The 60948-nt window shown below is 51.3% G+C and overlaps 8 protein-coding genes across 8 annotated transcripts; 4 read left to right on the plus strand and 4 right to left on the minus strand.

Moving 5' to 3' along the window:
* Positions 1 to 11062: 11062 nt before the first annotated feature.
* Positions 11063 to 12277, plus strand: MIND_00986600 (Short-chain dehydrogenase reductase sdr; the record flags this gene model as incomplete). Its single annotated transcript, XM_037366471.1, has 7 exons — positions 11063 to 11161; positions 11259 to 11320; positions 11371 to 11496; positions 11547 to 11706; positions 11762 to 11949; positions 11996 to 12157; positions 12208 to 12277. 7 exons carry the CDS (start codon positions 11063 to 11065, stop codon positions 12275 to 12277), a joined length of 867 nt encoding a protein of 288 aa, XP_037217883.1.
* Positions 12278 to 12775: 498 nt separating this feature from the next.
* MIND_00986700 (uncharacterized protein) lies at positions 12776 to 13781 on the plus strand (the record flags this gene model as incomplete). Its single annotated transcript, XM_037366472.1, has 2 exons — positions 12776 to 12811; positions 12861 to 13781. The coding sequence occupies 2 exons, from the start codon at positions 12776 to 12778 to the stop codon at positions 13779 to 13781; spliced, it is 957 nt and encodes a 318-aa protein (XP_037217884.1).
* A 3227-nt stretch (positions 13782 to 17008) lies between these two features.
* MIND_00986800 (Beta-lactamase class penicillin binding protein) lies at positions 17009 to 19110 on the minus strand (the record flags this gene model as incomplete). The annotated part of the gene is made up of 6 exons (XM_037366473.1): positions 17009 to 17200; positions 17245 to 17572; positions 17621 to 17793; positions 17845 to 18134; positions 18182 to 18529; positions 18585 to 19110. The coding sequence occupies 6 exons, from the start codon at positions 19108 to 19110 to the stop codon at positions 17009 to 17011; spliced, it is 1857 nt and encodes a 618-aa protein (XP_037217885.1).
* Positions 19111 to 19477: 367 nt separating this feature from the next.
* On the plus strand, positions 19478 to 20715 carry MIND_00986900 (uncharacterized protein; the record flags this gene model as incomplete). Its single annotated transcript, XM_037366474.1, has 3 exons — positions 19478 to 19565; positions 19610 to 19954; positions 20006 to 20715. The coding sequence occupies 3 exons, from the start codon at positions 19478 to 19480 to the stop codon at positions 20713 to 20715; spliced, it is 1143 nt and encodes a 380-aa protein (XP_037217886.1).
* A 12509-nt stretch (positions 20716 to 33224) lies between these two features.
* On the minus strand, positions 33225 to 34478 carry MIND_00987000 (uncharacterized protein; the record flags this gene model as incomplete). The annotated part of the gene is made up of 1 exon (XM_037366475.1): positions 33225 to 34478. One exon carries the CDS (start codon positions 34476 to 34478, stop codon positions 33225 to 33227), a length of 1254 nt encoding a protein of 417 aa, XP_037217887.1.
* Positions 34479 to 40977: 6499 nt separating this feature from the next.
* On the minus strand, positions 40978 to 42273 carry MIND_00987100 (uncharacterized protein; the record flags this gene model as incomplete). The annotated part of the gene is made up of 2 exons (XM_037366476.1): positions 40978 to 41706; positions 41980 to 42273. 2 exons carry the CDS (start codon positions 42271 to 42273, stop codon positions 40978 to 40980), a joined length of 1023 nt encoding a protein of 340 aa, XP_037217888.1.
* A 3105-nt stretch (positions 42274 to 45378) lies between these two features.
* MIND_00987200 (F-box domain-containing protein) lies at positions 45379 to 46377 on the minus strand (the record flags this gene model as incomplete). The annotated part of the gene is made up of 1 exon (XM_037366477.1): positions 45379 to 46377. The coding sequence occupies one exon, from the start codon at positions 46375 to 46377 to the stop codon at positions 45379 to 45381; it is 999 nt and encodes a 332-aa protein (XP_037217889.1).
* Positions 46378 to 46881: 504 nt separating this feature from the next.
* On the plus strand, positions 46882 to 47313 carry MIND_00987300 (Avidin family protein; the record flags this gene model as incomplete). Its single annotated transcript, XM_037366478.1, has 1 exon — positions 46882 to 47313. The coding sequence occupies one exon, from the start codon at positions 46882 to 46884 to the stop codon at positions 47311 to 47313; it is 432 nt and encodes a 143-aa protein (XP_037217890.1).
* Between the last annotated feature and the right edge of the window lie 13635 nt (positions 47314 to 60948).

A 60948-nucleotide genomic window follows, 5' to 3' on the forward strand; every position in this document is an offset into this window, starting at 1 on the left:
CGTCGCCCCCGCCGTCATACAGCGAAGCCACGGCCCTGCCGCCCACGGAGTTGGACGACTCTGGTGTGTCACATCCATCCTCTCACTCCTTCTGACTCGCATATATGCAGTGTACTACATTGTCCCCAGCAAGACGCCCTCTCCGAACCGCATACCCCCTGCGCGCAATCCCTCCCCCGCGCACTGTTGCCGTCCTGAAGCGGTGCATTGCCAGCCTCGAGGGGCTGCCGCCCCAAGCGGGCCTCTATTCTCATGAAGACGATGTCGACCCATTGCCAGAGACGCAGCGCATCGGGAGTCCTACCCAATCGCAACGGGAATTCATGGCGGGATATATTAGCGCCAGTCGCAGTTGGAGCTATGCAGGCTCTTATGATTTACCAGCTTGGCCCCATGGCCGCTGTGAAGCTGCCTCTGTGACGTTGTTTGGTTACGGGGATCTCCTTACAATTTCACTGCTATGTTGTCTTGTTATATAATTGTACAGTCAATTTGACTTCTCTGTGGCGGCTATGGCTCATTCCAAACCACTTGAACCGCTCTGCTCCCCGGGGCGCTGTTGGGAATGGCATCACCGGCCGGCACTTATTCAGCCCGGCCGCTCCGGACCTTCCCCGAGTTTCTCTCTGTTTCTGCTTACTACTATTCTCCCTCCCTGTAGAACTATCTAGAACAAACAGCAATACTATATAAACCTTTGTATTAGCTACCAATAAACATACTCTTCTTCTATCCTCCTGCTCCTCTGCGCCTCTTCTTCCGCCTCCATCCTCAACAGGCGCCCCATCGTCGACGTCCGCTCAGTGACCCACGGGCCACACTGGCATGCCCGAGAGGTGTTCGTGCGCGGGATGAGCATGGTGGTCGTTCTAGCGGGACGGTTGCGTGCTGGGGTGAGAAACGGCGGCAGGAGACAAGAGGACCTTGCTCGCTCTCGCTTATACCCCGCCAGTAAGCCATACGGAGGGCAGATATATTTCGCCGCCCTCCGCCGCCCACCAGCCGCCCACCGCCGCCTCACTTAGCCCCATCGCCGCCCACCTCTGTCACGCTGCCGCGGCAGTCACACGTGTGGGTGGGCGGCTGGTGGGCGGCGAATGCCCACCCTTCTGCTACAAGTATTCAATTCCACTGGCAAAGTCACCACGCGACAGCGTCGACGTCGTGCCACGTCATGACAGGTCACATCAATAACACTTGACATCAATCTTGCCTTCTCCCTCGACTCCCTTCATTCGAGAACTACTTCTCATTGGCCGCAAACTGACTACTAGTAGTACCTACAACGAAGCACCATCAAAACCTGGACTGGACAAACTCCCGAAACCGCGCAGTGCGCAGCATTTGCTCGACGGGTATCAGCTCGTCATCGGACGGCATGCTGGCGCGTTTTCGCTTCGGCTCGCGTGCAAGATTCACCTTCTGGGGGTCCTCGATGTCCAACATATCCACGTCCTATGTAGACACTTTTGGCGGCGCAATGACGGGAATGGGCTCTTGCTTGGTGTCAGAGCTGGGTGTGCTTTGCCGATAGTACTGCCGGGGACGGAACTCGCGATGCGCAAGAATGTGAGTCTGATTGAAGTCGATAATCCTATTCGCAAGGGAAGCCTCATCCCACTTAGACTTGTGGATGAGCTCGGGCGGCTGTGTCGCAAGTAGCATGGCGCGACGCATTTCCCAGTGGTCTGTCTCCCATGGCAGCGGAAAAATATCCCCCGCGGCGATTTCCACGAACGTTGCACCATTCAGATCAAGTGGTAAGTCGAACTCATCTTGAAGCGCCAGCAACTGAAGCATAGCTTTGCCAACAGCCATTACTCTGCGTCGTCGTTCTTTGCCGGCGATGACGACTACCTTGGGATCTCGAAGCTGCTCCAGCGGCTGCTTCATGGCCTCCTCTAGCTCAGGTGTGGAATTCAATTGTATGCTTGCCAACCAGTCGCTGATTTTCTGATCCCGGGCGCTTCCAGGTCGATTCTCGAAGTATTCCGTATAGGACCGAACGACTGGATGCTCCGGTGGGAAGCGGTAGAGAAGGTCAGCCAGCTGGGGTAGTGCGGCGGTAAAGACAGCCCCAAGGCGCTGCTGGGCAGCGACAGAGGCTGTGCTCCAGTATGCTGGTTCCGAGAAGCAACATATCTAAGGTCAGTTGTTACAACCTTGTTGTTCCGAGCGGCCAACTGCACGTACCTGCTCAGACTTCACGCGATGTCCTATTATTGCTTTACACATCTCATGGGACACTGTGGTGTACATTGGAGGAATGAACATCCCCCGCGCCCACGCATCCTGCGGCTCCGGCCACACAAGTCCATCAATGTATCGGAAGCGGTATTGTTGCTGCGGCCGCTCGGACGATGCATTCCTCACTCTCGCAGGGTACCATTTGACTGTCTCGTCGCTCCATGGAACCCCTGGCGGAGCAGCGGGAAGAAGGACAATCTCATTGCGATAAAACCTGGTTTTCAGTGAGTACACTGTCAACGTTGTGGGTCCATAACAAACTCACAGCCCAGCCGGACGCGAGCAATGCTTGCATATGAACTCGCGGTTTGGATCGTGCCAGTCGGCTTCTGGATCGTAGTTTGGATCGTCGCGCAGACAATCCTCGTGTGACCAGAAATGACACCGAGAGCACTGTACGCACATTGCATCTGTTTCGTCAAGTCCCAGCTCACCGCAACTACAGCAGTTCAGTATGCAAGGGGTTTCGGAGTCCGTGTCCTCGGACAGACTGGGCGCGGCCTTTGGCGAGGAGAAGACGGGCGCTCTTGAGCAAGAAATCCTTGACAGAATTGTCAGATTCGTTGACGGGGGGCCGTAGATCGCGAGTTTTTCGGATGTGTGGAATCCCAATCGATGGGACGTAAGGCTTAGGTTGGAGTAGCCGAGTTTCGCGACGGTGGTCAGGGAAATCTCCCGGCTTTGACGCCTTGCGAGTTGGAGCGTTTGCCGCCGCCTTCGCCGTTCTTGTGATGACTCTGCGGGCCTTGCGAACCGCAATAGGTGCGCTGCTCTCGCTGCTGCTATCGGTTATGTTAATCCGGTTGGAAGGCGCAGCAACGTGATTTTGCGAGCGACGCCAATCCCTTGTTTCTTGTCTGTTTGGTGACCTTCATAGGTAAGCTGCGGACATCTCGCGTGTATTCCGACGTCTCTGAACGGCGTCTTATCCCACTCCATAGTTTCCGCACATCGTCATCGACTGCCGTCAGGTGGTCTTCATCCACAAGGCTGGCAATACTCTTGAAAGAATCCAATGAGTTACGGCGCTCGAGTCGTAAGCCCCACGGTGCCGTGTTCTCCTGCTCTTCTCTGAATATTCTCTGTGCAGTTTCGCCTCCGTCAAGATAATATACGACGGCCATCACTCGGTACTCCTTTGGAATCGAACGAAGCTCTGCCGAGGAGCCTGCCATCCAGCCTGCCATTTTCTTTCCCGCCAAGCGGACGGCATGGCCGAAGTGTAACATTCCGTCGTAGTCGTACATCATGCGGCTGTTTGGATCCTGATATCGGGTGTAAAAATGTGAGTCATCCGCCCGTTTTTCAGTATGGTTTGTGAATATTAGTGCAGAGAGACTATACCGAACGCCCAATCCCGCTGTTGCGAAGTCATCGCCTAGTGGCACGAGGGTTGGCGGAATATTCCAGGAGAATTGGCCGGCCTCCCCAAGCTCGATCGTGAGTATGATGGGAATGTTAGTCAGATACTCCTTGATTAACGAAAGCCCAGTGCATATCGGTCCCTCGTCTGCCTGTCGCCAGCACGCTCCCGCGCTCCACTGATCCGGAGTCGTAAGCCACTTGAACCACTTCGAAAGATCACCACTATGGCGCTGATGATCTTCGCGAGCAAGACGATACGGAGATCGCCAGATGGGATTGGTTATCTCCCAGTGCTCGACAGCGTCAGGTGAAGGCCCTTGGCATACTTTTACCAGGACAACTTGCGACCGGAAGAACGACAGGGCAAGCTCGCCGGACATCTCTGTGCGTAACTTGCATTTTTTGATTTCGTCAGCTAAAATTTGGTCCAGCCAGCCCTATTCGCATTTAGTTCACCCGATCAAGCTCTTTCTCGATACGTACAGTGATGCTGTCGGAGAGTCCGATGCCCCGCATTGCCTTCGCCTTCACCAGTTCCAGACGAAACCTATCGCGACCTCCGGTCAAGTTGGCGCAGCTATCAGGCTCGCATGATATCACGTCAGTGGACTGTGTAATCTGCTCTTCGATCAATGTTGTCAGTGAGCGGAGAAGGTGGGGTGTCGGTAAAGGATCTCGGAGTCGTCCAATGAGTGCCGGACTCCGACCCAGTGCCGAAAAGATTGCGGTGAGTGACAAATCAAGTGAGCAGGAGTAATTATCCCACTTATAGGCACGCTGATAATGAGCGACAGGTTTTTTTTTCCCGCCTTATTCTTTCTTGTTGCTGCGACATGAAGTGCGGCGCTTGTATCGGGTGGTCGGCCATCAGAAACGGCCTTTTTGCCGGGTTGATGTCGGGAGTGCTTGGTATAACCATACACTGCCTTCGTCTTCTTCCAGTGCTGCGGGTCGGGGCCATAGAAGATCTTGTTTCCGCCTACAGCAGTGAGCAGGACAGTGCAAGAACTGCTTGTGGCTTACCTTTGCCTGCATAGTATCGTCGCTCAAATGTGTCGCCAACACGAATTAATGCCTTCAGCCCCGGTATCAAGTCATTCTTCCTCTCTGCCATCGCATAAATTCGGCTATTCATTGCTTCGGCTGCGTTGGTTGTATCGGGAAGACTCGCGGCCAGCGCCGGATCCATCTTTCTTGCCGCTGCGAAAAGCATTTGGGCATGGTGAGGCCGCAACCACCACTCCGCCCAGGGAGCGGCTAATGGAAAGGTGGTGATCAAGTCGTTAGCGCAGCCATGGAGCTCATCGAGATCTTTTGCTTTCAGCATACGGTGTGCGAATTGACGAAATCGAGACTTCTGATCTGGCGGTACGACATTGCTGATTTTTGCGACGCGCGTGATTTGATTTTCAAAGTGTTGCAAGCATCCTTTCAACAGCGAACGGCCAATATGCGCCAACTGCTCGTCAGATCTACGTGTCGAATCAAAGGGCTGCCGTTTCCGAAGATCGACATAGGCAGCTCCGAAGCCCTTGCTCTGTGCTTCACTAAAATCGACAACCTGTCCAGATCCTGTGAGCATCGGTCCATGCTGAAATTGACGACGTACGTTGGCTAAAAACTCGTCCAGAAGCTCGATACCTATCTCTTCACACCGTGTACCAATTCGAGTGAATAAGAAGTCGAAGAACATGCGGTAATGTACGGCTGATGCACCATTTGCAAAGCACATGAGGATGGGAATCCAACACTTCAAAAAGCGTGCTTCGAAGGTTGAACTGAGGAAGAGGAGGTGATTACGCTCCGTAAAAAAATCATGGCACGCATCCGTAACGATACCGTTGACAGCCTCCGTAGAAATGGTGTTTTTGACCGCCATACGCTGCTGCCAATTCGACTGAAGAATGACGAGTTGAACATCATTGTCTCCTTCGAAGGAAATCGTCCACTCCGGGTTCTTTGCACGCAACTCGTCCAGGGCAGGCCCAAAGTACTTGGTGTTGAGACGGATCGGCGGCTTCACCAGTTTACGTCGCTCATGTTGAATTCGATTCGGATTGTCAAGAACGGGGCTAATGTTTGCCACGGACTCCCCTGGACCATCAATTCCTGGCGGACCAGTGAGCAGCTTCATCGGCCCCATGCGTGGGTGTTCATGAACGATCTTCTGCAACCGCTGACCCTCTTTCCTTGTGAGATGGATGGGCGGAACATTGTCGTGATGGTGGAAACCATTGTGCTTGAAGATTGCTGCTGTCCGGAAAACCCAGAACTCACATTTGATGGGACATTCATTCCACAAAATTCGACCGCCGCACGCGGGACAACCCATTGCCTTCTGCTTGTCACGACCTTGCTGTTTGGTTTGTGGACGAATGACGATAAGGCAGGTTGGGTTTGAGCATTTCATAGCGCCAAGGCATTGTCGCACACTATGTTCGCCGTCTGCTAGCCCTGCCGCGCGTCTGCTCCCACCGACATCAGCTTGTTTCCGGCCCTCCGCTCGCCAGGCACCGTGAAGGGCGAATTTGTGCTTCTCAAACCATCCCCGAGGGACCTTTCGCACAAACTGACCATTAGGTCGTGGGTTCCAGGCCCGCCGCAAGTTTTCGCCTCCCGATGTCAGACTGTCGCTGCTATTGCCATCACTTTCTTTGTCATTTGATGAGTCTGAAGCAGAAGCCTTGCGCTTGCGTCGCTTTGTAGGTCGTTTGGGAATCGGATTGTTTGCATTTGATTGTCTGGGTTCGAGTCTGGTTTGTTGTGAGTTGTTCTGCCTGGGCATGTGCTGGCGTGTCGCAGAAACATTGGGCCCTGGGTGCCATGCATGAGCCTAAACAGCATAGTCCGGGCATGACACACTTGAGCCTGGCGGCGCAACATCAAAATATGCCCGATTGCCTGTTTGATCCACCACAAGCCGAGTATCTATGCCTTGCAGTGCAGAAGCATGGACTGATGCAGTTGAGCCAGCGTCAGCAAGTGCGGGGAAGTACATACATAATGGCAAGTCCCTGAACTCCGCTGGAACGTTACCGGTACCATCACTCTGTGCCTCCTCGGACTCATCGGAAATCTCTTCTGGAAAGAGCCAGTTCGTAAGTCGCTCGAGCCCATGCTGTACTGTATGAATCAGGATGCTGGTGCTTCACGGCAAAGCATACCAGCATTTTACGCAGTGGGGGAGCGGACAAAGAGGCAGAAGAGTGATGTGATAAATGGAAGACTCGGAAAATGATCATGATATTGTAGTTATGGAAATATGAAGTTAATTACTTCCGGTCACCATGTCATCGTCGCACGCATCATCTGCTAATGGGTCCAGTGCCAATTCATCGTCTGTGTCAAGCTTAGTTTGTTGCGACGCAGCCTCTGCAACCTCCGCGAACTTGAAGTCACGCCCCAAGTCTTCCTGAGACGTCTCTGACTCGTCTGACGACGGGGAGTCTGTATATACGTCTAGGTTCACTGGGGTATGCAAAACAAGCTCTTCAATTTCGAGGTGCTGGCGCTGTTTGGTGGGTAAAGTATGCGTGTATCTGCCATGTAAATGGATTCCTGAGTGAGAGAATAAGGCACCGGCCTGATAAAAAGTCATCGACCACTCGATCGGACACTTGAGGTGATGCAGAGTTGCACCGCAAAGGCAAGCAGCCTGCAGCTGTCGCATAATGTCGTCGCTCGGAAGAATAGCAACCTTGCATTTGGGAGCCTCGCAAATGATGACACCGGCGCATAAGTAGCGGTGCTGAAGCCCTTTACGAGGATCTTTCGCGTTTCGCGTTCCCTTATGTCCACGAATCTTGTCACTTGCCCAGTGAAAAGCAAGACCATTCGTTTGTTTGACCTGCTGGGCACTTAAAGAGGTACAGAAATGGCCATTGGGAAAGCCATCCCACACAGACAAATGAATATGCTCGGCGACTGGCAGCTCTGGCGATCGAATAGGTGAGAGCGACCGCGCTGACAGGATGACGGAGGGTGCAGGAGCAGAAGTGGCTCTTCGATTCCGCAGCGCAACGTGCCTGTGGGAGTCGATCTCCTCGATTACACGTCCCTTTGGTTTGCCTATTGTACCGGTCAACTTCAGTCCCGAGCCATTTATCATTCATTCCGAAGACTTACCGTCTTTATCGTAGTACAAACCTACCCTGGGCATCCTTCTCAGCTTCTGGTGCCTCTCCTTGGTGATCTTGGAGATTTGTAGGAAGAGCACATGAAGGAGTACCAGGGCATAGATGATTGCGGCGCTGTAGAGCGTGAAGAGGATATTGGCAACATTTGAGTGTGTCCAAAGTGCTTATACAGAGCAGAGATCACAGCGAGACGTTGGGTATAGACGAGAGCGAGCCACAGAACCATGGTGAGTAACTGGTGCGCGCTCAGCATGGGAGTCAAAGACAGAAGCGATGACGTGGTGATTGATGATGTCACACAGTCACAGACAACGCCAGAAAACGTGAAGGAAAGAGCTGCATTAGTGTAAGCTCTAGCCTCCGCCATTCATTATTCAAATAGTATACACAGCCGCCCGCATCGCGTACTGCCGCTCACCTGTACTGCCGCTCCCTGTACTGCTGCTCAGCCGCCCACCGAGCCGCCCACCGAGCCGCCCACCAATTTCAAGCCGCCCACCCCATGTCATATTGCCGCCCACCATTCTGCCAAGAATAGAGGAAGCGGATGTATATCGCCACACACCGGCGGCACCGCCCGCGCACCGCCGCTCACCATCAAAGCTCAAAAGACGGGGGCTCCCCATGGCCAGCAGCTTGTGCACAGGTTGCACAGTGAGCAGCGGGAGGGTGTCGGCGACGGTGCGGGAGTGGCGCAGGCGCAGCGGATGCTCACCGAGGGAGACGATCCGTGTTGGAGAATGGCAGCCGCTGCTGAGCCGCGCAAAGTCGAGGCTGGTGAGCTACTCCAGCATGTGACGAGATATCTCCGCAGAATGCGAGCCGGCGAGTTGCACTGCGCGTTTGGGCGAGCGCTGATAGGAGCAGCCTGCAGGACTGAGGAGACTGTCGGGCTCAGGCTCAGGTATACATTGAGTGTGAATCACCGAGCCGCTGATGAAGCCGCGTACCTAGCGCTGCAGCGGCGAGCTACCATGTGCTTTGGGGGCACCAACAATAGGTTGCTGGCGGAAGCAATATTCGTGAAGTCACAGTAGCCAGAGCGGGATGGTGGTGGAGCAAAGTTAAGATGCAGTCGAATGACTCATCATCTGTCAGCCCGCGGCGTCGACGCCGCCGGCGAACGTTGATGGCGATGATGACGACGGCGAGCGCAATGCAGCATACATTCACGACCCGGAGAAGTGGCCAGCGACGAAGGCAACGCCCTTGTGATGACGAGTAGTAGTGAGGTCGACGAACGAGAGCGGCGGCGCAGCTGCCGCTTACTGGAGACTTCGCATATGGGCGTGGCCAAACGGCGTGGGCCTGCGCCAACGGGCGTGCACGCCCGTGATGGCGTGGGCGTGGCGTGGGCGGGCGTGGGACACCTTCGGCGCCTTACCATCGGCACAAGGTCAGGTATTGCCACGGCTCGATGTCTATTGGATACCATTTCATCGTCCAGACACTGCAGGAGTTCCGGAATAAACGGGGCCCCTTTCGATCGATTATACACCTCTAATCAATGTACCAAAAAAAGTAGTTTTTTTAATACCTCTATTTGCATGCAAAAAAACCGTCCCAAATTTACCTGCTTATATGAGAAATACGTGCTATAAATAGACCTTATTTTTGTCACCCAGTTCTGGGGCAGATTGAACACCCTTTTTTGGACTAGTCTTTGCATCAAAATGGGAACCAAAAAATATTCACTTATATGATCCAGGGCCCTGATATATGTCATATAAGTGCATATAAGTCAATATAAGTGAAGATTTTTTAGTCCCCATTTAGATGGCAAAAAAGGTCCCAAAAAGGCCATTTGATATACCCCCAAAATCAGGTGACAAAAACAAGTCTGTTTATAGCACATATTCCTCATATAAGTAGGTGAATTTGTGACAATTTTGGGGGGCACAAATAGAGGTACCCAAAAAAATTTCTTTTTTTGGTACATTGATTTTAGGCATATAATCGATCGAAAGGGGCCCCGTTTATTCCGGAACTCCCACAGTGAGATGTGCCTGTCGGCTGGAATTAACAGCCATCAAAGATGTTTGATCGCTGCCTTTCATGATGCCAAGAGGTGTTGGCAAGCCTCTCAACGCCTCTACGGCTTGTCCCAACCTTGCGGCAGTGACAGCGAGCATGGAGCACCCACCTACCACCTTCCGGAGGGCAGGGTGCGAGTTCACTGAGACGGCGCGGCCTGGGGCCCGGAACTCAAGCACAGCGTCGATATACCCGCGCCGGCGCCCGCCCCTGCGCCAGACCGGACTGGGAAAGTGACCACCGCAGGCGGCTCTCCTGCTGGTGCTCGTCGTCGTCATGTGCTGCGCCGACGTCCGCGGGGTCGCGGGCGGGGTCTAGCACGGTCCGGCCGGCCGGCCTATGTCGGTGGCTACGGTTCGCGGTCACCTCGCCGCCAACTGGCCTTCTGAAGCGTTTTGGCTGCGTCAAAGCACTCAGACAAGTCATAGGACTTGCTATGTATGGAGGCCCACGCCCGTTTGTCGGGCGTGCCAAGCGGGACAAACGGGCGTGCCAAGGCGACCGATGGGCGTGGCACGCCTGATGGACGGGCGTGGGCTTTGATCGCCCGCCAAAACCCACGCCCACGCCCATCCACGCCCGTTGGCGCAGGCCCACGCCCATCGGGCACGCCCGAAAGTGAACTCTCCGCTTACTGGGGTGGGCGGCCGTGTTCATCGCCGCCCTCCTCGCTTGGCTGAGAGCCGCCCTCTGTCACACGAGAGCCGCGCTCAGTTGTGCGAGAGCCGCCCACAGCCGCGTCAACACTGCCACCAGCCGCCCACCGCGAAAAGAGGGCGGCGAAAATGAGGCAAAAAGCCGCCCACCGCCGCGTCCGAGCCGCCCACCCAAAAAGTCCAAGGGCGATGCTCGACAACGAAGCCACCGTTCGAGCCGCTCAGTGGCGCGTTCGAAAGGGCTCGTCGGGGGCTATCGAACGGCTCAGGAATGTCCTTATTATGTCAAGTATTGACAGAGATAATGTCTACACAATTTTCACAGAGCTGCCCACCAGCCGCCTCCGAGCCGCCCACCCCAGAAGCGGCGAAATATTTTTGCCCCCATACGGAGGGTTGGACATAGTCCAGCCGGCTTCCGGACTCGTGCCGTACCATCAGGGAAGCCAACGGTCGGTCCCTTAGTCACCACCCGCCTTCCCGAACAATCGGACATAGTCGGCGCTAGTCGCCGGGGCGACCGGTAAGCAGCGATACCCGGGCCCGGAATCGGATCATTACTCAGCCCCTCATAACGCCGCTTCTTAGACTTCTCCCCTCACCACCACCCCGACCACCCCGGATATGTCTGCCCGCCTTGAACAAGTCTCGCAGCATCTGAGCAACGCGTACGGCCGTGGCCTGCTTGCAGGCGAGGTCGCCATCGTCACCGGTGAGTGCCACGTCGACAGCGAGGCCGAGCGGCGCTGACGAGTCTGGGCAGGGGCTGGGCAGGTACGCTTCGGTTAAGTGGGAGGAAGGCCAGGCTGAAGCGGTACAGGGTATTGGAAGGAGCATAGCGCTCTTGTTTGCGAAAGAAGGCGCAAAGGTCGTCATCAGCGAGTGCGTGCCTGACATCCCCTTTCCTCGCTGGGCTGAGGGCGTAAATTCAGCATTGACGCGAAGAAACTCGAGACGGTCGAGGGCGAAATCAAGGCCGCGGGTGGCGAGGCACTTAGTGTGGCAGGCGATGTCGGCGCTGACGACTTCCCGAAGCGCATTGTGGACGCGACTGTCTCGTGGGTTCGCTCTGCCAACCCTACTACGCGTTGCTGAGGTGCCACATCAGGAAATACGGCAAGATCAACCACATCGTGAACAATGCTGGCTTCACATTCGACAAGATGCTGCATACGACGCCCGACGAGACATGGGATATCATCATGAAGATACATGTCCGAGCGCCGTTCCGCCTTATTCGCCAGGCGGCGCCGTATTTCCGCCTCAAGGTGCGTCTCTCTCCCCTTTCCATATTTACTCCGTTAATTGAGTCCGCTATTATAGCCCGAAGCACGCGAGAATCGTTCGATTATCAACGTGTCGTCAACGTCGGGGCTGCACGGGAACGTCGGGCAGGCGAACTACGCCGCAGCCAAAGCCGCGATCCCCGGTCTCACCAAAACCATCGCAAAGGAGTGGGGCCCGTATGGTGTGCGAGCCAACACGATTGCGTTCGGCCTCATCCACACCCGGTGCGTCGCTCTGTCGAGATTTGGTACCCATACTAACTGCCGCCAGGCTGACTGCGGCGAAAGAGGCAGGTGCGACGATGGTGATTGACGGCAAGGAGGTTGCGCTCGGTGTGCCCGGCGCGAAGCCCGAAGAGACGGCCGCGAAGAACCCGCTCATCCCGCTCCGGCGGGGCGGGACGCCCGATGAGGCGGCGAGCGCGGTGCTCTTGTGAGTGGTGTCCGTCTCCTGGTCTGTCTCGACCTCACGAGGGCGTGTAGCTTGGCGAGCCCGCTCGCGTCGTATGTGACGGGGCATACACTGGAGGTCACCGGTGGTGCGGGAATTTGAGTATGGTATCTGTCTGAATGGTGTTTTCTTAAAAGAAGATCTTTCGAGGTCAGCCCGACTTCAAGGCGCTAACTGAAACTTGAGGACCAGCCTGAGTGACCGTCGTGACTGCGCGGGCGTGCTGCCTGCTTCCCAGCTTTTTTACTTCACCAATGGCTATAACTTGAGGGAAGTTGAGCGTGTGTGTCCACCACGTTCATGATGTTCCTCGCGTTGACGTCGCTTGGCGGCATGACTCACTCACTGGTGACGTGAGTGACTCTCTCTTTTTTCCCTCTCCCTCGCTTTCCTCCTCCACCGACAACGATGGGCGGCCAGGGCTGGTCGATGTCGAACCTCTCAAAGCGGCAGCGGAAGTACGGCGCGAAGCTCGGGGAGATCCTCTTCGAGAGTAACGGGGCGGAGTTGCTGCTCTTTCTGCGGAAGGTCGCCCACCGGCCGCTGGACGAGTGTGTAAAGCCGTAAGTACGTCCCCGGGAGAAAAGTGCGACTTGGCCAATGGGGGCGGCGGGTGAGGCTGGCACAGCGCTCCAGGTGTGTCTCCCTTTCCATTTGCCGAAGCAGATGGGTGCTAACAGAGCAGTGTGCCGCCGACGGGGATTGTCGCGCTGCCCGTCGAGCTGCTCGACGCGATATTCGAGGAAATATACGGCGCGGTGGAGCGGCTCATGCTGGGGATGACTTGCCAGGCGCTGTGGGCCGTCGGGCGCCGCCACGTGTACGCCCTCCTCGTGCAGGACACTGCGGCCATGTGCAATTGGGCGGGCGACCGCATCGCGTGTCTCGGCGACTATATGCCGCTCCGGGAAGTGCCGGAGCATATATTGCTGAAGGAGGAGCGCGCGGAGATGCGTCGGGCAGACTCGGACCGGCCGGGGCGGACGACAGCGAAAGTGATGAGGAGGACGAGAAACCGCGATCACACGGCGACGAGGACGACGACAAGGGCATCCCGGAGTGGTGGTGGACGGAGTGCGGATCGACATCGTGGGTGCAGCGCACGGCTGAAATTGTGCGCAACGCGGTGCTGTCACTCGCAGATTACCAAGGCGACGCGATGTGGGTGTGCAGCGCGCTCCTCGACGTCGCGATCACGTGCGACCCGCCCCTCGCGCCGCGCACCGCCGTCCTCCGCAACCTCACACTTAAAGTGTACGTTCGCGAGGCGGCGCTTGCAGAAATGTGTGAGCGCTTCCGCGGGTCCGAGAAGTTGCGCGCCGAGTTCGACCCCCGGGCGCTGAAAGCTGTGCCACGGCTGTGGGACACGACGTTGGGGGACTTGCTGCACTGCCTGATATGCTGGAGCAGCGTAGACTCGACAGCGATGCGCTACGAGGGCAACATATACCAGGGCATTTGGGCGGGGCACTGCTTCGACATCGTTGGCGGCACATGGCTCGACAAGGAAGGGGTCGAGCGGGAAGGGTGGATGGACGTCACTGAAGAGGCGTTGGCGGAGTTGGAGGCCGTCTGGCGCTCCGAATATGGACTGCGGGACTATTAGGAGGTATTCTGTGTGGGCGACTGCTAGATTGACGCGGAATTCTGTGATTTATATGCCCTCGGCGCTTTGACATTTGTCAAAATAATAACAATGATAATTATAACGTTAACTAGACAGGGCTAGGCTATGTCCCAGCTTTAAATCTTAATGTTACTTTACTGAGGTGGAATTTATAATAAACACTTTATAATATAAAATTATTTATTGATTTAGACAACATTGCTACAAACTACAGAATAGCATACACATGCTCATGTATATTCACAAACAGGACTGCCAGAACTCACATCAGTAAACTTTATCTACTTGTTCAACAATTTGCGGGTAAATTGAGACTACTTGCATACACTCAGGTATTATTATACTAAATAGCCTTAGTCATGGTAGGCAAGGGGGTCCCAAGATCCCTATCACAGACATGAGATAAGAGGGGGGGTTGATGGTAGGACCAGGTGGGTTACGCTATTTACCGTAGGAATTGTTCACAGCTTTATGTCCCATTTAGGATTTGTCACACTAGCAGTTTGCTCCTGAAGCACGGGCGATGCGGCAGAAACCCATAGGAAGTGCGCAAAGGTACGAGAAGGTGGGGAAAGAACAAGAAGGAAGTGCTGAATAAGGCTTAGTAAGGCTCAGCTAAGCCACTCACCTAAGCCTGACTAAGGCGTCAAGGAAACGAGGCAACGGGGACAGCCATGTGAGGCTGAACGAGCAACGGGGGCAGTACGAGGTGCCCGTCTCACTGTGATGGAGTGATAGGCCAAAAGGTATATATTGGGGCCTTTTGTACCTAGATAGACAGTGAATTCCCCTCCCTGGGCCAAGGAGGTGTCATTATTCGAAAATTGGATATACTGTCGAAAAGTTTTTAAGGGCCTTCTGGGACCCCTCTCCCCCTTACCATATCGGGCAATATATTCCCATGATCGCTCATTATGTGACCTGATTGTGTGATCAAAAGTGGCGATAAAATTCATATTTCTAGTTAAATTCATCAAAATCATGTCTGGAACATTGTTGCCATATATGGCATATTGTTTGATGCTCTTGATGCTAGCTTCAGTGCTATCCAACACAATAATAAAAACAACAGATAATATATCAGCAACAACAAATATAATCGGTGTCACTATAGCTGTGACTACTATATTAGGAGGAGGTTGTATTGGTTTCGGGTTTAGTTGCATATTGAGTTGGTGGTTAGAGGGGGCTGGTCTTTCCTCTTATGATATGGTGAGCAGGTCTCATCTACCCACACCCACATCACACACAGCACCACTACTATCTATGGTTCCCACTCAGCTTTGCCATCATCACTGCCTTCTTATGGATTGCAGCATGTATATACTTTATATGGAGCCCCAACCTCACTCGCTTTGATCTGGTCATTTTGGGTATTTGTTGGGTTTCCACTTTCCCCACCTACCACCAGATTGACTGCGTTTCACTGCATTTCTTACTGAGTTTAGACTTTAACAGCAATGAGCCCCAAAATAGAAGGGTGTAACAAATAAATTGCTAAACTTGAAGGCACAGCCAAACATGCATAAACCATCACACAACATCAGCTCAATATAAGAGTAATAATAATAGCATATTCAGCAGTGTTTCACTGTCTCAATAGCTTTTAGAGGAAGTCAATGGAACCCAATCAATCTAGGCTGGCCTGGAGTGACCCATCAGGCCCAAAATGGCCTGATTTGGCCCGGACACTGATTTCACCAAGGGACCACATTAACAGGCCCTTTCAGTTCGATTCTACTCAGCTCGCTTCACTTGCGGGCCTGATGATCTTGCTGTTCTGTTCCGGGGTGCACGTTCCTATGAGGAGCCTTGCACAGCACGACCCGAAGCCTGACAGATTGATAATCTGTAAGTCTGTAACATTCTCTAATGATTGTACTATTAAATAACAATGTTTCCTTTTTGGGGAATTAACTAGCTCCAACACTTGCTCTATGGTAGGAAATGGGTGGAGGTGTGCTAGACCATCCTATGATATCATATTAACTTAGATCATAAGATTCCATGTATGTAGTCCCAGGAAATCAGCAAAATACTGCTCAATTTAGTATTCAGGCATGCTTGGCAGTGAATAAATCAAGGCAATAGTGACATAAAATATCACTGATAAATCTTAGGGATAGTAGCATGGTATACATTTCAAATGAAGTCCCTTCCAACTTTATTCACTAAGGCTCTAGGTAAAGATCTGTGCTCATCTTTCAAAGGGGATGGAGATCAAAGGCTACTGATGAGTGAATGCATTGCATTCTTAGTGCCCTATTGACCGGGAGCTAAGAGGATGCACACCAGAGCCTCATGTTAGAGCAGCCAAACTCATAAAGGCACCTTACACTAGATATAATATCTAGTACTGTTGATTTAACAATTCCCTATCTAAACATAATTCTTGTGAGTTTTTAAGAGACAAAGAAATTACAGGTCACTCAAGTCACTCATGTGACATATGAGTGAACTGTATTAACTATGCTTAAAATCTTGAGGAATAGGCTACATATGCTGTATCTGAGCCAATATTATATAGCAAAATATATGTTATATGGAAATTATTGTTCCAAATACATCTTCTGCTTCCATGTCTACAACCTGTGGGTCAACTTGAACCTGGTTGGACCTGTACCCAGAAGGGTAAGGGTTACTCAGGGTGCGCCTTCTGAGACGTACTCAACCCTATTCATATGAGATTAGAATGTGTAGCCTAGGGTCATCATAATTTGAAGTGGAATTGGTAGATTCCTGATAATGACAATCATTCAGATACATTAAGAAGTTGTAAGGGCAACCCTGGAGACCCCGACAAAAGCCTAGCAGGGGAGGATCCAAAGGCGTGAATAAAAGCTACAGAAATACACGGAGGGACCGACCTAGCAGGGGAGGATCCAAAGAGAAGAAACTCTAAGGGTCCGCCTGTTAGGGTGCCAACTATATACTGGTCGTCCGTAACTGCCGACGTAGAGCGCAGAAGGCCTGAGCGGCATCGCAGGCTCTGTCCCAAGGTGATCGTTGGGAGGGTCTTGACAGATCGGTGATTGTGCGGGCGAAGGAGGCCGTGGACGATGGTTGGGGTGGGTCCGAGGGTCCGAGGGGGCGCCCGGTCGGATGCGCCTCAGATGCGTTTGGAGGGTCCGAAGGAGACCGAAGCGGGGGTTCCCCTGACAGAAGTATGTATAAATTGGGGGAAAGTACAGGAAAAAGAGCTCTGTTTATAACTTTTCAAACCACACCTCTGCTTTATCTTTCACACTACTGCCTTCTGGAGCTTCAATATCATCCCCTGGCCCCCAGACTCCACACAAGCCCACTCCAAGTTTTGGGCCATCCAATGCAAATTCAGCTTGCATACTCACATCTGCAATGACCTTCGGGAAGAAGGGCTTGTCAGGATCATCTATCTTCTGTGACAGTATAAGCTTAATGCAGCAAAATTCAAAATCCTCACCCGACTGCCCAATATGGTCAGATTGAATACATTTCCGGAGAAATGCTCCAGCTTTATATGAGACAGGCCAAACACTATGGGCCAGCGGGCAACAAGAGTAGGGATGGAGGAGTTGAGTGTGCCAGGCAGGATTGTTGGCCATTCTTGTAGGAGTTCATTGCATGAGGTGGATGATTCTGGTGAGAAGCACAGTTCCATTGTACCATACCCTAGATCTGTGTACATCCCTGCCAGATCAGGAAAGGGAATGGTAGGAAGTGTTGCATTGGAAGAGCGTGGTATTGCTTTTGGAGTGGAGTGGAATGCTTTTGTCATTGCAGCATGGAACCTGCAGGTTTATTATTGAAAAGGTGATCATTTAGTTCCAGCAATATACCTAGCAGTCCAATTGATTGGTTCCAGACCCAACAGCTCATCGAGTAGACGCCACCGAATTGCCGAAACCAGGTAGCCGCCAAGAGAGTCGTCATTGGTAAGCACTGCTACACCAAAATTCTGGCTGGGTACTCGTGTAATCTGTGAATGATGGCCGAATGTCGTGCCCCCATGCTACAAGCACAGGTGTCAGCTTGTAAACAGTTTGCGATTGAATGAATTAACCTCAATGTACTCTATAGTGTCATCAGCATGATATGAGATTCCCAAGGCAAGGCACTGACCAAATCCCCGATAGGTGCCCCTCCATTGAGCACCGCCGTAGACCTTGGGCGACAGCTCAGGGAACGCGGCAACAGGGTCTGTGACCATGATTCCCCCTGACACCCGGCGAATCGCGCTAGCAGGGATCACGGTTGTGTTCTCGTATGGGTGCTTGCCCTCGTTGAGCAGCATCTGGATCCATGTCGCTATATCGCGTGCGCTGGAGATGATGGCGCCAGCGCCAGACATAACTAAAGCGGGTGAGACAACCGACAGGCCGTGCATACCATATAAATACCGTGGCCCGGCGCGCCATTAGGCATCCAGAAGGGCAGTGCACGTGGCGTCCCCGGGGCAAAGACGTCCGCTGTCCGGTTGGCGCCGTCCCGCTCGATGCCCTGCGATAGGCGCCCGGTGGCTTCGGCGACGGTAGAGTAGTAGGTTGTGTCGGACATCCCCAATGGTTTGAAGATGTTGTCTTCGACATAAGTTTCAAAGGGGATGCCCGTGAGCAGGGGCGGCAGATAGGACAGCACGGTGTACATGTGATTGTTGTATTGCCACTTGTTGCGGAAGCCCGTGGACGGGCGGAGATACCGCAGGCGGCGAATTGTGTCGGGGACTGTATCGGAGGGTATGATGATGTCTGGGTGATTTGGTTAACACTGGATCAGTAGAACAGAACTAGACAGTAGACGCACCGTGCGGAGGCAAACCCGTCCGATGGCTCATGATATCGATGATTGTGCTCTCCCGGTCCGCCACCGGGTCCATGAGGCCCCACTCAGGCACGACATCCACGAGCTTCGTCTCCCAGGTAATTCTCGTCCGCAAACTCTCGTTGGCAACCAACAAGCCCGTCGCGAGGACATCGAAGAGCTTCGAGTTGGAGCCGATGGCCCACAGTGTGTCGCCCGTGGCCTGCATGCCGCGCAACGTCGCGTTTCCATATCCCTTCGCCTGGACCGCCCACTCGCCCCCTGCGTCTTTTCGCACTATGGCGATGCCTACTCCCGCTGGACTGTGAAAGTCGGCGAGAATCTTCTCGATGGCAGAGTCGAGCTTAGCGTCAAGTACAGGCTCGGAAGGCAGCGTGAGCGCCTGTTGCGATCCATCGATGAGGTCCTGTCCTTGGTAGTGTGGAGCGGGCCCGCCGACGCGGAAGCTCTCTAGCGATGCGCTGGCGGCGGCTTGGAGGGCAATGCAGAGCACGAGCGCAGTCCGCATGGTGAGCGACGAGCGCAAGGAGTGAAGCGCCGTGACTGCGGTCTATAAGCACTTCTGTATTGAATAGCCGGCGACGTTCGGAGCGCGGGATGAGGGAAGCTGAGAAAAAGAAGTGATGATTCGATCGTGACATCGTACGATTCTTGTCACTTGTCACTGTGACACCACGGCTTGTCCATCGACACCCATCTCGACCTCCGCGTCGCAATCCGCCGCGCGACCGCTGGTGCCTGCCGCCCTGCGAGTACCGCGCGCGAATGTGATAGACGCCACCAGAAGCACGAGCCATCAGTTGTTCCCACCAGCGCTGCGGACGCGCAGTCATAAGAACCTCGACACCAGCACTCACCTTTCCCTCCCATCCAACATGCTCATCGTCAAGACTGACGAAACCGCCGACCCGCCGTCCTACAGCGACGCCACATCGGGATCGCCATCCGAGACAACGGACTACGGTGTGTCATCTTCTCAGCCTGGTACCATGATGACCGATGTCCAGTTTACTACATTCTCCGCTCACCCAACGCGCGCCCCTCCCACTCTGCCTTCCAACTCACAGCACCCACGCTTGGCCGCGTCCTGCTCCGCGCCATCCCCCCACCACGGACCGTTGCAGTGCTGAAGCGTTGCATTGCCAGCCTCGAGGGACTGCCCATTGCCGCGTCCGTGGCGGTAATTGTGTATGTGGATGAGGATGAACCCCAGCCGTTACCTGATACGAAGCGCATCGGTGACTTTGGCTCTCCGGGCCGGCCGTGTGTCGTTTGCATGCCCACGATGGTGGAGGAAGGCCCAAGGGCAGAACATGTGGGAGAAACTGGGGAAGAGAATGCGGGAGAATACTGTGCGTACTACATGCCTTTTTACCTCGCTCCTGACTGACCAATGCCGCAAGTCTACTACCGACTCTACACCACCACTGGCGAAGACACCTCCGTCCACGCGTTTCACGCAAATGACCCGTCGCTGGGGCGGGTTTCGCGCGGCAGCATCCCAACGCCATACCCCTTTTATCAGCTTAACCTCGAAGCTGAGATAGGATGCTCACTACTAACCGCCTCCATTGCGCACATCGAGCGCAAACCCAATTATGCTTCTGCGGAGGTCTACACCTCCATATCGGCGGCGGAGGCCCTCCCGGCCCATGCGCTGCTGCCGTCGACGGCCGGGCGAAGCAAGGAGACCGCAGTGGTGCTGGTCGCATCCGAAATGTGCACCCCGGTCCCCCCGGGCAGGCCACACGCGTATCCCGTGCCGCCTTTTGCGCCGCCGACACCAGGATTCGGGTCGACAGGGATTCCCGGGGTGCCGTCCCCTCCGCTCCACGCCTCCCTTGTCAGACCAGCGTGGCCCCTCGCGGACTGGCGCACCGGCCTTGGGCGCGGACGCAATTTCCCGCCGGCTCAGCCGTGGGCGGTATACGAGCACAGCAACGCGGGCCCTGGCTTTCGCGCCCATGCGCTGGGCCAGAACATTGCGAACAACGCGCTGGATATGGCTGCGCGGTGGCTCGGCCGCGGTGGGCCAGCGGCGAATGTTGATCCTGCCGTTCACTCGCGGGCTCGGCCAGGGGGGCTCGGGATGAAGGGGATGAATCTGGATTGATTGATTGGGCGGAAAACTTTCGTCAAATGATGGCGGGTGAGGCATGTATTCTGTATACTTAGTTTACTCGTGTACTGTCTGTAGTGCTGGCCAGAATTATATTATGTTTGATTAATTATTGAATATATTCAGAATGTTATGAATATATTATGCCCTTGGTGGAGCACTTGAATACGATTATGTTTGAATATATTATATTATATTATATTATGACTATACTATATTATAGTCACAGAATATTCAACTATAGCAAGATAGATGATCACCGCTATTTTCTCAATGCATGTAGTCAGTTATAGTACTGATCTTAGTCTGAGTTAGCCCTACTTCTGATAAATGTCACATATTATCTATCATATATGGTGATTCATACATTACTCCTAGTAGGAACAAGGGTCAGGAGTGATCACTGGTCAACCTAATACTAGTGGCAATGCCCTGATTGTATTTTGAGAGTCCTATGTATCCAAGGCTGGGATTAGAGAGGCCTCAAAGGAATTTGCCCTGACAATCCAGCATGTATCTTATGTATTTTTTTTTTCTTCTAGCAGTATATATGCATACTAGATTATAGTTGAATATATTCATCACATATTCATATTTTGCAGCTGAATATGATTATACTATACTACAAATATATTATTGTGTTGGAGCTCTGAATATGATATGATTATAATATATTATGCCATAAAATAATATAATCATATTTGGCCAGCACTAACTGTCTGCGCTGCACTTACATAGTTGATTTGGCAGATTGCTTTATCTAGCTTAAATCAAACGTCAATCAATGTTAATCATGGATAAGTAGTCGTCATAAGACGATCATCGATAAAACTTTGGTTGTCCCAAACTTTCACCATGAACACCCTGGCGCCTGAAATCCTCACAATCATACTGGGATTCCTGCACCCGCGGGCGCAGCTTCCGTGCATGCGGGTGTGTAGATGCTGGCACAGCATTGTCATGACAACTCCTGCACTGGAGTACATGTGCAAGCTGTGGCGCGATGGGCTGCTGGCAGGAAACTCGCACGGGAGCACCTCGGCGCTTAGCCTGGAGCGGCTGCGCAAGCATTGGGACGCCTGGCGCACGTTCACCTGGAGCGAAAAGCACATTGTGCCAATGGAGAACATGGAATTTTGCCGCACGCTGCTTCTTGATGCGGCGTGTTTGCTATGCACAACAAGGACTTCGACAGGCAACTCAGCATGCTTTGTCTCTCTTAACTGCCACCCCCGCCGGCACCGGCCGGAGCGGCGCTGACCAAACACGAGCTGGGGCTGGACGCCGACGGCGACGACTGTGCGATAGATTCGGGGCAGGACCTGCTCGTTCTCCTGCAACGCCCGTCCACCGCCAATGCGAAACTGTCATTCCGCTCCTTATCTCAGCCGGCCATAGGCCATCCTGCTGCGCGCCAACCCGAGCTCACCTTGCCTCTACAGACATGCTCCTTGTAGCAATGACCAGGATTGGTAACATAGCCTGGATAATGATACCTTGACCAGCTAAGAGTGCCATTAAAGTCCAGGGCAACAATGTAAAGGTCAACTGCAGCCTTCTGTCAGGGCTGGATGTGGATGTTGCTCTGCCTGATTTACTGCTAAAAGCCATTGATATTGCAAAGACTGAGTTTAAAGATGTTGCTACTGCTACTAGTAGCCTGCTATGAAGCTAGTACTTCTGGCTGAACGGCTTGCTGGTGTATTTTTGAATATAATCAATTATGGCCAGTGTATAATATATTATATGCATAATATAATCATAATCATAATCACTCATATTCAATGGGTCTGAATATACAGAGGGCATGATATAATCATATTTATTAGCATATATGCAAAATATATTCTAGCATAATATAATTGTGGACAGCACTACTTAGTATACACTTAGGTTTCAGCATGGTCAACAGCCCTAGATATAATGTTTTTATGGTACTGGGTGCAGGATATCATGTACAGCTTTGTATCCCAATTAAGATTGGTCCCATTTAGCAATGGCCAGGTCCGGTTCAGGATTTCGGTTCGAATCCGAACCGGACTGGACTGAACATGCGTTCGGTGTTCAGGTTTGGCAAATACCCTTTCCGAACCGAACCTGGCCCTCGGTTCGACCAGGTTCAGCCATTTTGGGCCAAAAAGTGCCAGTTTGGGGCCGGTTCGAACCACCGTTCTGTCAGGGGATGAGGGTCCAGGTGCCTAGTTGATACCAAAGCCGGGGGAACAGCCCCACGGCCAACTACTTAAGTACAGGGCTATCTGCGCACGGACCAGTCACGTGATCAGTCACAGCTGTCACATCACATGCTCCCCTTACACCAACCCCTCCTCAAGATCCGTCGCCTCGACGGATAGGCAGAGTGTAGGGTTCTGCGAACTCATATTCGGGATCGCCAGGGAAATAGAGGTTGTCGCCTATGACGCGCGATGACTGCGCAGGTACGCCCCCTCGTCGGGCGGTCTGCCGGTTATGCGGCCGGGCGTGAGCTACGTCGATCTGCATAGGAGAGCCGATCGGGGTAGGTGACGCGCTGGTCAGCGCCGACGGAGTGGCCATAACCACCGAGGGTGCGAAGGGAGTAGGGTAAGGCTGGGGGGTAGGAAGAGATGGTGCCGCAGCCTGCATAGGTTGGGTAGTGGCGGCAGCAGGCTGCCGGGGTAGGGAAGACGGGAAGAGGGGCACCTGAGACTGGGCGTGGATCACGGTGGACAAGCGGTGCGGAGGGGCACGGTCGACATCCATCTTCGTGGCATGTGGTACAGGCACAGACGCGGCAGGAGGAGGGGGGCAGGTCCCTCAGCAGACGGTGGCTGACGTTGCTTCTTCGCACGGACACGCTTGCGCATAAACCGTTTCCCAAGCGCAATAAGCGCTTCACCGATTTGCTGGTCGGTTCCCCGGATAGAGACCCGGCGCTCACCAGGCGCAGCGCGATCAGAGTACGCGCGCAACTGAGCACCGGAAGTGTCGTGAGCTTGGTGGAGACCCTTGCCGCCCACGACCCACGATATGCCCGACAGCCGAGTCAGGCACCACAAGCGTACAAGAGAAGCGCGTGACAGTATCAGGCGCAGTAGGAGGGAAGGTTTCGGCAAGTGGTATAGAAGTGTGGGCGGCAGCAATGACGGCAGGGGTAGGGGCCGGGACTGTTGAAAGAATCCAGAGACTGCCATCCCAGACACCGTGGAACATAGGACCAGGGGAAGGGGGAGCAGGGGGTGGAGCAGGCGTACCATACTCAAGGCGGTCTAGACGGTCGGTGAGGCGAGTAATTTCGCTCTGCAGGAGCAGGCAGTACGAATACAGGTCAACAGGGACGCCAGGAGTCGTCATTGGAGAAGAGCAGGCAAGCACAGGCTGCACAGTAGGGTGAGGACGAATATAGGAGATAGAGAGGATCAACTGGGGCTAGAAGAGTGCCAGAGTCGATGTAGAGGCTTTGGTATGCTGTCAGGGGATGAGGGTCCAGGTGCCTAGTTGATACCAAAGCCGGGGGAACAGCCCCATGGCCAACTACTCAAGTACAGGGCTATCTGCGCACGGACCAGTCACGTGATCTGTCACAGCTGTCACATCACATGCTCCCCTTACACGTTCGGCATTCACGTTTGGCCAAATCTGATTTTGAACCGAACTGGCGGTCCAGCATTTGGCCAAAAATGGCCAAGAACCAGACCAAACCGGACTTGGCCATCGCTAGTCACATTGTACAGCTTTTGTTTCCAATTTGCGCCTTGACCAGCAGTGACCCCAAAAATGGAAATGTGGAAGCAAATAAATTGTTAAGGCTAGTGCCAAATATGTGCATACATTCACATGACATCTGCGTAATATAGGAGTAATGGATATAGTTATTAGTATGGCATCTGCACAAGGTTTTTCCCAGAGTTGCTGGGTGAAAATATATCAATATCAGAGTTGATAACAACAGGGTGACCTCCTGTAAGGGAATTGTAAATGTTTTTACCCCCTTGCCGTGATGCCAGTAGTCCAATCAGGACCCCATCAGACTGAAAGCCCCATTCAGGCCCCTAATGAAGGAGAATGAAAATTGCCTTTTTAGGCCTGGATTTGATGGCAAATCAGATTTGAATGCATAACGGTGGCCGCAGGTGTCCGCGCTGGGACCGCGCGTAACCTGTAACACAAACAATTAATCGAAATAGTACAGTACCTGTATACCCACGGAGGTATGACATACCCATGCTATTGCCTACATTTGATAACTAACCTTCCGTTTTTTATATTTCCAAACTTTAAAGTTTTGAAATTAGCTTACTTATATATGAAGGGAAAAACTACTGAGATGTGTACTGTATTATGGATACCAAATTAGACGACCTGCGGAATACAGTAGACAAGTATAATATGCCACACTATGTGGCTACTTAAGACTTAGATCCGGATTAAGTTAGCTTCTTATACTGTTGTATTCAATCAGTCCGTATGTCACACATCACAATGATTATAAAATCCGGAATTTTTTCACATGTCCCACTATTTTTACTTGAATCCTGTCCCAAAAAAGCAGTGCCAAGAACTTCTTAATCAGGAAATAATTTGTACTCATATTTTTGTATCAAATGTCACACCACTTCTAGCATTCAAATTGAAATTTCCCAGCCTGAGTCAAAGAAAAGGATGAAAGTATAGAGTTGAATTATGATAATAGACAAACAATAGCTGCAATAATTTCCTACCCTCCCATCCGGAACACTATAACTTCCTTCGTCTTAGGCTGCCCTGGGTCAGCTCCTGTTGAAAAGAATGTTCATGTTTACACACCTGCGTATCCGTGTCACAGCATACAATCCACTGCCCATCGAACATAGGTATGTCAATGGTCTCAACAGTGTCATCTCCATACGGTGCATGAATGGCCCGTGTCACTATACGACATGGCAATGATGTCTGCACCGGGTGCTCAAAGAGCCCTGCCGTAAATGTGCGTATACAACCATCGTCATGCATGACGGTGAGCTTGACCTGCGGTTGGAACCAGCATGGAGCATCCTGCCAGTGTAGCACCTCAGGTTCCCTCTCTCCGTCGCTGTTATAGGCCGCCGCGGCTGCCAACATTCCCTCTGCATGAATGACATTCAAGTTGTGAAAACCTCCCAGCATGCCAACTTGATATTTCGGAGCAGACAAGCCAGCCGGATGAACACTGTGATCCAGATTGGTTCTCGGCAGACTGAAGTCCAGCATTTGCACCGCATAGTTGTTGATAGGGGGGAGCACCATTCGCTCCCCGTGGACGGACCTGCCGGTGAAACACATGCGTAAGATTACAGAGGCGGCGATTTTCGAGAAATCGGACTCACGCTTTGAGGTAGCTTGATCCAAACATGCGGGTCGCCTGTGGCCCCCATTCATCCCAGGGGATGTTTTGGACTGGCGCGCCGGCGTCCCACGCAGCAATCAATGCGAGTATCGTGCGGATGTGGAGGATTAGCCGCGCCGTGCCGCCCGGCTCGTATTGGAGTTCGATTTCTATGATTCGCCGGTCGTTGGCGCAGTAATAGGGCAGGTCGGGGGCTGGACATCCCACGTATGCCCCCGAACAGATAAGCATAACCTCGAGCACGCATTGAGTTGTTGAAAGCGGGGGTAGATGCAGACTCGCAATGCACACCGGAACCAAGTCTACGGCCCGAACTGGCAGGATGTCTGGGAGAGAATATACGTTGAGGTACCCACTCTCCCCATACGGCCTGCGGCATGCCAGAAGCAGTACTCGTGGTGTAAGCAGCCGACAATCCAGCACATAACAGTCTGGTTCAGCGATGAGATCCCACGAGAACAAGACGGCGCCCGCCCTCCAGTCGACGACTGCCAACCATTTGCCGACTCGCATGTGAAGCTGAGGTTCGTCAAACTGAGAGAGATGAACCGCCACGACGTCGCCGACGATATCGAGTGAGCCTAAAGTCTCATCCTCACGCCCGCCGGGAAGAGTAATCTCCGGCTTTTGAGCCGCAGGATGGTGCAGTGTTGGCTGGGCCAAGGAACGGAAGGATAATATGGCGTCACCATGTGGGGAAAACCGCAGCAAGACCAGGAGATCTTGGCCCACATCCATCTGGAATATGTGCGCATCGGCGAACGACCCGATGTCGTGTATTTCCAGTGCTGTATCCACATTCGGCAGCTCCGCCAACCGGAGCATATTCAGGCGCCCGCAAAAATCTTTGTCGTGCATAGCAAAGACACCCCCGTTGATAACCAGCGAGCGATAGAGTTGCATGTCGCGGCCCTCCATCTCCACCACGTACTTTTCGCTCCACGTGAGCGTGCGCCACGCGGCCCGGCGCTCCCGGAGCCTTGCCAGGTTCTCCGCCGATGAGCGCCCGTGGCCGTTGCCAGCGAGCAGCCCGTCGCGCCACAGCTCCCGTATGTACTCCAGCGCGGGCGTCCCCATCACGAGGCCGTGCCATCGGCGACACACGCGCGCGCAGGCAAATAGCGTGCGCGGATGCAGACATCCCAGAACGACGATGAGGACCTCGGACGGCATCGTATCCATGGTGGGCGTTTAGGACAAGCCAGGAATGAGTGTGACATACACGTACACGGTGTACGTACACCCGATCAGTGCGGCCCTCACGGGAGTTGCCTTGTCTGCCATGTGCATGTTCGGAATTGTGTAGGTTTGACAAGATTAATGAAAGTTTCTCGCCGCAAGTACTTACCGCGTCCTCGTCAGTATCGCCACTCGCCACTGGCAGGCAGGCAAGTTTACCACATCCCTTCACACCAGGACCCAAGATTGCAAAATCGTCAAATACCCTCGTGTTCCTATCAACATTCCTACAGCTAACCGCTCCACCGTCCGACCACTCACGCAACCGGCTGCGGCTGGACACCGGGGCGCCGCTGGCCATGCAAAGCGTCAGTTCAGTCAGCAGTCAGACTCGCTCACGTACACCGGGCCCGGCCTGATTCTGGCGTCCACCGCCGAATCCGGGGTTTTGCGAGCCGGTAGCCTGCGGGGCGAGTAAGCGGGGGAAGGGGATAAAGGAGAGACAACATACAGCAGGGCCTTGACGCCCACCGGCGGGTCCTTGTGCGCCTGCGGCCTATATCCAGTAAGCATCCTTCCGATAGAAAACGGGAGGGGAAGAAAACGCACGCCGGGACCACCTGCACCTTGACGGCCGCCGGCGGGGCCTTGCGGGCCCGCGGCCTGTGGACAAGTTAGCGAAGAGCGAAACGAAAGGGCACAGTGAGCGTACGCCAAAGCCAGGGAAGCCTTGAGGGCCTTGGCCAGCAGCCTACAACAACTCAGCGAATGATAGCTACCGCGGTGAACAAAACACGTACACCGAAGCCCGGTGGGCCTTGTTGCCCACCTGCGGGGCCTTGGGGACCTACACCCTGTGAACAGTGAGTGAACACAGAAACCGGTGAAGAGCAGACGCACTCCGGGGCCAGCCGGGCCTTGACGGCCGCCTGCGGGGCCTTGGGGCCCTGCAGCACCCTGCGACGAATAAGTCCAAGATAAGGTAATTTACACGGAAGACCCACGCCGGGGCCAGCCGGGCCTTGGGGCCCTGCACCCTGTGCAAAGTCAGCGCGAAACAGCCACGGTGACTAATAGACGTACACCGGGACCAAAGCGTCCACCGGCTCCTTGGTTTTGCGGCCCAGCAGCCTGTAGCGCGACACATCAGCGACGGAAAGAAGTGAGGCATAAACAGCTTACTCCGGGACCGGCTGGGCCTTGACGGCCGCCTGCGGGCCCTTGACGCCCAGCAGCCTGCGGTTGGTCAGCGCTGAAATAGCCTGGAGAGACGAGCACGTACACCGGGGCCCTGCGGCCCACCGGCGGGGTTTAGCGGCCCTCCAGCCTGTGGCAAGAACTCGTCAGCGATTGGGTACTAGTGGCAAAGAGAACGCACGCCGAAGCCAGGCGGGCCTTGCCGTGCGCCATCCTGGGGCTAGAACGAATCAGCGAGCGTGGGGGCATGAGAGCGGAAGCCGTACGCCAAACCCTGGCCCTTGTGGCCCATCACCCAGTCTCCCTGGGCGGCCAGCGAGGTCCTACCATTGCCACGTGTCAGCCAGCCCTGCACATTGCCTCTCCACGAACACGCACCGCGTCCGGGAATTGCGGGATCGGGGCTGCCCAACTCTGCAGCGCGAAGAGCATAGTGCACACAAAGGCGACGGAGACACGCATGGTGGTAGAAAATTCGGTGTCGGAAAGACGGTGTTAGAGAAGACGCAGGGCACGGCCGAGCGAGAAGAGACGAGGAGGAAGTGAAGGGTGGCGCTGCCGGGGAGAATGCCCGCCGTCCTGGAGAGGGCGGCCTCATATAGGATTGCGTCTGTACATGGTGGCGGGAGAAGAGGCCCGCGACAGCTGTCAATCACAGATGATGGCAGCGGGAGATGGCAACAAGCTCAGTGATGGCGACACGTAGCGGCGGCGAGTGCTTAACGCAGGCGCGGACCTCAGGCGCGGACCTCAGGCGCGGACCTCAGGCGCGCTGGCGCTGTGCTGCGACCCACGCCTGCACGGCCACCTTGCGCACACGGGCAAAATTTCGCTCGCAACGCGGCCGGCGAGCCACGCAGCTTCTACTTACTTGCCAAGGCCCAGAGCCTGTCTGCCGTCGAATCTCCACCGCAACGCAGCAAGCCAGGGCCCACGCTCCCACCGCCGATCACTTCGCGGTTAAATTGCCCAATGCCCGCTCTTGCGGCAAAACGGCCGGCGGCGTGATTCTTGCAGCCGCTTGGCGCCCTAAATGTCCAAGTTCCTCTAATACCTTCAATGAAATCGAATTTTATAGCGTCTGAACTGTCCATAATATATTTTGGTTCTTCTCTCTTTTCTTCAACACACCTTACTATACTGTATTTGAGTATTCTGTGACTATAATATAGTATAGTTATAACATAATATACCCCTAAATGTCCAAGTTCCTCTAATACCTTCAATGAAATCGAAGTTTATAGCGTCTGAACTGTCCATAATATATTTTGGTTCTTCTCTCTTTTCTTCAACACACCTTACTATACTGTATTTGAGTATTCTGTGACTATAATATAGTATAGTTATAACATAATATACAAAAAAGGCAAACACTGGCACCATTGCACTAATAAACACCAGAACAATAATCCAAGAATGCAAACTTTTTAAAGTTGAAAACATTTTATACTAGTAGCAGGGATAATTATGTATTGTTCTGGTCAGTTGTAGCCAAATTTATCAATAAATGCAGTGTAAATATAAGTCTATACTGTGTTATAGAGATTTTCAGGGGAACTTCCCTTTCAGCCTGCCGCTTCCAATTCCAATCCTGATGCCAGTCCAATTCCGATTCCAATGATTGTATCACCGCCTCCATCAAGCGCATCACTGCTGAGACATACTGCAAAAGAAGTATTTGATACATGTTTCAAACTGGATACAACTTTTTGGAGGTATAACTTGTGCTTTTAGAGTTTTTAGATACAGCTTTGCAAATTAGACACAGATGATATCAGTGATGACTGGCCAAAAAAGTCCAAGTTATTCAGATAACCTGCATGCAGAAGTAAAGTTGGACTTGGAAAAGTTGTTCAACTGGCTAGTGGTACCCCCCAAAAAAGTTGTACTCAAGAAAAATTTGCATTTTGGAAAGTTGTATGTAATGATATGGGCGGTATACTGTATCATAAGTTTTTTGCAAGTTTTAACTTTTTTTCCCCCTTTTTTTTGTACAACTTTGAATTGTCTTTTTTAACATGCTAAAAGTGAGAACAACTTCCAAAAGAATGGATTCAACTTTCTATCTTCACTAACAACTCACAACTTATTTGCTGCAACTTTCTATCCTCCCATTACAACATTTGAATTAGTTGTTGGTTGCAACATCCAAGTTGTTGGCTGCAACCGAAAGCCCATCAGGAAGACGCGTGACGGAGTCGCTGTGCAAATCTCTTGACTCTTGACGGCAGCAACACGACAAGGATGATGACGGTGGCATCAAACCGGCCAAGTTAAAGAAAGTCTTCAATGTGTTGATCCCATTGGGATGTTCATGCGGTGAGAGTCATTTTTATCTTCTATCTCATGCTGAGAGCTACCGTAGCTGGTATGGGGTCATTAAGCGCCGTGTCTATCGTGTTTGTGGCGCTAATGCTCTTTTGGCACCACGACGGAAATGAGAAACTCAAGCCATGGGGTTTCTATGATATTTCAGCATCTTAAAAAGTCTCAACTCCTTCATATGGACAACACAATCAAACGAGCCTCTTTCTAGGTTTGGCGCTGATTCAGGCTCAGAGTACAAGTCCGTACCCCCCTCGTCACTGCCCCTGCCACTTGACCCCTCCTCCTCTGCTCTTGTCGTCTTTATGCCCGCTATATTTACCGGAGCTGCTCCGGACGCTGACGCGCACATGGACGCACTTGAGGCGAAACTAACGGAGATTGCAAACACGGCCGCACCTTCCTATACGTGGTTAAGACTCATGCCCCATACACGAGGCAAAGGAAACAAGGTGAACGCCTAAAGGATATAAGTAAACAAACACAAGTCCAAATGGGTAAAGATCCGAGTTGATGGTCAGAGGGTCCGTACAGGTCTGAGGGAGTCTGCGTGCAGATTAACTGTTTGAAGGGAAACGCTCAGATACCTTCATCGCGTAAAAACCCTGTTGCGCTCCAAGGATAACCTCGGAGCGTCCGAAGATGCACGGGATATAAGAGCTATAAATACTTTGATGCATTACTACATACTTCAGTTTGTAAATTAACGTTGCCGGTCTCTATCTCCCAGCGTCATCTTGACTGTGCTCTTATCTTCTTGTTGTCAGGGGAACCTCCCTTTCGGCCCCTCGGAGACGATTCCGATTCCGGTCCGACTCCGGTTCCGACTCCGGCGATCGCATCACCGCCTCCGTCAGGCGCATCGCCGCCCCCGCCTGGCGATCCCCCTGGGACCTGGCCTGCGACATGGCGCAGGCATACTGCACGGAGCAACGATCAACCTTGGCGCGTCAAGAGCGCAGTATATAGTTCCGCTACCTAGCAGGCAGACCCTTAGAGTTTCTTCTCTTTGGATCCTCCCCTGCTAGGTCAGCCTCACTTGTATTTGCTTACTTCTATTCACTCTTTGGATCCTCCCCTGCTAGGACCTTGATCTCAGGCCTCCGGGGTTGCCCTTACACTTGTCTCATCTTGGTCAACTGGAAGCCCCGGTCACCCAAACATCCTTCTGTGGTGTTCCGCCCCCAAGTGCTCTCCGACTTTGACTTCGTTTCCGACTCCGACTCTGTCTCCGGTCCTTTGGTCGACACGGCACTTAACACCCTCCGTGTATCTCCATAGTTTTTATTCACGCTTTGGATCCTCCCCTGCTAGGCTTTCGTCGGAGTCTCAGGTTAACAGAAGCCTTGCTCTGAGGTTATACGGAGAAGCCTGGACTCTGGGGTTAAACAGAGGCCTTACTCTGAGGTTATACGGAGAAAGCCTTGAATCTGAGGTTATACCAAGATTACCATTTCTATTTTCTATTCACAGTAACTTTACTGTTTTTGTTATCTTATCTTCTCTTATTCTAAGAGAAGACTCAATCAACTGACTTGGAGTATTGTTTGATATTTGGGTGTTGTTGCACGAACTGAACTGAACCCTAAATCCATTATCACCTACGTGTATCAATTATCAATTGTCTCTGACTACATGTTTCGCTAACATTGGTGATTCGGCCCATAGGCATGAAAACATTTTTATACTACCTTGATAGAACTTCTATATAAATATATTCAGTATATCTTTATCCATGGATATGGGTACACAGCCAACATGGATACAGATACAGATAGAGTCCCACATACCCAAAGGTATATCCGTGCCACTCCCTGTAAATATGTCACTCCTAGGAATATGTCTGGCTACCAAATGCATAAGGTAGTGGTAGTCGGGCTCTGTCAGAGAGCAGTCACTTGAGCCGTCTGTATCTTGACTAGAAATATATACGTTTGGGGGCAATTTGTCTGGGTGAGGCCGAAAACCGCGCGGAAAATGTCCTAAAAGCGGCCCGCAGAGCCGAGACTGATGGGAGGCATCTCGCACTGGCGGTGGCCTCACACGACGCGGAAAGGGTGTGGACGGCAAGAAGTGGGCGTCGGACAACCCACACGGAGCGCTGCGACCAGCGAAGCGCGTCCGACGGCCGCTATGTCGGACACCCTGTCGGAGCAGGAAAGCGCAGTGTAAAATAATCTTATTCTTATGTAAGTCAATGTGAGGGTACAACATCGATTTCGCTGGAAATATCTTCTGCCAGTTTGTGTCTCTTGGCAAAGGAAGTGAGGCTGGCTGACCAAGCGTGAACCAACGCCACGGGGATAACTGTCTCCAGACGACGCCAATAAATGAGGAAACAGGTGGAAGACCACCCTCCGATCTTCATCACTATCTCTGGTTCAACACCAAGGCAGAGGAGATGGACGGAGCCACCAATGCGAAAACTGTGACCGAAAACTTGGTCCAACGCAGAATCTCAGAATATGGAAGAAATGAAAACGAGGAAGTCGGTTTTGATTGTCGGGGACCAGCAGTTGCCGTCGCAGTAAGCGAAGAATGGAGTGTTATGGTCCGGGGAGTGGTTTATGTGCAGGTGGTTATCGAGGGCTTTAACAGGGCACAGGTCTCGAGTACCAGTTGTCTTCGTCCATGGGAGATGCAAAGACACCACATCACGGCCTGCCTGTTGTGAACGCGAGATGGTTGTCGAACGTGAGACGTCGTGAATGGCCTTGAAGGACTTCTTTGTCTCCAGGGTGAGCTCTCCCAGTCGATGACAGCCCCAGAAGCAGCACAAAGCGAGGGCCCAGAATGCCACGTCGCGGGGTCTTGAAATGACAAGTCGTTGTCGGAGTGCGCATAAATGCTCGAGGGGGACCGGACCCCGCGGTGGGCGTTTGAACTCCGTGCCTTTCTTGGCCACTGAGCGAACAACTTTGGATACACATTCCACGTCACCGTGCCAAGGCGCAAGGTTGATGTGGTGCCAGTAGGCGAGCCTGTTAAGCCAGTTCTTGGCGCAAGAGCCTGAAGTTTTACCGGCGGCTGAGGAGATGAAGCAAGCAAGCAAGAAGGGGTCCGCCGGCATGCGAAACTCTTCGGGGATATTCCTATCATCACACCACTGAGTGAATTGCAGGGGCCCAGCAGCATAAGTCGATAGAGTGTTCTCCGTGACCCCATTGTTGATCTCTGCCAGCGCGAGGGCTTGGTCTTCGAGCAGAATATGGGCACGATATGATTGCTGTGAAGTGCTGAATGGTGTGCACCATGCGAGGAAGCGATGGGTAGCGGGGACGGGAGGCCGATACGGGGATGGACGGATGTTATTCCCGAGCTTAGCGCGACAAGGTTTCGATGTGCCGAAAGAGTGGGCGATGGCAGCTAGCCGTACGTTACGAGTTGCTGCATGGTTATCGTTGGGGTGTGAGGCCGGCAGGAGATGTAAAGCACCTATCTCTGGGGTTGAGGTGTCGTGCGGAGACGGACCTGCGGGAAGTGATTGTGCTGGAGGTGCCGAGGGCTCGGAGCTGGGTTGGCTGGTCATTCTGACCCGTAAGCTCGCGAGTGCTCTGGAGTTTTGAGAGACGAGGCCAGTACGAGGTTTGTCGGTTTGCACAGGGGCAGCGGGGAGCTGCCCAGTTTCTTGGTTCTTTGAGAGGATGGAGTGGAGAGCATACGTGGGCACTTGCGAGCTCTTGGAGATTAGGTTAGAGTATGAGGCAGGCATTGACACGACCTCGTGATGCGTTAGACAGGGGTACGAATATTACAATTGAGTGGTGAGCGACGACATGATGTCTGGAGGAAACGTGAAGTTACATGCGAGTTTTCTAGTTAGTGACGGTAAGATACCGCGCGAAATCGGGTCTGCAGGATTTGTCAGGGGAACCTCCCTTTCGGCCCCTCGGAGACGATCCCGATTCCGGTCCGACTCCGGTTCCGACTCCGGTGATCGCATCACCGCCTCCGTCAGGCGCATCGCCGCCCCCGCCTGGCGATCCCCCTGGGACCTGGCCTGCGACATGGCGCAGGCATACTGCACGGAGCAACGATCAACCTTGGCGCGTCAAGAGCGCAGTATATAGTTCCGCTACCTAGCAGGCGGACCCTTAGAGTTTCTTCTCTTTGGATCCTCCCCTGCTAGGTCAGCCTCACTTGTATTTGCTTACTTCTATTCACTCTTTGGATCCTCCCCTGCTAGGACCTTGATCTCAGGCCTCCGGGGTTGCCCTTACAGCAGAAGAAACTCTCTACGGGATCAACCGGACAAGATTGCTAGGTTCGGCGCTGACTCAGGCTCGGAATACGAGTCCGTTCCGCCCTCGTCACCGCCCCTACCACTTGTCCCCTCCTCCTCTGTCACTCCTGTCGTCCCCGCACCTGTCATGCCTTCCGGAGCTACTCCTGACGCTGACACTCGGCTGGATGCACTCGAGGCGAAAATCGACCGCCTAACTGAGGCCCTTACTCTTCTCACCACCCAGGCTTCCGCTGCCGCTGCCGCCGCTAATACTGCTGGCGGACCCCAAACAACACCACCCCGGAGACGTCGATTCCGACTCCGACTCCGGTTCAGGGCGATTCGAAGCCCTCTTTGGCGACATCAACCTCGCCTCAAAATTGGTCTTGCGACCAAACCCTCCGTTCACCTTCAACGGCGATCGAAACGCGGCCGCGTTCCTTTACGCGGTCCGCACCTACGCCCGCCTTGCCCCTGAGGCCTTTGTGGTCAACGGAGAGGCGAGTGAGGAAAAGGCCGTCCGCTATGCCATGTCGTTTATGGCAGAAGGACCCGCTCAGCAATGGGCGGAGCGCCACGGAAGCAAAGCCCCGTTTCCGTTTCCGTCCTGGGGCTCGTTCGTTTCCGAGTTTCGACTCCGGTTCGTCGAGGAGAACGAGCAAGATCATGCTCTCTCCAAACTGGAGACTTCCGCCTATCACATGGGCACAAAGGATGTCTACCAGTACACCGACGACTTCGAGGACCTGATGGACCTCGCCGGATTCGAAGACGCGTTGGTCAAGGTGACCAAGTTCCGCCACGGACTTGACCCCTTGATCAACAACGGAATCACGTCCTCGAACGACCCCCCGGACCTCCGGGACTACCTTAGCTGGCGCACCCGGGCCTTCCGTCAATACGAGGCCCTGGTCCGGGCCAAGCTGATCAAGTCAGCCGCCCCCAAGACGCCTGGCGGTTTGATTCGGACTCCGTTTCCGGTCAACCGCATCCCGGCTCCGGCCCTTTTCCGCCCGGTGGCTCCGGTCGTGCCACCCGCGGCCCGCGCCCCGCTCCGGCGCCTCCAGCTCCCGTCCCCATGGAGTTGGATCGCACTAGGGCTCGGGGTGCCCCTCGTCGCGCCTGCTTCAGGTGCGGCGACCCAAACCATCTCGCCCGGGATTGCCCCCTCCCCGCGGACGTCCGCTCAATGGACATCCTCGACGAGGTGATCCAACAACTCGGTGACGAGATGTTAGCGGAGTTGATCGCCCGCTACTCGGACACAGCTGCGCTGCCGGAGACAGCTGCGGAGTCGATGGCCGGAGAGGATTTTGTCCCCGCTGACGAGTGACTGGTGTGCCCTCGTTCGCGTCCATAAATCGTTTCGCTTGTTTGTATGACGAATCAATTCCTTTGCCCTACAACGAGCCTGAAACGAAAGACATACCCTCCCCTGCCCCCATTTCGACTCCGTCTCCGACTCCGCCCGCGACTCCGGTCGTCGTCCTTCGCCGCCTCACTGCCTGGGAAAAGAAATTGCCCAAGCAGTACACTGTCGCTGCCTCCCCGGAGTAAACTCCCTCCACCTCCCGTTGGAGCTAGAGTCCACCACCAGTGCGTTGAAGCTCTCCCTTTCTGGGCTTGTTGACTGTGGTGCCACCTCCGACTTCATCGACACGAACCACGCCGCTCGGAATGGCATTCCGGTCCGCACCCTGGCGCAGCCGATTCCGGTCTTCAACGTCGATGGCACTCCGAATGATGCTGGCTCCATCAACCAGATCGCGGACTTGGTCCTACGCTACAAAGGCCATTCCGAGCGCGTTCAACTCGCCGTCACCCATCTCGGTAAACAAGACCTCATCCTGGGGTACTCTTGGCTGCGGAAGCATAACCCAGAGATCGATTGGGAAACCAAGGAGGTCAAGATGACGCGGTGCCCCCGCGGCTGCTCCACTTGCCGCGAGGAAGAACGCGTTGAACGGACTGAGCTACGGCGACTCCGGCTGCTCCAGAAGCGACTCCGCTCCGGCCCGTTCCCCTCGGTCTGCGCCATGGACCTTTCTGGGTCTGATGACGGAGACGATTCCGTCTCCGGCGACGACTCCGGCCTGCCTGATCTGACGCCGGACTCTGACGACGACGATGACGATGGTCAGCTTGAAGATGGTGACCGCATCTTCTACACCTCGTTCCGTCCCTCGGAGGAGATACGCGCTGGCAGTACTGTCTCGCAGCGCCTGGCTGAAGCCTTCGCCAGGAACTCCGCTCCCCCCGCCCTCCGAGATCCCGGACTGGGCTAAAGAGTTCCAGGACGTCTTCAACAAGGAGTCTTTCGACACGCTCCCGGAACGGGAGAACCTGGGACCACGCCATCGAACTCGTCCCCGACGCTAAGCCGGCCAACTGCAAGGTGTACCCCATCTCGCCCCTTGAGCAACGCGAGCTCGACGCGTTCATCGAGGAAGGGCTGTCGACGGGCCGGATTCGCCCCTCCAAGTCTCCGATGGCGTCTCCGGTCTTCTTCGTCAAGAACAAGGACGGCGGACTCCGCTTTGTCCAGGACTATCGGGCCCTCAACGCGATGACCGTCAAAAACCGGTACCCCCTTCCGCTGATCAACGACCTCATCAACCGGCTCAAAGGCGCTCGTTACTTCACCAAACTCGACGTTCGTTGGGGCTTCAACAACGTCCGGATCAAAGAAGGTGATGAGTGGAAGGCAGCTTTCCGGACTAACCGAGGCCTGTTCGAGCCCTTGGTGATGTACCCGGCCTGACAAACTCTCCCGCGACGTTCCAAACGATGATGAATGACATTTTCCAGGACCTCATCCTTTCCGGAGACGTCATGATCTACCTGGACGACATCCTGATCGCCCATTCCGACCTCCGGAAACACCGACAGATCGTCCAGGAGGTCTTGCGCCGACTCCGAGAGCATAAGTTGTACCTCCGAGCGGAGAAGTGCGACTTCGAAAAATCGTCAATCGAATACCTCGGAGTCATCATCTCCCACAACCACGTCGAAATGGACCCCGTCAAGGTCGCAGGCGTCTCCGCCTGGCCGACTCCGGAAAACAAGAAGGATGTTCAGCAGTTCCTTGGGTTCGCTAATTTCTACCGCAGGTTCATTCGCGACTTCTCGGCCCTCGCGCGTCCTCTCTTTGCGCTCACCAAGAAGGACCAGCAATGGACTTGGGGCGACGCGGAGGCCTCCGCGTTCCAAGCGATCAAGGACGCGGTCACCTCGGAACCGGTCCTGGCGATTCCGGACGACGCACGGCCTTTCCGACTCGAGGCGGACAGCTCTGATTATGCGACGGGGCGGTTCTTTCACAATCCGCCCCGGACGGGAAGTGGCACCCTGTAGCATTCTATTCCAAAAGCTTAAATGATGTCCAGCGCAACTACGAAATCCACGACAAGGAGATGCTCGCGATCATCCGCGCACTCGAGGAGTATAGACACTTCCTCGAGGGTGCCGCGCATCCCGTCGAGATTTGGACTGACCATAAGAATTTGGAGTACTTCAGGAAGACGCAGCACCTCAACCGGAGACAGGCCCGCTGGTCCCTCTACCTCTCCCGGTTCGACTTCACGCTGCACCACAAGCCCGGTCGCGACATGGGCCGACCTGACGCCCTCTCTCGGAGACCCGACCACGGAATCGATTCCGACAACTCCGGACGTCGTCCTTCTGCGGCCCGAACTCTTCCATGTCCGCGCTCTCGAAGGTGTTTCCGTTTCCGGTCCCGGGTCCGAACTTCTTCGCGACATTCGCGATGCCCTCTCCGGTGAGCCTGACCTGGAGGAGCCCGTCGCACTAGCGGCCCGGCAACTCCTAAAGGTCCAAGGTCAAGCTCGAGGCCCCCGCTCCTCACGCTCCGACGAGTGGGCCGTCTCCGGTGGTCTTCTCCACTTCCGTGGGAAGATTGTCGTGCCCAAGGACAAGGACCTCCGGAGGCGCATCATCGAGCTCTGCCATGACACTCGAGTCGCCGGACATGCCGGTCGCTTCAAGACCTTGGAGTTGGTCTCCCGGAACTACTGGTGGCCTCAGATGTCTCGCCATATCGGCCGGTACGTCGCGACCTGCGACTTGTGCTGTCGCACCAAGGCGCCCGGAGACTGCCCCACGGAGAGCTACACCCGACGGAAACACCCCCGGAGCGCTGGCATACCGTCTCCGTCGACTTCATTGTCGAGCTCCCGAGGCCCATGGGTACGACGCGATCATGGTCGTCGTGGACACCCTTGGGAAGCGAGCCCACTTCTCCGAGTGCCATACCACGGTCGACGCAGTAGGAGCAGCCCGCCTCTACTACCGGAATGTCTGGCGCCATCACGGGACTCCGGAGAAGTACGTCTCCGACCGTGGCTCACAGTTCATCGCGGACTTCACCCGAGAACTCTGGCGTCTAATCGGCATCAAGCCAGCCACGTCCACCGCGTATCATCCGCAAACGGACGGTCAGACAGAGCGCGTCAACCAGGAGTTGGAGCAGTACCTGCGGATCTTCACCAACTATCAGCAGGACGACTGGGATGAGCTGATTCCGGCCGCGGAGTTCGCTTACAACAACCACGTCCACTCATCCACGCAGCAAGTCCCCTTCATGACGGACACGGGACGGCTTCCGCGCATGGGCTTTGAACCCGGAGCCCGTTCCGCTATGGAGTCTGTGAACGAGTTCCGCGACCGAATTGCCACTGGGGTTGCCGAAGCCAAGGCCGCGCTCACTAAGGCCAAGGAAGAGTATAAGCGCTACTACGACCGGAGACGCACTCCGTCTCCGGAGTTCAAGGTTGGCGACCGTGTTTGGCTGGATGCCTCTGACATCAGGACGACTCGCCCCTCGGAGAAGTTCTCCCACCGCCGCCTCGGTCCGTTCAAGATAGTCGCGGAGATCAGCAAAGGTGCCTACAAGCTCGACCTCCCTCCCGCTACTCGAAGCTCCACCCGGTCTTCCCCGTCGTCAAGCTTGAGCTCGCCCAAGACGACCCCTTCGACGGACGCCCCCGGCTACGACCAGCCCCCTCCGGACCTCGAGGACGGAGTCCCGGAGTGGGAAGTAGAGGAGATCTTGGACGCAAGGGTGAGGTATAAACGGCTGAATTACTTCGTCAGATGGAAAGGCTACGACGCGTCGCACGACCAGTGGGTCCGCTTCGACCGCGTCTTCGCCCCGGACAAAATCGCGGAGTTCTACCGTAAGTACCCTGGCAAACCACGGCACATCGCCTCCGCAACCTTCGACTCGATTCCGTTCCGGTCTATGCGTCGGGACGCCGCATTCAAAGGGGGGGGTGATGTCAGGGGAACCTCCCTTTCGGCCCCTCGGAGACGATCCCGATTCCGGTCCGACTCCGGTTCCGACTCCGGTGATCGCATCACCGCCTCCGTCAGGCGCATCGCCGCCCCGCCTGGCGATCCCCCTGGGACCTGGCCTGCGACATGGCGCAGGCATACTGCACGGAGCAACGATCAACCTTGGCGCGTCAAGAGCGCAGTATATAGTTCCGCTACCTAGCAGGCGGACCCTTAGAGTTTCTTCTCTTTGGATCCTCCCCTGCTAGGTCAGCCTCACTTGTATTTGCTTACTTCTATTCACTCTTTGGATCCTCCCCTGCTAGGACCTTGATCTCAGGCCTCCGGGGTTGCCCTTACAGGATTATTTACTGAGCTGATGTAGTGAATTGATGGGGTGATGTTATGAGTAAGTAAAACTTCATATGAGCGGCGTACGCAGAGGTTGAGCTCTGCGTTGGAGCTGCGACCCTTTGAATGGGCGCCGATTGCACCAAAATTGTCTGAATGCATCTTCAAATGCGTGTTTGCAAGGCCGAGATTGGCAAGAAAAAGAATCAGGACCTCGAGAGCAACCGCTTCGAGCCAGCATATATCACGCAGGTGCAAGCCGGCTCGCCTCCAGTTCTCCCGCAATCTGAGGGCGAACCAGCGGTCACCGATGATGATACCGATACCCCACGAAGTCGATGCATCAACAAAGAGGCCGAGATCTTGCAACAGGGGCAGGGGGTGGATGGGCCGGGTGCGCGGATGGGTCATCGAGCCGGGTTAACCACCATTCCAACGCGGTACGGGCTACCTTTGAGACGTGTCGGAGCATAAAACTGTTTTTGTAGCCGTGCATCAGCGAGGAGATGGCGGGAAGGCGGGAAGCGCCGTCGCGATGTACAAAGGAGATGTGGACGAGGGTGCCATGAATCCGTTGGACGTCATGCAAGGAGACGGTTTTTTGTGTGAGGAAATCTTTGACGCGGTGTCGGTACTTGATTCGTTTCTCTTCTGGCAGGGAGACAGTCCAGTTGGCGATATCCCAAAGGAAGCCAATAAAAACAATCGACGGGGTGAACTCGGAGCCGGATTTGACTGGATGCCAGGGAGCATGAAGGTCGTCGACAAGGTTAAGGACGTCGTGATGTGTGAGTGGGCTCGGAAAGCGGAAAACCGGTATGTCGTCCTCGTAGCGCATGGTTTTGCCGTTTTTACCCAGTCGCAGATCCCATATTCTCACTAAAGCACCGCCAGCTTGGCCTGCGTTGCTGCTCGCCGTGGAAAGACCGAAGGGGTGGGCGTGGTCGATGTAAAAATGCCCGCCGGATTCGAAAACGAGGTAGGGCTTGTGGAGGGGGTGGACCGGGACAGTTCGATGGAAAGACTGGAGGTCGAACGCGCAGGCAAGGGTGCCGTCGGGTACATTTGCGATCTGGGTGGTTGGTTAGATTCTTGACTTGATGCGAGCCTTGAATGAAGAAGAATAGCTGATCTAGGTTGCTCACACAACGCGTAAATGCGCGTGTCTAGATGCATGGCAAATGACGATCTAGGTCGCTTGCACAACACGTAAATGCGCGTGCCTAGACGGTTTGATAGGCCGAGGTGCTAGGTTGCTTACACAACACGTAAATGTGCGTGACTAGGACACCGTGTCGACGAGTGGAAAGAGGGAAGGAAGGGAAGGAAATAAAGCAATACTCACCACTTCTTCGACCTGATATGCGAAATCAAAACAAGTCGGGAAAAGGTCCTTGTCGACGAATGTGTTGAGGGCCGGGAGCCCGTTCTTCGTGTCGCCTTTTGAAAGGTTCCGACAAACTCGCAACTTCTCCGGAAGACCAGGGCCTTGAGAGCTTGCTGAGACAAGAAGCGGGGAGCTGACAAATGGGCCGCGAAGAATCCGTTCAACATCGGTTTTTGAGAAAGGGCCCGAGCATCGGCCTTTCGAGAGCTCTTTAGACACGTACTCTTGAACAGCGTCCGGATATTTCAGCATGGACTTGTGGTTGGGGATAATGTGGGTTGAGGAGAGAGCTGGCATGTCGCCGATGGGAAATCCGTGGCGAAGGTTGTGTAAAAGTTGCGGGAATTCATGAGTGATGCCTAAGTCGTTGAGTGCGCTCAAACGCGTCAATGCTGTAAGGTGTTGGCGTGTGACGGAATATTTTATCATCGTCCTCGGAGTAGGAGGGAGGGCGAGGGCGGGATATGAGGGAATCGGAGTGGTCCGGATAAGTTGGGGCAGTGGAGCAGTAAAGAGCGTCGGGTAATGAGCGTGTGGATGGAGGTGGTGGCCCCTCAATGGTTGCGGCAACCGTGTTCCGAACTGCCACAGCGAGAGCAGATATCAAGTGTCCCCTCGTGTCTGTACTCGCACCGGCGGCTGCGGGAAAGGTTGAACCCTATGCAAATGCATTGGCGCTCGCTGAAGCTGCGTGGGGCGGACACTGTCCTAGGGTGCTGTGAGTTGAACCTGTTTTGAAACCTGTTTCGAAACGGTTTCGAAACAGGTGTGAGTTTTGAAATGTCCGCAGCCCGACCGTGGGTTCGAAACAGGCACGTGACATATCCGGGATGCCCGGACATGTGTCTGGCATGTGAATCGTGCTCCCGGAACCGCAGCAGTAGCTGCAGACACATGTGTGGCCCTTAAGCATGTGTTCTGATATGCTGGATGGCATTTATGTGCAGCTCGCTCACTGAGCCGGCCCCTCTGTCATCGGCCCCGTCAGGCTGTCACTGGCCGGCGGCGACTTACCTCATCAAGCCGCCTGGTTTCGAAACAGTTTCGAAACGGGCCTGTTTCGAAACCGGTTTCGAAACAGCGGTGAGTAATTCTTTTTGAATTACTCACAGCACCCTACACTGTCCAGAGTCGGCCTTCCCAGCGCTCCGTGAAGAAGGGGCGGTCCCTCTTGTCTCGGTTGACGTCGGGGGGGTGCTCCAGGTATCTGTGCGGCCCGCTGCATATGAGGCAGAGGAGCAGTTCTTGCTGTCCACGGTATCCGGGGTGGTCCTCTCGAAAAAACCGCTGTTGTCGCTCGTCGTCTGGCTGTCGGGGACGATAAGTGTCGTCCCGGTGGTTGCGGGGGCCATAGCGGTCATCCCTGTCGCGGGGTCTATCAGAATCTCGGCCCTGTTGACGATAGTCAGCCCGTTCGCGATGATGAGAGCCCTCCTCTGTCTGGCCGGTATCACGCTCGCGCTCCCTCCAGTTGAAGCGCCGCTCTTGTGGCTGTTGGTCGGGTTGGGGCCGTTTCGCGGGAATAACAGGAGCCGTGTTGACGCGGTCCAGCAGGCGAGTTTCGTACAAGGTTGCAAAGGTATCGTGCTGGAGTTGCACGAAGGACTTATCTCCACACCATATTTCCTGGATTTTGGTCCAGGACCAGGGAAACCACAGCGTGATAAACTTCCCGGACTCCTTGAGGCTGCACATGAAGTCAAAGTGTGCTTTGACACCCGGAGCGAGCTTCAGCGCGCTGCCCGGCGACATTGTTTCTGGTGCGACATAGGCGGAGATCTTAACAAAAGTGTCGATGGCCTCGAAGAGTTCGGAAGCGCCGCCAGGGAAGGTGGTGCTTGAGAAAGTAGTACTGTCGGCCTTAATAGCGCGAAGGAAGACATCATTGTCGAAGATTGCCATGTTATGATTATCGAGGTTGACATTTTTGGTAGGGATCAACGATGGATTGGTGGCAAACTGGCTGAGGCGGGAGTCCGTTAGAGCATATAACACGACAGGTTCACGGTAGGCGAAGGCAGCAATGATTGGCCGAGGGATAATGATGTTGGATTGTGAACGAAGACCTTTGGAGAGCGGGATGAGGGAGTGCTCAAGCGAATGTTTTTCCTGCTTGTTCACACGCGAGAGCTCGGAAGTCCTCTCTGCCACGAGCATTGCAAAAGCAGTGGGCACGGCCCCAAAAGCCGCGTAGAGGTCTTTATTTGTCGCGCACAGTGTGATCTCGTCGTCTCCGTAAGTGTAGAGAGGCCGCAGAGGCGGCCCTACGTCCTTCGTGCCTTCCGAGTGCTGCAAGAAGTCATATCCTGCGGGATAGGGGGCCGGGATCTTCGCGTTAGGAAGGTCGGCGCCGTCTACATAGAAGCGTGTCATGGTGGGAAAGCGGCGGTGGTTGGACGGATGAAGCGCGTCGAGGCAGAGACGCGTCAGTCACACAGAGTCACGCGTGGCCATCAACAAACCGAAATGCATATATAGAGCTCTGCCCGACTACCAACTACCTTATCTAGCCCCTGGTTGGCTAGCAATACTAGTGTAGGATATACATTCCACATGACTATGAATAGTTGTTGCATTTATGGGCTTCCTCTTGAAGGAATCCATCACATGATTTAGCATCAAATAAATCAAAGACAATGAATCTTGACCTACATGCCCATCTAGAACAGCATTATAACTGAGAAAATGCAGTTAAATAAACCTGATAAACTCAAGTCCGTACCATGAAATTGTTGATTGTTTTATATTATCATGTTCCCATTTTTAACTGTTTTTAAATGGTAATAAACATTTACTAAATTTTTGTACCATTTCCGTTTAGTTTACCTATGTAAATGAAAACTAAATAGTTAATACTGCCCATACCGGGATATTCAAGTGCTGTTTTCCTCTTCAAGTTGGCATTGACACACCCCATTATTACTCTTATATTCAGCAGATGTCGTGTGAATGTATGCACATGTTTGACATTAGCTTTTAACACTTGATTTGCTCCACACTTGTCACTTCCATTTTTGGGTACTGCTGTTAAAGTCCTAAATTGGTAAGAAAAGCTGTAAAATATGACCAATCCTAAGTGGGATGCAGAGCTGTAAGTCATGTCTTGCACCCAGTACTGTGAACAACTTACAAGTTGTTCTTAAGGTTATTTAGAAGTAAATATTCTCAAATTGCCCACAAATCAAGAAATAATCAAGAAATAATTACAAATGTTAGTGACTTGGGTTGCACTCAACATATACTAACAAGAGATATTTAAGAAGGCTATAGGGGTGTACCATTCTATAGTCAGCAACAATGTTCTTAATTTGGAAATTCATGTTATTTAAGCAATATTCAAGTTCAAATATATTCAATTCATTCCATTGATTCTCCATAGAGGCGAGCTTCGGGCACCAACAGGTGGCTGTGCTTCCGAAGCACGTTGTGTAGCGGCATTCCGAAAAGGCGCTGAGTGCTTTCCCCAAGGTGTGTGAGGCCTTCGTCATTTGGATTGTGCTCGTGTAGCGCGAGAAGGCTGCAGCGGTGGGACCCTGCGTGGACTCGAGCCCAGCAAATGATGCCAAACGGATGGACACTCGGCGCGAGGGCCACAGTGCCGTCGTGGCAGCGCGTGAGGGTGGAGCCATCGGCCACCTGGAGGCGCTTCGGCTGGAGTAGGCGTCGTGGGGTCCAGCGGCCGGGCGGATTGAAGCGGCTCGTCGCGTTGTCGAGCTCCCACTCGGCGATGTCCGTCGGCCTGCACGTGAACGGCACTGCGGGCTTTCCGCTGAGCCTCGGCTTGCGAATGTCCACGATCACGGGGCCCGGCGCACGTGCCGCCGCGCGCGCCAGGATGGCACAGAGCGTCTTCATGGCCCGGTTAACAAAGATGTGTTGCCAGCCATTGTTAGACCATCTGACCTCAGCGTCAAAACGGACCGTGAGCCGGTGCAGCCGCGGCGCATGGCTCACGATGTGGTACAGCTCGAACAGCTGTGCGCCGAGTTGGGGAGTCAGAGATATGCTCTGCGGGACGATGAGCTCGACCGACAAGTCTGTGAGCGGCAGGGCTTCCAGGGGGACGTAGTGGGCCACAGCGCGCAGTACGTCCCGTCCGTAGTCGAGCTGGCCTGTCCGCACCCGGGCCCATTCGACGGGCCGTTCGCTTGCCCGCTCCGATGCGGCCCGGACGCACCGCTCGTTCAGCGCCTGGGACACATGCGCCAGCACCAGGGGGTCGACCAGTGACGCAATAACGATGTCCCAGAGCTCGAGCGGAAGTATATCGAGAGCGGCGCGTGGTGGCGGCATTGGGGGCCGCATGGCCTCAGTGAAGAAGAGTAAGTATTTAAGGCCGCTCGCCTGGGTCACCATGGTAATAGCCGTTTCTGTGTTATATTCATCAAGCAACGACGATACGCGTCAGCGCCGGGCGGCTGCGCTGCGACGCGACCTCGCCCGCAACGAGGGGAAAAGTCGGCGCCGGCGCTATGTCCGCTTGTTCGGGAAGGCGGGTGGCGGCCAAGGGCCCAACTTTTGGCTCCGTCCGGAAGCCGGCTGGGGCCCCTTAGTCCATGCATGCTACCAGGGAAAAGACTGTCCCATGTGCCTCTCGACGCAGAGTCCGACCGTCTCGGATTCCGGAAGCCGCCAGTATCAGCTTTGTTGCCATCGCACGTGTGCTAGTGGCTTCGCTCGATGGTCCGTGCACGTCCGTAGGCTCATTAGCGGGGTATAAGACAGCGAGCGAGTAAGGTCCTCTTGCTCGCTTCCTAACTTTCGCTCCAAACTTCGCATCAGATCCGTTTACCATTGTCGTGCGTTCTCCCGCCGCTACTCCTTGCCCCATCACGCAACTGTCCCGCTAGAACCACCACCATGCTCGCCCCCGCGCACGTGCACCTCTCGGGGATGTGGGTCAACGAGCTGATGTCGACGATGAACCTCACCGCGCACCCGTCCGGATGGCTCAATGGTTGGTACAACTCGGCCGTCGGCAACGCACAGAACAGCTACGCGCTCGCGGGGCGCTTCGACACCGCACCCCCGGGCGAGGCGAACTCGACGGGCATCACGCTCGGGTGGGCCGTGGCGTACCAGAACAGCGACCGCAATGCGCACTCGACGGCGGTGTGGAGCGGGCAGTTCTTCGCCGGGGCGAGTGAGTGGGAGGACGTCATTATGACGCAGTGGGTGCTCACGACGAGCTCGACGTTGGAGAACAACTGGGGCGCTGCGCGCGTCGGCGGGAACAAGTTCATGCGCCAGCAGAGCGGGAGTGAAGTGGAGACGCAACAAGTCTTGGAATGAAGCACTTGTCCAGAAGTCGAAGTCATGTACGATAACAAACACAGTTGAATCATAGCAGTGAATTGTAAGCACAGGTCCGGGGTTCATCGACGGTGCTTGGTACTGACGCCATCGGAGTAACCGTTGATAGCTTGCAGAGCTGCAAAAGCGACTGGCGCCAACAGTTCCCGCCATGAATTCCCGCTGCGATCTTCAGCTGGGGCACTGGGTTTCACCGCAACGAGCACCACAGCCGTGTCTTTACTCTGTCCAATACCCCGCCGCGGAAGTACAGCATCGGCGGCCAACGCCTCCTCCGCCTGCAGTGAGGTATACTATACATTTCCGCGGATGTATAATGCGGTTTCTCCTCGAGGCTGGCGATCGCTGCGGCGAGGGCGGAGCATATGACACTATTGTGTCTGGAATTGGGACTGATAATGTCCCATGGGATGCGGCCCAGGGACGGCCCGTCGTCCTCCGCAAGCCCACTCGTCGAGGTATCCTCGCCAGTGGCGGTATAGAGTCGATAGTAGCCTGCAACGCTGTCCTCAGCACAAAATAACGAGGCAAAGTAAGGCGCACAATATTCCGTAGGCGGCAGGAGAACGATATACGGCTGCGCCAGCGAGCCCAACTCGCCCCCGATGCGCTGCGTCTCTGGCAGTGGGTCGGCATCGTCTTGAATCTTCGCGGGAATAGAGGCCCGCTTGCGGCGGCAGCCCTTCGATGCTGGCGATGCACCGTTTCAGGACGGCAACAGTGCGTGGGGAAGGGATCGCGCTGAGGGGTATGCAGTTTGGAGAGGGCGTCTTGCTGGGGACGATGTAGGACACTGCATATGTGCAAGTTAGAAGGAGTCAGAGGAGGGACGCGACACACCAGAGCACGTCCGCCTCCGTGGGCAGCAGGGCCGTAGCTTCGTTGTACGACGGCGGGGCGACGCCAGTCATGGTTGATTGAGGGAAGCCAGGCATAGGTTTCTATGACTGCACGTCCACACAAAGGGAACGACGGATGGGGACGCCTTCTCGTGGCGCCCATCCAGGGGAGAGACTTTAACTAGTGCTGGCCAGAATTATCTTATGGTTGATTAAATATTGAATATATTCAGAATATTATGAATATATTATGCCCTTAGTAGATCACTTGAATATGATTATGTTTGAATATATTATATTATATTATGACTATACTATATTATAGTCATAGAATATTCAACTATAGTAAGGTGGATGATCACAGCTATGTTCTCAGTCCATGTACTCAGTCATAGTACTAATTCTAGTCTGAGTTACCCCTACTTCTGATGAATATCATATATTATCTATTATATATGGTGGTTCATACATTACTTCTAGTAGGAACAAGTGTCAGGAATGATCACTTTGGGTTGACCCTATTTGTAAGGGCAACCCTGGAGACTCCGACGAAAGCCTAGCAGGGGAGGATCCAAAGTGTGAATAAAAGCTACGGAAATACACGGAGGGACCGACCTAGCAGGGGAGGATCCAAAGAGAAGAAACTCTAAGGGTCCGCCTGCTAGGGCGCCAACTATATACTGGTTGTCTGAACTGCCGACGTAGAGCGCAGAAGGCCTGAGTGGCGTCGCAGGCTCTGTCCCAAGGTGATCGTTGGGAGGGTCTTGACGGATCGGTGATTGTGTGGGCGAAGGAGGCCGTGGACGATGGTCGGGGTGGGTCGGAGCGTCCGAGGGGGCGCCGGTCGGATGCGCCTTCGATGCGTTCGGAGGGTCCGAAGGAGGCCGAAGCGGGGGTTCCCCTGACACTATTGAACATAGTATAGAACCTGTGATCAAGTGTCTACTGGCCGACCTAATACTAGTGGCAATGCCCCTGATTGTATTTTGAGAGTCCTATGTAACCCAGATTGAAATTAAAGAGGCCTGAAAGGAAGTTGCCCAGACAATCCAGCATGTATTTTATGCTTTTGATTTTTTTTTCTAGTACCAAAATACTTATGTCAAATATATCAAGAGATATGCATACTACTAGATTCTAGTTGAATATATTCATAACATATTCATATTTTGCAGCTGAATATGATTATACTATACTACAAATATATTATTGGGTTGGAGCTCTGAATATGATATGATTATAATATATTATGCCCATAAAATAATATAATTATATTTGGCCAGCACTAACTTTAACCAAACGGAGATGGTCGTCAGGAAAGAAGCTGTTTGTGTGACGTGTCACCAAGATTGATTGATGATCATGGTGTCACCGGACTGTTTTAGAAATATTTGCTTAGTAAAAGTCAGCAGAAAAATCAAAAGTTTTGTTTCGGTTTTTATTGAGCCAAAACTTGCTGCTGTTTTTTGCCTCAATTTCTTGTCTGACAAAGTATGGGAAAAAGTTTCATATTTCTTTGCGAATTTTTTTACAAAGGGAGAACTGACAACGTTTACAGAAGACAAGTAAGGGCCTGCTTGGTGTCACCGGGTTCGATCCCAGACTCTGCCAAAACGATCCCAGAGGCAGACCATTCCCATGGCATGTCAAATATGTTATGAGTTGATGTGAGGGGAATAAGACTTGGAGTCTCGGACTTGACAACTAACACTAGTGTGATGGGAGGTCGGCGCCGGGCCAGTGGACACAGCTTGTCACATATGTCACATCATCATTTGGAGTTCTAGCTACCACATGCGGCCGGGTTAGCTACCACACTAGTATGTGACATCACAAAGGGTTTTCTTAGAAATTATAATGTTTCAAGTGCTACCAGGAAGCTTTTGAGCAGTACCATCAATTTACCATGCTATTTGATTACTATCATATGATGATTGTATTTAGTTCTCAGTCATAGCAAAGGGAATATTTGGTACTTACACTAATATGTGGTAAATGTTCAGATACTCCATACCAGGGCTCTGGTATTTCAGTTTCAGATCCTGAGTGAATATGATACTAATAATGCAATACATCTCATCTGGTACCATCACATCAACCTATTGACTGCCAAGCATGATTGAAGACTAAGTTGAGCAGTATTTTGCTGATATCCTGAAACTATATGCATGGAATCTCATAATCCAAGTTGATATAATGTCATATAATGGTCTACTATACTGTATCAATTTATTCAATTCGGCGGTCACGCTGATGAGTGCGGAGTGCGGACAGCAAATGAGCTCTCTAACCAATCTAACCCACAAAAATAACCAAACTCTACTTGTCGTAGACACCTGTGAATTCCGCATATCCTCTCTAATTAGAATGACCATTACCCCCCACTGGTCATTCTAATTAGAGAGGATGGCTCTGAAACCCTACGCTGTGATAAATACTCCAATAAAGCTGCTATAAAGTGCATAAATCCCAAGCTCTAAGGTAACTTAGGCTTATTAGTTAGCATAAGACTCAGACTTGAACTGGTATGTGACGTCACAAAGTGGTTTGTTAGTCGTTATACTACAAGTATATCATGCTATGAATGATGTTGAATAATTGAACCTCTGGTGACTTGTGTTCATTTCAGCGCCTGAGTCACACTGTTATATAGTGTCACATAGCGTGACACATTGCCAAAAAAGGAAATTTTCGCCATTTAACAGGAGAATCATCAGAGAATGTCACAGATCGTCACAAAACCAAAGTTGTATGTTTTGTTTATATGAACAACTTTCATTAAGTAACCTATAGTCACAGCTGAATGGTTATGCCAGCATTGCGAAAAAGGTTGATTTTGTGTGCCCCAAAGCGTACTATCAGCGAAACTCGGCAACAGAGAAGTGCCAATACGATGCCCGGAGAGTTTATACTCATTGGATCAGGACTAACTGCCTTAAACCCTCTGAGTTGTCTCGAGTCAGGAACTAACTGCCTTAAACCCTCGACCAGCAACCGAAACACAATAAACAGCAACCGAAACACTTGTATTCAGCAACCGAAACCCTCAACCAATAATCCTTCAACGCGATGATACTATTTCGAAAGAGCTAGCAAGATAGATTGACGAGCTAGATCCCCAGATGCACCTAGTAGAGCGGGGCAATCCCACCTGTTTATCCCAAAACCCACTGAAACACGTGAAATGAGAGCAATGGTGAATGCAGAAACAACTCCACAAACAACCAAAACACCCAAGTCAAGGTCTGTGTGTTCGGGGCTCCATGGAAAGTATATCCATGCTGCAACCCATAAGAGCAAGATGATGATGACTAAGTTGAGGTGGTGTGTGTGTGATGGGATCACTGATGACAGTGATGATGTTGATAGTTTGTAAGCTGGTGGTGGTGGTGGTGGTGGTAGTGAAGATGTTAGGTTGGGTGGAGAGGAAGGAGGTGTTGATGTAGGATAGGACAAATATGACATACAGAGTATGCCTCTTGTGGCCAAACATCCCCACAACAACAACCCACTCCACAATGGTCCCAACCCAAAACCAACACCAAAACCCAAAATGGTAGTGGTCACAGTCACAGTCACAGCTGGTATGTTGTTAATGAAAGTAGATACATTACCTGTCCCTTGTGTTGTCTTCATCCTTGAGAGTAGAACAGCTAGCATCAAGAGCATCAGTTGCCACACCATAAATGGCATAAACAACTCCAATATGGGTCGCTCCATCCAAAGAGGGCGACGTTCCATAAAGGGAAGCACATCTGAGCATAGTTTCCCCATCTTTATGTCTTCACATCAACCTGGCACTTCAATGTCCAAAATTTGACAATAGTTCCAGTATATCAGACAAATTGGCAATAGTTTCGGCGTTCTCAGGTAGTCTCGGTGTCGTCGGGTAGCATTCTTGTGTTCGGATCACGTAATCACAGTGTTCGTCGTCGTCGTCGTCAATGTCAAAGACCTTTCCACTATGGGGAGCAAGACAACCGCTATGGGGGGTGCATTGAATTCTGAGGTATCTAGCACAAACTCGGGCTCAATATATACTACTCGCTTATCTAATTTTGATGGCCCTGGCCGCCCCGGCCACGGTCACATGCTGTTTCACTGTAATATTTCGCCCACTTTGCGACGCGTCGCACCTCACACGTTTGGTTTCACCTTGCGTTTTATCCACCTCCCTGCGTTTGGGTGTGTGTTTGAACCACCCGCGACGTGTTCGAGCCGAAACACGTCCGCCATTGGCTAGTTTTGTGTTTCTGGCTCGGCCGGCCCCGGCCCGGTCGTGTCACGTGTCGGCCGATGTCCGACCGGTCAAAGATGGCCCGGATGGTCGTTCCAGCAAGTTTCCACCGTTCGACGTGTTCCATGCTCGACACCACTGTACATTATCAGTGCCAACCCGCTGGTTGGCACTGATAACAGCCAGTCTTTTCATTTTTGCCTAAGTGGTGAATAATTGGTGGAGATGGGGGTGAATATCTCCAAAGTCCATGGTCATTTTTTCGCTAAGTCCAACATGTATGGGTGAATAAAGGTGAATAATTTGACACAGGCCATTAACACCAAGTTCGCCAGTCATACTCCATGACAAGTGTGACATATTGTCCCAAAAAGGAAGTTTTTACCAATAGACATGTAAGTAGGTTTTGTTACCTATGTCCTGTTCTATCATATAGCTATTTCCCTAAAAGGAAATTTGTTGTTTGTAAGGACAATCATCAAAGCATGTCACAAATTGTCACAAAATCAAAGTTGTATATCTTGACTATATGAATAACTTTCATCAAGTGACCTTTAGTGGCAGCTCAATAGTAGTATTAGCACTGACCAATTACTGGCTTATATATAACTGATGGGCTTCTATCTTGCTTGTTACTTGAGTGAAATGCACAAATCAAGCACTAGCAAGAAGGGTCTTAATAGTATTATCAATTAACATGAATGTTTGATTATTATCATGTGATATGATTCCTTTATTAACCATTCAGTCATAAACAAGAGAATATCTAGTACTTTAAAATTGTAAGGTGGCTGATTTGTAAGCTTAGTTACTATAACTTATTGCTCCATTATGTACCCTCCTATCTCCTAGTGAATATGGCACTGACAACGTCATACATTCACTCATCAGTGGCATTTGATCTCCACTATGGTTGAAAGATCAGCACAGATCCCCAGCCTGCCTGGGTGGATAAAGCTGGAAGAGAGTTCATTTGAAAGGTATACCATCCAACTATACTTGAGCATCATCAACTATATTTTTTTTGCTACTATTAGGTTCATATATTTACTACCAAGCATGCTTGAATTCCAAGTTGAGTAGTATTTTGCTGATATACTGGGACTGCATGCAGAGAATTTTATGATCTAACTTGATATGATACCATGGGATGGTCCAGCACACCTACACCCATTCACAACCACAGAGCAAGTGTTAGGGTCAGTCAATTCCTGGAGACCTTGGGTGTCATATAAGCTAGGATGCAGATAGGCTGTGAGGGTAGGGGTACCATTTTACAGGAGGTGCATGAGACCCCTACCAGGAGATATACTCAGATTTATGATATTCACAGAGACCAGCCCATAGTGAGCTCATCATTTTTGGGATAGATAACACTGATAATGGTACTGTGAGAGATCTAGCATAGCTATGAGGTTAATTCAAGTGCTGGACAGGTTTATTTAAAGGTCTATAGTATCCTATGTTCAAGTCTTGTATCATACTTGAAGTTAATTTCTGACCAGTTGTAATAGTGAAGACACTCTTTTCTGCTCTATGGGTACCTACCCTCTCTTCAGCTACCTTCTGTAACACATGCCAGAACCACAACTAATTATAGTACAGGGTCCTAGTACATATTCAAATACCACCATACATGCATCTCAATGTCCAGTACTAAGTCTATAGACCTCACTATTCATGTAAACCAGTTTTGCACCTAACCTGTAGTTGAATGTCTGCCTCATGTCTCTATCCAAGTGCAGACCCTTATCAATCAGAGTATTTAGGTATGTCTATATACCTCATTGACTGAACTTGATATATTTTGATCTATAATCAACCAGCAGATTATGGCTGTATTATCAATATATTGTGTCATAGCAGTAATAGGTATAATGGAGCATAACAAGAGATTCCATCAACAAAATATTATGGAAGGCATCAAATCTCTCAGGGGAACTCCTCTGTATGCTTACTACCTTTATCCCATTGGGGATACCTGACCTCTGAGTGAGTTATTAGGAGATTGCAATACTGGCATATATGACATATATACAGGCATACAAGCTATTATAGAGATCCAACAGACTATAACACAACTTGTATCCTAATTATCCATGCATTACTCACCTAGATATCAAGTCATCATTGATTTTTATTCGACTTAAGGCCAGAAAACCTATGGAAAAGTGGCATAACAGTGTGATCTAGAGATATTAAACTATACTAATATCAGCCTATATCAGGAGAATATTAACCACCTACCTAATAGTGAAAAATCATCTAAATCCATGATGAACTGGTGGAGATATGGCTAGATCAAAATCTTTGATAGATGATCATGAGTCAGTATAGGTGTGCCGATGATCCTGTATTGTGAAGGATATTGATCATCTTATTTAGGTATTATTGGTAGTGCTGCCATTGGGTCTCTATCCTATTTACTCATTGAGATATTATATTATAAGTCAGAGATCATGTACTAATTAACAAGTAGTGATGCACCCATTTCAATGACCTGTGTAAATCTTCCGTGTTCGCGACCATCTAGTTTTGCTGGTGAAGTATCCCTTGATCTTGAGTAGGATAAGTTGATAGCTTGGCTTCCCAGCTCTCGAATGACACCCATAACTCGTATTTTGTACATATAGCCTCAGCGGTAGTTGTCCCAACTCTCCTAGCGCAAATCCAGTGTTCAGATGATCAGTTCCTCGACAGTATTTTAGAGTCATCGTTGATCACAGGTCTAGGCCCCAATCAATTAAGTTGGTTTCTCCTGTTTAGCCGTCCCTTGGCACTCTCAATCCTCCAGCATGATCTGAAACCACGTTCCAATGATGTCAGTTGTCGATACCAACAGAGATAGGGGTATCCCTCATCTAGGAGAAGTCGACTTCGAGTCTCCACTGCACGCCAAACCGAATATGCCTTTTAATGTACACTCCCTTTGGGTATTTTGTATAGGATTGGATAGATCCTAACAGAAAACAGGCTCTGCGAACTTTTCTTAGTCAAGTTTTCAGAATCACTAAGAGCGATTTAATAGATTTTGACTGGTTCTTGTGCAGATAACTCCCTAGTTGACCATTCGGGACTCATGTCAACTCTGAGATGTGCGCTGGGCAACAAAATTGACAAAATTAGTCATTTCCTGATCTGTCCCAGACTGCGGCTTATCAACGCATCACACCGGACCTCCGGTGCCGAAATATTTCGGCATGTCACAACTTATTATTCATATGCCATATGTCAGATGGCCATCAGAGCATTAAAAAAATTTCCGGCAGCCCTCTGGGCCGCTGAATATTGCTGATTATTTTCAGCGGTCACACAGTTTTTCACTGCCGAATTGAATAAATTGTTACAGTAATCCCACCTGTTTGAGATCATACCACAAGTGTTAGAGTTGTAAGAAGTAATATGCCATCCGCAGTCTGTCTAAAATCTCCTCCCGTCTATACTAAACGCTACTGTTGTCAGGGGATGAGGGTCTAGGTGCCTAGTTGATACCAAAGCTGGGGGAACAGCCCCATGGCCAACTACTTGAGTATAAGGCTATCTGCGCACGGAACAGTTACGTCATCGGTCACAGTTGTTACATCACATGCTCCCCTTACACCAACCCCTCCCCAAGATCCGTTGCCTCAACGGATAGGCAGAGTGTAGGGTTCTGCAAACTCATATTCGGGATCGCCAGGGAAATAGAGGTTATTGCCTATGACGCACAATGACTGTGCAGGTACACCCCCTTGTTGGGCAGTCCGTCAGTCTTGCAAATTACCTAAATTGGGACAATTTGTAATGAGCAGTTTGTGATGTAAGGTTTTGTCGCCTATCTAGTTAAAAGTAGTCTTGTATTGGTGTGTTTTATTCAAAATCAAGATACAAGTCAGGGCAAGCTCTTATAAAAGTATTAGTAGATGGCCAGTCCTGTGTAAAGTTTAATTATACATCACCACAAACTGCAGAGAAAATCAATTACCTTTACCTTTTCTGGAGGCTTAACCTTAGGTTTCCCAAAGTGTAAAAAGAGCTCCTTAACAGTTTTATTCTATACAACACCAGTATTATAATTAATTATCTAATATGACTGTTGACTATACACTATAATAAAGAGCTGTAGAGACCAGTCTTTTTAAGGCCACACCCTGCATCCTAAATAATAAATAGAGTACTGCTCGCTAACAACTGATTGAACAGTATTAGGTTTAGATCTGCTTGTTTAAAAAACAAAGCCTAATAAACAGGAATGGGTTTATAAGATTTATAACCATCATTTAGTTTTCGAGGATGATTTTAAATTAACATAGGGACAAGGGCTGGAAATGGGATCTGTAACTGAGAAGAAAGCGCTGGGAGATAACATCATATATTAACAGCAGTGGCATCTAGTTGTTTTAATGTGAAGTATGTTAATAGAAGAAAGGAAAAGGTGAGATGTTTTTAAACATGCAAAGAACATGAAGTAGTGGTGTGTGTCTGGGAGCTAAAGCAATCATAGCACAGATCTATGTTGCATGTCAGACAAAATCATATTAAGAAGAAAATCTAAATCTCTAGTTATGGTTAGGATATGATAAGAATAAGAAGGACACATACCATAAGAGGTTTGAATGATTAGGTCTAAAGGGCAATACTTTGCTTGTAAATGTGCTAAGTAGACTCTCTCTTTTGTCAGGAGTGGCCAGAGAATTTGAGCGAGAGTTGACTGAAAACAAAATAAGCTAAGCTAATAACACTGTTATTTGAATTACTTTGATCTCCTAGATATCTATGGGCTCAAAGGGTGCATTCTAAGCAGAGAGGAATTGCAGAGGGGCGTTCCAATAGCCATATTACATCAGCATTCCAATGTGATTAAAAACAAAGTTATTAATATCCCTTTGGAACACAATCCTGCCCTATGGTATGCTTCTTACCCTTGCAATATATACAAGATGGTAATTTATAATACCTGGAGCATACTTTATCCTGGGTTGCACAAGAGGTATTAAATGGAACTGAGACAGAATGTCTGTCAATGTTGGATCCTTTGCTGTTTAGGGGATATATTTCATGAGGGTTGCAAAGAGGGATTCTAATTGTATTGTTTAAAATATTAACAGGAGATTTTAAATGAATAAACTGTTAGCCAGATTTAGCAGAAGATGAACGGCTAGTATTTACACACTTTTTAGCTTTTTTTACACTTTTTTGTTGCTGCAGCACTTTCTTGTTGTAAGCCTTTTTCTGTGCCTTGAGCTTTTTGTCATTGGGTTTTGCTCATTGCTAATAGAGCATGCTTGGAAGGCCGTGTTCATGTTGATGATTTGATATCATTATCTAAATCTTCACTCCTACTCTGCTTAGTATATAGGCAGTCCAAGCAACTAATACTGTTCACACATTCTCCAATAATCTTTCTTTCACGTAAACCGTCCAGCCACACCACAATTTGAAGAGACTAAAGGTGTGTCGTTGGTGCTCGCCAACATCTTATTAATCACTGCTAATTAGCTGCTCAAGGTGTGAATGCCTGTTGTAGTAGCGGCGTACTAGATGCTAATAGTGACAACTAGGTTGGAGTATATCCTGTTGTGGCCGCTAGTCCGTCCACATGTAGTAGCTAGGAATGATGAATATGATGATCTATCTAAGTAACATGATTCGAGTGATCTGTCCTAACCTTCCATCACACCGTATCATTCTCTAGTTACTATGTATCTCTAAACTTGAAATTGTTGCAGATATATGACTTTAAAACTGATGGTGTCTCTTCTGAATTAAGCTGCAAGGCCACCCCTTTCTAATTCTATTACTAATCTCTCCATATCTGCTGCTGACAATCACACTATTAAAATCTAGCAGATGAACTCTCCCTCATGCCTACAGTATTTTAGCACAGGGCTATTTAAATTAGTTGTGGTCGAGAAGGAGGAAGGAATGGGTAAACGAGGAATATTCACCTACTGTGTTTAGACTTTAATAACGGAGAGTGGGCCTCGGACGTGAAAGACTTTTCCCAGCTCATATCTGGCACCAGAGTTGTTACGATTTTTGATGGCCATCAGTAGTTTTGATCACTGTGTCAAGCTATATCATTTTCGTCCAAATTAGGATAATCCTGAACACAGGCCTTCCCCACTATATACTGGGTCCACCTGTATGTCCCAGTCCCCCCACTGTGAGTTATCGGGTCCATTGCGCCGCATGGGACCCGATAAGTTTACGGTGTTTTTATCGTTTACTATAATAATGAATAATTCCTGCATATAAGGATGAATAATGTTGAGTTCTAACACTTGTTTCTTGTCCAAGTCCATTCTAGTATGAACAATGATGAATAATTTGAGAGGTTGACAACTAACACTGTGACATCACAAAGGCTTTTCTTAGAAATTGTAATGTAGGTATGAATAATGATGAATAATTGAACCACTGGTAACTTGTATTCAGTTTAGCGCCTGAGTCACACAGTTACATAGGGTCACATAGCATGAGAAATTTCTAAAAAAGGAAATTTTCGCCATTTGACAGGAGAATCATCAGAAAATGTTACAGATCATCACAAAACCAAAGTTGTATGTTTGTCTATACGAACAACTTTCATTAAGTAACCTATAGTCCCAGCTAAATGGTTATGCCAGTATAAGCCAATCACTAACTGATCTATAACTGATAAGCCTCTATCTCTATAACCACTTGAGATAAATACATAATTCAAGCACTACCAGGAAGGTTTTGAGCAGTAACATTAATTTACTATGCTATTTGATCACTATCATACTATATGATGACTGTATTTAGTTCTTAGTTATAACAAAGGGATTATCTGGTACTTAAACTAATGTGTGGTAGGTGACTTATATGTTCAGATACTCCATACCAGGGCTCTGGTATTTCAGTTTCAGATCCTAAGTAAATATAATAATAGTAATGCAATATATTCACAAATCAGTAGTATTTGATCTCCATCAATCCTGAAAGATAACCATGGATTTCTTGCGAGTCAGGGTAGATAAAGCTGGGAGAGTGCTTATTTGAGGGGTATACCATCCTACCATGGTCTTATCTATCTAGCCATCTAATCCAGTATGACCACATCAACCTATTGACTGCCAAGCATGATTGAATACTAGTATTTTACTGATATCCTGAGACTAAATGCATAAAATCTCATAATCCAAGTTGATATAATGAGATAGAATAGTTTACTATAATCTCACACATTTTATAGGATAGAGCAAGTGTTAGGGCTAGTTAATTTCTAGAGACCTTAGGTGCTATATAACCCAGGATAGAAATATGCTAGAGGTGTAGGGGCACCAGTTTCTAGGAGGTGGACCATACCCTTACAAAGAAATCTACTTAGATATTTTAGACTCACAAAGGTCATGCCATGGTGAGCTTATCATTTTTGGGATAGATAACACTAATAATGGTACTGTGAGAGATCTAGATTAGCTATGAGATCAATTCAAGTACTAGACAGGCTTATTTAAAGGTCTATACTATTTTACATTTAAGTCTTAGATTATACTTGAAATTTTTTCTGACCAGTTGTAATAGGGAAGGCACGCTCTTTTGCTTTATAGGTACCTACCCTCTCTTCAGCTACCTTTAGTAACACATGGCAGAACTATAACTGATTATGTTCCAGGGTCCTAGTAGACATCCAAATATCTTCATACACCCACCTCAAGGTCCAACACTCAGTCTGTAGACCTCATTATTCATATAAACTAGTACTGCATGTGCATGTCTTGGAATGTTCACCCCAATTTATCCTCTAAGAATATACAGAGATCAATTTAAGTATGCAGAGAGGTGTATACACCTCATTTACCAAACCTTTACATATTTAATCCATAATCAACTACCAGATTATAGCTATATAGTTAATATGATATAAAAGTCGTTTCAGGGGGATATTGGAGAATAACAGCATATTATATATATATATAAGATAGTGTGAGGGATATCATATCATCAGAGAACCCCTCTGTATACTTCCTACCTTTAATCCATAAGGGGCCTCTCATCTCTGAGTGAGTTACTACCATAACTGATGTTAGCTTTTAGTGCATAGTTATTAAAAACGAGTGAGCAGTTACAATGAACAATATTTGCATCAAGTTATATTAAGAGTGTGTTTAAATTTTGCTGTTTTCAATAAACACTAATAATAACAGTTATGGTTATATAGAATTTTTGCAGCGCCTCTACTAAATTCAAGATATCTAGTGATTGTTATTATTAGCTCATTAACAAAAGTAGTACTTTTTACTTAGTAACTGTTAAAATCTAATAAAATATCCTCTTAATTTCTCTACTATTAAAGCGCTGAATGATTTAACATTATCAATAGCTTGCAACAGAACTTCCCTCAAGTTCTAGAGCTTGCTAGTTCCCAGTCAGTAGATCTCAAAAGCCTTCTATACTATCCTAGCGAGAACACTTCTCAACCACCTTAAAATGCCTTCCTGCCGTCTTTGCACTGAAGCCTCAGCAAACAAGAAAAGAATTACTACCTTAACATATTAGGATCATTTGTGAGTTAGTCCCTTGTACTTTAAG

Source organism: Mycena indigotica (genome assembly GCF_014461135.1).
Source record: "Mycena indigotica strain 171206Taipei chromosome Unknown Mind.scaff0008, whole genome shotgun sequence".
NCBI lineage: Eukaryota > Fungi > Basidiomycota > Agaricomycetes > Agaricales > Mycenaceae > Mycena > Mycena indigotica.